The 72,089-nt window shown below is 43.9% G+C and overlaps 1 protein-coding gene across 1 annotated transcript; it reads right to left on the reverse strand.

The window, feature by feature from the left end:
* Positions 1–24,870: 24,870 nt before the first annotated feature.
* Positions 24,871–25,344, reverse strand: LOC124788963 (probable septum site-determining protein MinC). Its single transcript, XM_047256253.1, has 2 exons — positions 25,208–25,344; positions 24,871–25,066 (listed from the first exon to the last, which is right to left on the reverse strand). The coding sequence occupies exons 1-2, from the start codon at positions 25,342–25,344 to the stop codon at positions 24,871–24,873; spliced, it is 333 nt and encodes a 110-aa protein (XP_047112209.1).
* Positions 25,345–72,089: the final 46,745 nt, after the last annotated feature.

The raw sequence follows: 72,089 nt of genomic DNA on the forward strand, positions 1-72,089 counted from the left end.
AAATTTTCTACTCTTCTTCCGAAGCTCCTTTATGGGGGCAGCTAACTGGGCCAAATTAAGGATGAATTTTCGAAAGAAATTAATCATTCCTGTAAAACGGGCCACAGCTCCCACGTTTTTAGGCGTTCCGAACTAATAAATGGTCTCAGTACGACTTTGGTCAATTCGCACTCGGTTCTGGGAGGCAATATGCCCCAGGAAGGATACTTCAGGCTGCGCGAATTTAACTTTAGGTGGTTTGACAGTACATACGGCTTGTCGCAACCTTTGGAGTACTTCGCGAACAGGCACGCCATGCTCCTCAAAACTCTCCCTAAAAATCACCAAACCATTAAAATAATGATACACACACTCAAACTTAAGATCCGAAAAAACTCTGTCAGGGATACCAGACAACCTGTCGATAACCCAAAGGGAACTCTATTGTACTCATAAAGTGACCAGTCGATCACAAAGGCTGCCACCGGTTTATATTATGCCGCTGGAGGCACTTGATAATGCGCCTGATTGAAGTCGAAGGTAGTGAAAACCTTTGTCTTGTGGAACCAGGGAGAGGTATAGACTGTAGCACAATTTTCTTATTAAGCGCCCTATGATGCACCACCGGACGCAGTTCCCCCTGCGGTTTGGGACCACAAATATAGATGAAGACTACAACATTTCTCGAACAGTTTCCATTAATGCTTTCATACGAAGCTGGGATAACCTTTATGATGGGCACCTAATGGGAACGTTGTCCGTTAATTCGATCTTACACTCGGCTTCTTTAATCTCACCTAACTGATCGGTTAGGACATCACTGAACTCGGTACCCAACTCGACAATCTGCTGTCTGCTCCGGAAACACATGCTCCAGGTCACACACGGAAACGGTTTCCACTGCGTTCATTACGTGTCTGGAACTGTTAGTCCTGCGATGTACAATATGTATACAGAACTTGTGAGGCTTTTCTCTGGAAATCTCGGAATAAAACTTCCTCCGACCCCACTGCAAGGCTACCTTCCCGGACATCAAGCTTAATTGTCCGCAAATTTTGCATTTTCTCCGAGCTGGCTAGTCCGTAATAGCCTGGTAAGTGGTGCAACTTGCAGTGTCCCGTGTGTGAGGACACCCATCTTTCATCCACTAAAGATGCGGAACTATCGGTGCCCAGCAGGACACATACAGGTTCCTCATTTAGTGCTGCGCAAACAAAAGGAACTCTATCGCTGCGAACCGCTTCAGTTCACCTACAAAATCCCCTACCACGAGGTCCCCTGTTACAATACCGTCATAATTTCTTGTCTTTCCCTTTTTCAGGACAATTCGCGACAGTATGCTCCCCGTTGTTGCACTTGAAACACCTGACTGTAGGACAGTTCCTAACAACGTGCCCACTGCACTTACACTCAAAGCACTTTTCTCCCATGGAACCCGCCTGTCGTACGAGGCTACAATTATCCAGCTCATGCTGTTGAGAACCTTTTACATTGCCCCGTTTTTGGAGCTCTACGGCCTTCACAATACAGAGCCCTGCAACGGCCGGTAGGACGCATCCCTTGGAGAATATTCTAGACTACCTCCGCATCATTATAATCAAGACATAATCTTTTGGCACTATCCCTTGCCCTTTTAACATACTTCCTCTAACGGCTCGTTATCGCGCTGGGAGTTAAGATAACTCCCACCAATAGCTTCATGTCCCACTCGGGGGGACAAGTAATTCTGGCAGATTAACTCCCGAAATGCACTAAACGACAACCCACGACACCTAGCGTCCATTAACCGTTGTTCCAGACACCCACTCACGATTGGACTCAGTAACTGAAAGATGACAAGCAGTCAAGACAAAGAAGTCCCCTCTATCCTTTATCCTTGAAAGAAAATACAAAGCGCTAAGTACCTGATCAATTGAATCTAGTGATAAAGTTCTTGTCTCCCGTAGTAATTTTTTCTAAAAGGTTGGGCAACTTAGCGAAAATATCAGTACCTTTTATAGAAGAAATAGACGGGGCCTCGCTCATAACTTGTCCTACGGTAGGCTGAGATAATTCCCCGCTCATGGCGTCTCCTCCACGTACCAACATCCCCTGGGTACGTCCTAATAAGGCGTTTAATCGTTCAGACAATTCTTTACACCGGGTGCCGGATGGGTACACGGTACACAAATCCTCCGCCCTACTAATATAATGTATAATCCGAGCTCTCACTCTATTAATCTGTGACCGTGACGGCTCACAATTCAAAGAAGGGAACGATTGACTGTAATTCGCCTAGCGCACACTTAATCCTGGATACGGAGTCACCTCGCTTTCCTCCACTGCGGCGGTGCAACCGAACGGTCTACAACTTCCCGCAGCCGCCGCGCTAACTCGGCCACACTGCCCGATGTATCGGCACCTCGTACATTTACTTCGTACAATAGTTCCTCCTTCCACAACTCCGACACCTCAATCACTTCTGAAATCCGGTTTCGCAGGACAGAGCGGATCAGGTTGTGGAAAGGGGCGAAGATCAGTTACTGTTAGTTACACAAGAATACACAGTGCACAGTTTTCTCTTTAAAACGACAACGATTAGTTCACGGCTTGGGGCCCTAGTAACTTCTCAGTAATAAAGTTTAAATAACTCCTTTTAAAACACAACGATTTGGAGAAATGGATGAAGGCCTTACTTAAGTAAAATTAAAATATCTTCTCGGCTAAAGGCCCAAACAATTATTCAAAATAATTAAAGACAAACCTTAAGATAAGCATTTACACAGTACGACTGAAGGCCATTTTAAGAATTCAAGATAATTGAAGAGAAACCTTACAGACAGGAATTTACACATTACGGCGGAAAGCTACAGATTTTAGAACAAATGCTGCTGAAGGCCTAAATACAGAGCAAATAAGAATTTTAAATAAAATATGGCTGAAGGCCTAATCTTAAAATACTTCACATAAGGTTCCGCTGAAGGCCATATACTGAACACAGAACTGACAAAATTAAAAAAATGGCTCTGAGCACTATGGGACTCAACTGCTGTGGTTATCAGTCCCCTAGAACTTAGAACTACTTAAACCTAACTAACCTAAGGACATCACACACATCATGCCCGAGGTAGGATTCGAACCTGCGACCGTAGCAGTCGCACGGTTCCGGACTGCGCGCCTAGAACCGCGAGACCACCGCGGCCGGCGACAAAATTAAAACACAACTGAAAGTCTGGCACAGTACTTGCGACAAAAGAAAATCACAATCACAATCAACAGAACAGTGGTGCTCAGAAGTGTTCCAGGGGTCGGCCTGGGGAGGAAACTCTGACAACAGTTTAGATGAGACAGGCAGCCAAGTGTAACACTAAATAATCGGCTGGCAGTACGACCTAGGGCGGCTGACGAACCAACCAACAACCTAAGAAATTCCGTTCCACCCGACCAAGGGCACAACCGAAAATATCAGGGAGGACAAAAATCCCAGCAGCATAACGTCTTGACAATTGGCGTCTTAGTAGAGCCAAGGCAGAATAACTACTGAAAAATATGAACAAACACCAAGGCTGTGTAACCACACGCCGTGCCGTACAGCATCAACAATGCGAGGAAACACCCACTCGCTGCTCTGTCACAAGCGACCGTCTGGCTACTCCAGTACGCAGACAGCATTCTTCTGCTGAGCGGAAATCACAGAAGCTACACACAGCTCCACGTAAACACCTGCACCAAGAACTCCGACAATCCTAAAACCAATCACCGTGGAACAAAAAAGAGAGTCACACACACATAGAGATTCCATAGGCGGTCGGCGACCAAATACACTTCGTCCGATGAGACGACTGACCGAACGACCAAACAAGGTCGTCCCCACTCTAGTTACGAGTGTCGGCAATGGTCGGGCAAGTCTTTGCTGTCCGGAGCTGACTGCAGCTACAACCCGACTCAACTTGACGTCCGTTCGGAACTCGAAGACTCGGCAACCCGGGCACACTGGCTCGGATCCACCCATGCAGAAGTAACTCTTGCCCATCGGCAACGATATCTCTGCACGTCCGGCAAGATGACCAACTGACGAGGCCCAGAAACGGAGAAAAGACAAAATATAAGTCACCCGATGAGACGACCGACCGAACGACCAACCAACGGTCGTTCCCACTCCAATTTCCTTCTGTCGGACAGTTCATGTGTGTCGCCAGCGGTCGGCGAGTACCGACTGTCCGCACCTCACTGGTGCGCCGTCCCCGACTGATCTCCAAACACACGACGACCCGGAAATACTAGCGGTCGCTCCAGAGATAATATGAGAATGCTCTTTTCGATAAGCACTGTTGCTGCCACTCACGGGCAGGTAAGACAGGGACTTAGTGACGCCAGTAAATCGAATAAGAAAACGAGGTGGCAGTGCCGTAAAGAGAAGATGACGAACAATAAACCGCATGAACACGAGCCGCACACTGCTCAACGTCTCTGGCTGCCATGCTGAAACAGTACAACATCAAAGTACTATCGGCTTTACATAATACAACACAGTTTAATCTTAGTGAACCGTCATGAAAAAAATAAAATACTTCCTACCATCCACAATTCCGCACACCACAAGCATGCTCTCTCCTATCATAGTGTAACAGAGCAGTAAGTCGAAGGGTTGGGGTTAGGAGGTAGGCGTAATACAACAGTTCTAATCGTAATTTTATTGTAACTAATTATCCAGTAAAATCCAAATTCACTGATATTATTAAAACCAAACGTTTAAAAACAACACGGAATAACTGATTTAAAACAATATGTCAAAAAAAACTTGTCAATGAAACGTTTAATTTAATTTAATGTGGGACCTTTGCCGAGAAAACTCTACAACCAGAAGTGAATATAACGCATACGCCCATCCTATCAAAATTACTGCAGTTCCTTATTTGTCTGTCTTTCCTCGATGCAAACAGTTACAAAAGAAAACACAACTATCAGAATTTGTCTCTGGAAGGGACCCGAAAATGTCCATCTGAATACAGTACGTACGAGTAGCCTGACAAGTTTTCGGACTCCCCCTCCCGCAGAGTTCTGTGCCCTGACTCCGCGACCATCCGCAGTGTGCTACAGGTGAGTCACATCGAACACGCCGGGTACTCAGATCCCTGGGTGATGATCGTTCCAGTCACCAGAGCTCACTATAACTCAAAAAGATTAATGATCAGTACTACCCACGACGTCACCGATACCGACCAAAGGCACCTTCTGTCCGGAACACGTCGTGTAGCAGGTTGACGCAGTCCGGGGCTCCGCTCTTCGGTTTCGCTCCCAACCATTCTCCACGTAGCTGGCTCCGGCCGTCCCTTATGGCAGTCTGCAGAGGTCGGCAGCTGAGTGGTGCTGGTCGCGCCACACTGTAGTATCGGCGCGGGATGATACCATCGGCAGATCTAATTAAGCTGTTCAATCTCAAGTTTGAAATGAATATCAGTGACAACCTGTAAATGGGACGTGGTAACCGTCACGGTATTGCACCGCCCGTCGCTGGATTTGGACGTGGGGTCTCTGCTGTACGTGAAGAAGAAGATTGGGGGGGGGGGGGGGTCGTGTCCACGTATGGCTTCTGATGAGCGAATAACAACATTTGCTGGAATACATCGGTTGTGGGCCCTCTTGGCGAGGTATGGTTCCGCTCATAATATTGTCGGCGGCGACGAATGTGGCCGGCGGATGGTCACACACATGCCCGCTGCAGCGGCTGTAGCTGCACTGGCGTTAACTGGAATCCGCTGCCTCGGCTGCTGCGCTGTGGTCTTACTGGGTCGTGCTGCGTTGGCCTGAACCACACGCTGCTGGCCTTAGTTGTGACCGCGCCTTCAGGCGTTTCAGCAGGACAGATCAGTACCCTGTCTCCGCGACCATCCGCAGTGGTAGCTGCATGGTGTCGGTGGGCCACGGTACCCAACTCCGGCCCTCGTCACGGCGTTTGTGGAGTCAACGTCCCAGGACGATGGCGACAACGTTTTATCAAAACACACCCCAACCGTTGACTCCCATCAAAGGCTGCTGCCTGTTGACTGGGCCCGACTTAGTTACGACAGCAGCGTCGCTCTGGCGCCTTCTACGTGACAAAATGATGATGATCTGCATTGCGACGGTGACCGTTGAAATGACAGTGGTGGCAGTGACGACTCGGAACTAGTGGCGACGGTAAGTGACACAGACACTGAGTCACTCCAACGTCTCACGGGGGGTGATGTGGACGAGCTTCCTGCCGGTCTTTAAATACATGTTTCTGTTGTTGATGTCTGCTGCAGTTCTTCTCCTCTAGTAGGTCGGTGGAATATTGTGGTGTTGATCAACTGGCGTAACTGACCTGATTACCACCGTCGATGTTGACACACTGGCTGCGGCGAGTTGGCCGGTGACACAGTGTTCTCCTTCATATCGTCCACTGACGCATTTGCTTCCCGGTATCGTACCACTGAACTGCGCAGAAGACTCTAACACAGATACGACTTCCGCTCTTAATATTCCTTCAAATTCTAACTTCATTACCGTAAAACACCTAATATTAACTAATTTAAGTCCTCTATTCTTTCGACTCTCGACACTCACTCCTCCCATGGAATGAATGTGTCATCGCATTCTGCCTCTGTATCTATTTGCACTCGACTCTTTTTTCTGTCTACCAGTACCAAACATGCACCATATTTTAACGATCCACTTCCTTTGAAACCTTGTATTACAACTTGTCACTACTAATTAGAGCACAGTTGTTCTCTCATTAAATTGCCTTGTGGGAAGGCATGCCGTTCCGGTCGTTTCTCACTCTTAGGCTGATGATTGCGACGGTGGGTGGAATTGAGACAGCGGAGTAATTGTGTGTGTGTGTGTGTGTGTGTGTGTGTGTGTGTGTGTGTGTGTGTGCACGCGTGCTCGCTTGTGCTGAAAGTGAGTTTTTTACTGAACTGAAAACATTAGGAACTTTGAAAGATATGATCCTGCTTCCAAGAATAAGGGAAAATTATTTTTAACCTTTGTTAACGTACATTGTAAGAACTTGCCATGCATAAAATCAAATAGCGAACACTAAATACCAACAACTAACTTTTAAGATATTTTAATCCGAGAATTTAGACTGTGAAATCATCGCTTATACCTGTTTGACACCCCACGTGCCAAATGCGGTGTCTCATTTCGAGACTTCGCTGTAGAATATATTGGTTTCAGTCTTCGATCTTTATTTTTGTCACCACCATTTGTAACAATAAGTCTTCAAATGTCTGGTCTTTCGAGATATGGTTGTGGTTACAACAACTGTATGAAGGGAACATCCGAAAGTGACAAAAACTAGCAGTGAAGACTGGGACGGTGTCCATAACGCGTATCGTACGTCTAAAAACATACGCTGTTACCCCACGAGAGACGCAGTTTACACTTGCTGCGGTATTTTTTTGCACATGCCTTAGAACCTTCCACAGCGCCGCTAAGAAACAAGTAACGTTACGTTGATACAGCCTCGTCTGAGATACGCTACTGCTTTTGTGTTCCTTCTCATCCCGCATTTCCAGCACCAGTGTACGGAATCCTCTATTTGCGCTGCACTCGCCGCCTGTACTTTGTGCTCGATGCACTCTGGAGTTGCCTTACTCCATGCACACACACACTCCATTCAGAAACACAGCTTCCCGCTCGAAAGCATCGCTATGAATAAGGTAGGTCTGTGTATTCAACAGAGCGTTGTCAAAGCAGCAGAAGCAGCGCCATGTTAAACATTAGAGGGCCATTTTATCTTCACCAGACGGGTAGTTATAATTAATGGCCATTCTTACGTAAACCTTTAAAAGGTTGAAAATCGAAATATTAAATCTGCAGATCTCGTTCATCTAATTCCTCCGCCTCTCACCGACTACGCCTGTTGACCTGTTCTGCTCTCAGTTCCGTCTTTTGACTCCCACCCTGTGTCCCTCTTTACTTTGGGTTTGCTCTGTAAGGCCATCTTTGAAATTTTTATCTCTTCCACTCTTTCCGGATGTTCTTTCCAATTTTGTCTATGTTCATCTATTTTGTCATTCCCGTCATGAATATTCTGTTGTCATTTAATGTTTTCATTAGGAATCCTGTCTAATTAAGCAATCTTTGACTGCTCATGAAAAATTCATTTCAGCCACCTGAGTGTAGCTAGAATCTTCTCTTTTCCTAACGCAGGATTCACTGCCGTACATAAAAAAAATTAACAGCCCTTACTTTATATAATTTTATTTTTGTGTATCTTAGTGTAATTTTAATGCTCTACGTGTACTGCCTGTCACGAAAACTGACAACGGCCGGGAGAACTGTGTGCTGACCACATGCTCCTCTATATCCGCATCCAGAGACGCCTATCGGCAGAGGATGACATGGCGATCGGTCGGTTCTGGCCTTCAGAGGCCTGTTCGGACGGAGTTTGATTTTATACTGCCATATTCTCTGATATCACTGTAATTTAATAGGCTCACCGAACAAAATGTTTGTCACTCCTGCGCCCATGCGTAAATGAATCATTAAATCTTTATACCTGGCGCAGCGATTGAGTCACGTGCTGAATCGCGCTAACACTGCCTCTAGGTGGTCATAAGGCAGTACCGATCAGTGAAACATTATTCGTAAACATGGGTAGACGTAAGGACGTGACTGAGCTGTTAAGATAGACAATCGTGTTCGGCAGTGCCCATGGCCATGCGGCGAGAAAAGTTGCTGAATTTGTTGTTGTTTCCCAGCGGACCGTTCACGTGTCTGCAAGCAAAGACGTAACACACGTGGCCACGAAATTCGTCAGGATGTTGATCGTGACTGAGATGGACCCGAGACGCGTTTCACGGCTCATGAATCAAATTCGCTTCTAAACCCGAAGTGAATTGCTATAAAATCACTTCTAAACCCGAAAGGAATTACTATGGACAGAGAATGATGGTCCATCCCACATTGTAAGCGAGTGAACATTGGGACGGGAACAGCATGCAATGAAAATTTGGAATCTGTCACCTCGCAAAATACCATTGCCCACACAGACAAGTAAAGACAACAGCAAAGTTTCTTCGGTCTAGAAGAATAAGTGACTGGTATTCTGTACACTCCCTCATCCTGTTACATCTCGATTGGCCAGCAGAAACACCTGACTTGAACCCCATAGAAACTCTGTGGGACATGTTGGAAGAGCGGGTAAGATGTCAACATTAGCATACTCACAATTTGGTGGAACAGAGGGATCAAATCGTCTTCAAGTGGCTTAACCTGGGCGCGATGTACCTGCACAACATTTGGACTGACGTCCTAACCTACCCTGGTCCTTATCACGTCCAGGAGTGGAATTTCTCTAGGTGCGACTAATTCCTTATTCGATCAACTTACCTGCATCCTTAATTTTGTAAAAAATGATGTAGATCACTAAGCAATTGAAGTGCCAGCTTTTCCCAAAATCAGATCTTCAATTATAATTACATTCCGATCTGAGTATTTGCCACTGGACTGCCATTTTCTTAGTTTAATTGATTGTTGTATTAAAATTATAATCGTTTCGAATTCTTCAAACATGGATTTATTTTTGTAGTTCATCTACAGAATTTGCCTTAATAGAATGTTGTCTGCATATAACAGTTTGTTAGTATATTTATTCTTTCTTACGTATATCCCTTCTGAGCTCTTTCTTTCCATTTTCGGATGGCACCGTCTACATAAATATAAAGAAAAGTAGGCGATAGAAGTATACCCTTGGCTCATTCCTTAGTTTATTATTATCATTTTTCCTGTGTAATTGCGGATGGCGGATGTCAAGTATAATGTAAGTTACATTATACAGAGTCTTGATGCAGTTTAATAAATAGTTTGGGCATCCACGTTTTGCAATAATTTACGACAGTTTCTCTCTGGTCACCGCATGAAACGCTTGTTGTGGGATGTCGTTGGACATTTACTCTATAGCCACTATAGTTTCATGAAGTGCCGACAGGTGGTGACGCCATACGTAGCCTTCAAAATGGCATGAATCAGAAGTAGACGCTGTTTTGAATGGAATGATCATTCAAATGAATGCAGAATGTCGATTAGAAGTAAACCGAAGGAAGACAAAAGTAATGAGAAGTAGCAGAAATAAGAACAGCGAGAAACTTACCATCAAAACAACTGGTTATCACGATGTATTGTAGGCGCTCAGTCCGGAACTGCGCGACTACTACGGTCGCAGGTTCGAATCCTGCCTGGGGCATGGATGTGTGTGGTGTCCTTAGGTTAGTTAGGTTTAAGTAGTTCTAAGTTCTAGGGTACTGATGACCACAGATGTTAAGTCCCATAGGGCTCAGAGCCATTTGAACCATCACGATGTAGCGAAGTTCAGGAATTCCTTTACCTTTGAAGCAAAATAACCCATGACGGACGAATCAGAGAGGACATAAAAAGCACACTATTAGAGGCAAAGAGAGCGTTCCTGGACAAAAGAAATCTACTGGTGTTAAACATAGTCCTTAATTTGGGGATGAATTTTCTGAGAATTCAGGTTTTGAGTACAGGATTGTGTGGTAGCGAATCACAGACCATGGAAAAACTGGAAAAGAAACTAATGCGTTTGAGATTTGATTCTACACAACAATGTTGGAAATCAGGTAGACTTATCAGCTAAGGAATGCGGATGTATTGCATTGACTTGGCAAAGAAAGGGGCATATGGAAAGCACTGAGAGGAAGAAGGGATAAGATGGTAGGACATGTGTTAAGAAATCAGGCATACAAAATATATAGTTCTAACGATCCAGAAACAACTTACGAACGATATCTTATTAATGAACTGGAAGGAAAATACACAAGTATGACAACATGCATCGTCCATAAATTTAGTGCATTCAGTGAAATGGGACCATGTATTTAATACTTGCATGTTGCACAGTGAATATATTAGTTCGTAAAGGCAACGGATTGCACTGAAAGTATGTTAGCTTTCTGCTTGCAGCTTCCAGTGAGGCTGACTCCTCACTCGCATAAACATAAATTTCGTATACAAAGATAGTTAATTATCAAGTGAAGCTGTAGTTTCTGACTATCCTTCCTACATAATCTCGTAATGGTGACTGGATTTACGTAGCACAGTACTTTATTTTAACATTCAGAAATGCAGCACACGTCGACTTAACGTTTGTTAGCAGCTGGAACCACATAGCAAGCACAAGACTCCTCATTACTAAGATATCTCAAGTGAGAGCTCCACAGATGGTTGCCTGTTCTTCACTGTACTTGTGAGTAGTGAATTTAGCTCACATGAGATAACAAGACGACGGCTCAGCAATTAAGCAGACACAGAAAAACGGAACAGGAAACTATGACAAGGTTCTTGGTTAGATGAAAGTGAGAGAAGTGAATTAATAAGAAATATGTTGTTACCAAAGACAAGAAGATAACTTTATCACTCTGTAAGGGTCTTCCAAGATTTAAATTTATAAATGGAAGCACATTGTCTTCATAATACATAAGCAAGCTCAATGAGGAATTAATCCTTATTTTTCAGGTGAGAGTAACGTCCTCAAATTTACAATTTCACGAAGGAAAATAATCAAAGTGAGATGCAGTAATCAACTTCCAAACAGCTGGGCATGAGAAACCTGAGAACTTAATCCACTTTGCACAATCACGTAGCCCGAAGCATACACGCGGTGTGATTGTGACTAACTCGAGTAACTTCAACTTCGCCACGAAAACTACTTTCACTATAACAAGTTAATTGCAATTTTCAGCCAATTACCATGCATATTTGCACCTGTACAATAACTCTGATCTGTGTAAGACAACGGTAGCCTTCCTCTCGAAATTACGCAGCACAGAGTATCTTCAGCTGCTTCACCCAGAGTGAGCGCAAGTAAAAGCAAAGAGAACCACAAGGCCCCACGTCATTTCTTTTGACTGAAATCACAACGGTCTCCCAAAGATTTTAGGTCGTCTCAGCAATCAATTAAAGGCTTTTTGAATCGATTGACTGAAACTGGTTAGAGCAGTATTTGGCAAACGTAAGTATCGCGACCCACAGAAAACAAGACGAAAGCGTTATGAAGCAGGCACCTCTCAAAAAAATAGTTACAGAACGAGAGTATGTTAGAAAATCTGCAGCAAAAAATAACGACCCCACAAATGTCTTTATATGAAACGAGCCTTCTCAGATCACGAAAAAACTCAACAGAACAATAGAAAAATCTAGTGACTCAATTATTGAAACAATAGAAAGCAAAATCAATGTGGCCAACATTGTAAATTAAAAGTGATGTTATTGCGGATTGGTCCGTAATTACTAAAACCATAGACGTGCAGTTCTTGGCAGCTGTGGGCCTGCATTGAATTTTAAAAACTGATGAGAGATTGAAAGTGATTGTTCTATCGGAAATCCAAATTGGATTACACAGTACACACACGGACGTGGCGACCGACGGCGAGAGAATATCGGATGTGCCTGTCGGGTCCAGCCATAGGTAGGTGGAACAGCAGCTGTCACGCATCAGCTCTGCGACCATAGATCAACACGTCGTACTTAAACACGTCACATTCACGTCGTTCGTTGTGAAATTGCAATAATCAAACACATCACTAATTTGAATGGTAAGAGTAATCCCGTGAAGGCATTAGTCAACATCTGAAAATCGGTTGCTTGGAAATACTTCAGCAAGCGCCAGTATTATCAAGTACCAACAAATTTCACATTTTTATGTATATCAACAGAAAACTGTTAAATCTTCACTATGCGGCAACTACACTGCACAATGGAATTAGAGGACCACTTTTTCGAAAAGCCGCAATTTCCACGCTTTGCTAAGCTTAAGTTTGAAATTTAGCTGAAAGATGTATACAACGTTCCTCTACAACAGTGTAGAAGCGTGACGCCCTGCGAAGTCACAATGGGGCTCGACTACGCTAAGAAAACCGTAATGTGTTGACACATGTGAAAAAAGGACCGCAGCTCAGTAATTTATATAACTTATAAGGTGGGTAGATGATATCACATTGGCATGAAATTTCAACGCAATTCAACCCAGTACCACCATGGATATTCAAACGATGAGAATGTGCTCACAGCCCCTCTTACATTTCAGCCCTCTTTTCGATGCCTCTGTGGAGATCAAAATTGCGACGCCCAGCGCTGAAAACACGCGGTCTTCTTGTAAGTCGCTGAGGAAAACACTCGAGACACGCCACAGCTCAGAAGAGGAGAGGGCTGCACATTTTCCTGAGGCGTTGATTCACGCACATTTCGAGGCCGAGAACTAAGTTTCGCAGGGCGATGAGGAGTTAGAAAACGTTTTTCACCCTCGGGAGTTTCAACCCATCTCTACGGACACTGTGGGACTGCATCCTCATAAGGCGTGATCCCATCCGTTTGGTGCACAACGCAACTGAAATTTTAGCTCTCGTGTACAGACTGTAACCACGAGGGACCGTTCAAAACCATTCGACGAAATGGCGTTTTGTCTTTCTAATCTGATAGTAAGTCTTCCTTTGCTTTTTTAAATTCTGATTCTAATACTGGATCATCTATTTCTTCACTGTCGACTCCTGTTTCCTCTTCTATGACATCTTCAGACGAGACCTTCCTCTCATAGATGCCTACATTGCACTTTTTCCTCGTTTACGCTATCTTCTCTGCATTTAACAGTGCAATTCCCATTGCACTTTACTTTTCACCGATGTGTGTTGTGACTATTCTGTACACTGAATCAGTTCTTCCAACAATAACATCTTTTTCAATTTCTTCAGATTTCAAGTGAAGGCATTTCGCCTTAGGTTCTTTGCACTTCCTATTTATTTTGTTCTGAAGTTACTTGTAATTCTATGTTCCTAAATTTTTCTACTCATTATTGCACTTCTTTCTTTCATCGATCAATTGAAGTATTTCTTGTGTTATCCAAGATTACTTCGCAGTTGCCTCCCTTGTACCTACGTTTTTCTTTCCAGCTTCTGTGATTGTCCTTTTTATTCATGTTCTTCTACTTCAACTGAACCGCCTACTGAGCTACTTCTTACAGCAATATGTATAGCCTCAGCGAATTTATAGTGTATATCTTCATTCCCTAGTATATTCGTGCGCCACTTCTTACGCACTGATTCTTCCTGACTACTGCCTTATACTTCAGTCTACCTTTGATCATTACTAAATCGTGATCTGAATCCATATTAGATCGTGGGTACACCTTACAATCTAATATCTGATTCCGGATTCTGTGACTGGCTATGATGTAATCTCATCGAAATTTTCGCGTATCTCTCGGTCTTTCCCAAGTATACTCCTCCTCTTCTGATTCTTGGGCAAGGTATTCGGTATTTCTAAGTGATATTTATTGCAGAACTTAGTTTGTACCCCTCCTCTCTCATTCCTAGTACCAAGCCCATATTCCCCAGTAAGCTTTCCTTTTACTCTTTCCCCTACAACCGCTTTTCGGTCCCGGATGATTATTAGATTTTCACCTCCCTTCACGTTTTGCATTACCTGTTCAGTATTCTCATAAATTTTCCGTATCTCTTCATCCTCTGCTTGCGACTGCGGCACGCATCCCTGAGCGACTGTTGTCGGTGCGAACTCTGTCGATTCTGATGAAAGCAACAATATCACTCAACTGTTCACAATAAGTCACTCTCTCACCTAATTCCCTATTCATAATGAATTCTAATCCAATTATACAATTTTCTGCTGCTATTCATATTACTCTATATTCATCTGATGAGAAATCCTATCCTCCTTTCCGTTGTAATTCAGTGACACCCACTATTGCTAAATTGAGGCTCTGATTTCCCTTTTCAGATTTCATTACTACGTTCAAACGTCAGGCATTCCACTTTCCGAATCGTAGAAGGTTACCCTTTGGTTGGTTAATCAATCTTTTTTCGTGATCACCTATCCATTGGCAGACTCCTCCCGGATATCCTAATGGGGGACTAGTCCAGAATCGTTCGCCAATGAAGAGAACATCATGACACTTTTAAAATACATGCCACATGCCCTGTGGATGACCTATACACGAGAAAGGAAATTGATGTTGCGCTGCCCTCCAAAGCCGTCAGATGATGATGCAGCACCATAATGTCCTTAGGGAATGGCTGTAATATCCGATGGTGTCGGCAGTATCAAAGTTTGTGGAAAACATAATTCTGTTGAAACATCCTGGCAGATTAAGACTGTGTGCCGGACTGAGACTCGAACTCGGGACGTTTGCCTTTCGCGGGCAGGTGCTTTACAAACTGAGCTACCCAAGCACGACTCACGCCCCATCCTCACAGCTTTACTTCCGCCAGTACCTCGTCTCCTACCTTCCAAACTTTACAGAAGCTGTCCTGCGAAACTTGCAGAACTAGCACTCCTGAAACAAAGGATATTGCGGAGACATGGCTTTGCCACAGCTTGGGGGATGTTTCCAGAATGAGATTTTCACTCTGCAGTGGAGTGTGCGCTGATTTGAAACTTCCAGGCAGATTAAAACTGTGTGCTGGACCGAGACTCGAACTCGGGACGTTTGCCTTTCGCGGGCAGGTGCTCTACCAACTGAGCTACCCAAGCACGACTCACGCCCCGTCCTCACAGCTTTACTTCCGCCAGTACCTCGTTTCCTACCTTCCAAACTTTACAGAAGCTCTCCTTCGAAGCTTGCAGAAATAGCACTCCTGAAAGAAAGGATATTGGGGAGACATGGCTTTGCCACAGCCTTGGGGATGTTTCCAGAATGAGATTTTCACTCTGCAGCGGAATGTGCGCTGATATGAAAGTTCCTGCGAAACTTTCGGTAGGTAGGAGACGAGGTACTGGCGGAAGTAAAGCTGCGCGGATGGGGCGTGAGTCGTGCTTGGGTAGCTCGGATGGTAGAGCACCTGCCCGCGAAAGGCAAACGTCCCGAGTTCGAGTCGCGGTCCGGCAGACAGTTTTAATCTTCCAGGAAGTTCCATAGTAGCGCACACTCCGTTGCAGAGTGAAAATCTCATTCTGACATCATTCTGTTGTTCATCGCATTGTGAACTGTCGTTTTCGACCATGAAATATGAGAGATTCAACTCCCTAGGGAAACAGGTGAATTCATTGATATCTTTTATGCCACTCCACGAGGACATTTCGTGTCTGTTCTGAAAGGTGATGTGTCCAGAATGTTTTTCTCGGCCACTCGTAAGGAAACCGCATGATTTCAACGCTGGGAATCACTGTTCAGAGGCATCAAAGAAGCGATGAAATGTTGGTAAGAGGGGCTGTTACCACATTCCCATTGTGTGACACGTCCACTGCGGCAGTGGAGAGAGTTGTGGTGAAGAATGGTGCCAATATGACGTCATTAACCCATCTTTGCATCGGATGGACTTCTGAGCTGTGGCCTGTCATTCGCAAGTGTCGGCACCTTACAGTTTGGAGCGTCATCTAGCCCAAAGGTGGCGTTGCAGGGCATCACGCTTTTGCACCATTAAAGAAGGAGGTTGTGCTCACCTTTGAGCTACATTTCAAACTTAAGAAGAATCGCAATGGGTCGGAATTACGGGTTTTCGAAATAGTAATTCTTTGATACTGTTGCACAGTGTTGTTCCGACAATAATTTCACTGGCGGGGCGACAACACTCAGCCTTACACACAGAGTTTTGCACCTTACTCTGCGACCTCATCTATGTATTTCCGAAATGATATAACATACGGAAAATGCAGTTGCCTAGGGATTCACATATGTCAGAGGTTCGAAAATTGGGCATGTATGTACATAGGAACATCGCTTTAAGCACAAAGTTACGTTTATTTAAATGACTCATCTATGTAGTGGTGGTAGAATTTAGTGATAATACTTGATTTCCTAAACAATTGTTTGTGGCCTATAGCGCACAGAAGCTTCACGTTTGTACATTAAACCCAGCATGAAGAATGCTCTCACATATAACCAGTAACGTCACGTCTGATGAAACTCAGTCACATCAACGATTGCTCATAGTGCCCGCCGTTTAAATCAATACATTTTCGGAGACGGTTAACAAATGAGCGTTGCACAGATTCTAGAGTTTCTACAGGTGTTGACGCACATACAACGGTAATATGTTGTTGCGTATTCTCTGACATTCTTGAGAGTTCGTGTTACACACAGTCTGTCACTGCACCCCTAATGGTATTAAACTGTCTGACAGAGCTGAGCACCTCGCAAAACCTCCTTGTCGTAGCCACCTATTTGGAAATGTCGCCTCCTCTATTTTCCTGGATAAAAGTGCGTAATGTGCGGGACATCCTTATGCTGGAACCACTTTGATAGAGGAGTTTCCAATACCACGTCCTGCGCGAGAAGGGGTAGAGTGTTTTGAAGAAATGAAGCACATCCCTGTCCTTTTAATGTTCACTGGAAAAGAGTGGTACTTACGGGTACCAACGATACCGCACCCAACGTTCATACCCCATTGCCGTTGATGAGCAGTCGCTGAAGCCAGTGGCACGGACCAGTAGCGCATATTCCGGAAGTTAGCCTGGGTATGTTTTTGAACGAAGACTCATCCTTAAACAGAGTATCACATATAAATTCAGGATTACCTTGCAACCAATGAAGTGCAAAACGACAGAATGCAATGCAGGATTCAAGTCACTCTCGTACCGTTCTTGGTGAAGTGTAATATGAAACGGATGAAACGTTTGTCTATGTAATATTCTCCACACACACCCATGGCTTATTCCAGAACCATGTAATTAAAACACTGAAACCACAGTTACCAACACTTATTGTACCGCTAATTTTCATTTTGGTACAAATACATATACTGAAATTTGAAAAGAAAAACTTAACTTTGCGTTGAAAATGATGTTTGTTTACTTTTTTGGATTGTGCATTTCTGTCCACTGTGTGAGCTTCTAACAGAGGTGCCCAACTGGTTCATTTCGGAAATAGACGAGGACGCAGAGTTACTATTAACGCACAATCCTCCGCCAAATCTGGTAAAAAAACTGGATGCTGAAGAGCAATTTCAAAATAAAAACAATTACACAGATACGTAAAAACATTTATAAGTGATATTTCGTGTAGGTGGTGATGCTGTGCGTATACTTTTCTTCATTGGTGCAGTGGACCTGTTGAAGGTCTGATCCTGGACAGAGTTCTAGCGTCTTTAATAAACTATGCTGATACAGCTCTGTATTCCATAATGCAGTTCTTAATCTTCATTTATTTTATTAAAGGTGATCGATTTCGTTCTAGGATCAGACCATCACTAGGTCCACATCAGCGAAGAAGGAAAATACACGAATAAAAATGGTGCAACATTACAAGACGTAGCACATTGTGTCGGAAAGTAGGGTTTCGTTGCCAAAAGAGCGGGAAATAACACGGTGTATTATATTCCTGGATAAGACCAACCTGCTTTCAGAAAAGAAAGTGTTGCATTGCTTATTAAACGCCAGACAAACTATAATATTGTCGAAAGGTAACTGCAAAACTAAGATCACTTGGAAAGATTGCAATGTGAGGACTTTCAGAAAGTATATGTATGTTTCTGTCATCGTGAAGCTGCAGTATATAAAAATTTCACCTTATTTAGACTTTTCCCCAAACAGAAATAACTTAACTTTGTACTAACTGGTCGGAGGCGGAAACCTAGTGACAGACGCCACATGTCTGGTGTATTTTACAGACTGCAACATATGAACAAGTAAAAGTGCCTAACTAAGTCACTGAACACACGTATACCGGAGTACATCCATTTAAAAAAAATCTAAAAACGTACACATCATGACACACAAAATCAGAAAGAAGTAAAGTCGATCAACAAGAGTGGCAGCAAAGTGATATAGCGATGAGAAGATAGGTATTTGGATGTAGTAACTACACAGGGTGATTTTGTTAAAAGGAAACAAACAGCAGGAAACGATCCCAGAGAGGGAAGTGGACAAAAAGAGTCAAGCAGACACTGAACCAGAAACGCGTTCCAAAGCAGGTACACCGACTACAAAATTGAAATAAAAGATATTTGACAGTTTAGATGTGAGTATTTCACAGCACACATGAGAACATACTACGCAAACGGAAATATTCTGTATGTAACAGTCTTTTAGCTCTATATAGGGCCGTAGCGATGTGGGAGCGCGCCACCGTCATGGGCAACATTACCACTTTCCCGTGTAGAAAAATTTTCCAGTCGAGATGAATTTCACGTTGAGACATCACCCACAGGATGACAAGAGCCTATCACCAACAGACGAATGGCCTGACATAATGCTCTAACAAGACAGTGACAGATATGCTGTCGGTTTACGTTTATGCCGAACAGGGCGACTGTGATACAATAGGGGAAAGTGCCCTATTATTGGTTACCGTTTTCAAATTAAATTTTATCGGCTCAAATTTAAATTTAGTAGCGAATCAACAGTCTATGAACTATGGGAAAACATGCTATATTATTACTAGGGAATATTTAAATACAACTCTTGCAAAAAATCTTAGGAATGTTACCTTATTCTGTAATGACAGGACAAAGAATTAAAACGTGTAATTTCTACCTTTGAAAATATTGTTCCCCGTTATGTGTTTTCGGGTTTCTACTAACGTGTTGAAAAACACTAAAATGTATCGAGTTAGTAATTGCCTTTATTCGTACCACACATTTATTTCATAAGTAAAGAGTGTTGCATTATTGTCGGTTACTCTGCAACAAGAAACATGTTCAGTCTTTGTGCTTTTTGATACACAATTCGCATTTAAAATCTTTCCGCGTATCATCATGGGCAGACACACAAAATTCGTAACACCAGCGGAAGCACCTGACGCTCTAACCCACGCCTCTTTAGAAGTATCATGCAACCGGTTTGCAACTTTGAAGTGGTATTTTTTGGTGTATAGTTACAGAGAAATTTTTTGTAAATTAATGCTTTGATAGTGGGGAAATTAAGTTATCTGAGATATTTCAACGTACTGAGCGAATAGATTTCAGTAAGAAGGAAAATGCTATGCATCTAGCTAGAAAACTAAGTGTGGATCACAGATGCCCCACAAAGAACGGGGCTATTCCTATTTTGTAATTTCAAACCACAAGATGATTACTTTCAATGCTATGTCATATGGTGCACGTAGCTATTACAGTACGCCGCAGAGTAACAATTGACTTGGCTAGGGGCAGCTCTCTGTCTTCTTCAGTTCATAAAGCCATCATCAAGATGTCCTATGAACTGCATCCCTTCAGTGAGCTGCGGATGGCTCTTTTTATCAATTAGATAAGAAAGAGCGTGCTTCTAACTACTGTTTCATCTGAAATACTTTGAAAGTACGTCTTACTTTGTTTAGGGAACGACTCCAAATTGATCTCTTTAGAAAATGTTGACTACAATGTAAAAATAGTTTTGGGAAAGAAACTTTAATATCACCAGCACCTAACATGCAATAGCGTAACAGAATGCCTTCGCTACTGGTTTTCGGAGCGAGCTGTGGAGTGCATCGCCAAGCTAGGGAGATATTCAACAACCCGGAATTAAGCACCCACCTCAATTACGGAAACTTTACTGCCCATCACGAAATTCACAAACAACACAGCAAAGCAAGACACTATATGCTTCCCATTGCTCTCTCTCCTCAGCGGTCGCGAGGCCGAAACGATAATAGATACACGGGTCTCGTTGCAACCAGATAATACTTAGAATGTGTTCGTGAAACACCTCGCCTTATGCAGTCAGCTCGCATAAGGATTCTGGACGCCCAGAGTAAAGATCGAGGCCGGCCAGTGTGGCCGAGCGGTTCTAGTCGCTTCAGTCTGGAACCGCGCGACCGCTACGGTCGCAGGTTCGAATCCTTCCTCGAGCATGGATGCGTGTGATGACCTTAGGTTAGTTAGGTTTAAGTAGTTCTAAGTTCTAGGGGACTGATGACCTCAGATGTGAAATTCCATAGTGCTCAGAGCCATTTGAACCACTTTTTAAAGATCGAGAGCGCTATAACGGCAAACTCTAGTCAATGAGATACAGCTCTGGAGACTTGGTATGGATTTTTTACCCTTGTCCACAAGTGAGACAATGGGAAATGTTACAGAAGCGCTACGTCGAGCCGTATCGGATCCGTTTTCGGACGTCGAGGATTCTGACCGTTCGTGAAGAAGACAAAAGCGCAAAACCGTCGTCTGTGTCCTTCGTAGGAAGCCATACTACAGCCCTGAGACAGAGATCGACGATGAGGACAACTCATTTAAGAAAACCGAAGACCTGCTCGACGATAACACAGCGTCGGTGGGAGGGGTCAACTTTGATGCTCCTCATATGTTGAGGATGTTACAACTTGACCGGATTTCGAGGCTCCACCATACAGAGAACTATTGACGAGACCAAGGTCCAGGGTGCTGTAGTCGTCTCAAATGAGAACTTCTGAAACACCGGGTCGTTATTGCTATACGGGAAGGATCAATGGCGCCATAAGTGCTGCATGTATTGTGGTATATCGAACAGCGTCGTAGCCTGTCGAGCTCCGGGTCGCTAGTTTAAACGGACCAATCCGCAGTTGTCAGTTAGTATTTATTGGTTTTGGGAAGTTCAGAAGTGCTTATCCTTATAATGTTTGTAGATTCTGGATTATTTGACGGTTGTACAAATAGCTGCACGCTATCTCAACGGAATTAGTTTTCTTACAGTGCGTTGCTGTTCACAATAGTTCTTCTTTCAGGGCTAAGTGTTCTGTTTAATTGGCGACCCTTTTTTGAATTTATAGAGTTTTTGTTGCTATTCCTGTGGTGTATAGGCTGAAGACAGGTTTGACGCCGCTCTCAATACTAGTCTACCAAGTTCAAGGTTCTTTGGATAGTTATGATGCTACGCACATCAATTTCCAGCTGCTTAAATTCATGGTCTTCTTCAAGGTTAACCCGCACGTTTACCCTATGCCCCCTCCCCCGACGAACACACATTCCACTGGCTTGATTTCTTGAGGCCTCAGGATGTATCCTGTCAGTAGAGAAACCTCCCTGTTTGGCCAAGTTGCCTCGTAAATTTGTTTTCTTCGCAATTCGTTTCATTAAGCCCTCATTAGTTAAACGATCTATTCATCAAATTTTCAGCGTTATTTTGTAGTAGCGCATTTCGAAATATTCCATTCTTTTTTGGCCCTACCTGTTTATAGCACAAATTTCCCTTCTGTACAAAGCTACACTCCGAACAAATATCGTCAGAAAATAAAGAATACAGGTCTATTTAAAAGGAACAAAGTTTGTGTCACGTTTATGCAGTTAAGAACTTTAAACATTAACTGACTGCATCAGAAATGTTGCCACATTGTACTGTACACTCTAATAGCGGAAAGCGCAGTTCCATATGCTTGATCTTTTAGGGTTTTCGGGGTGATTCAAAAACAAAGAACAGATTTGTGTTGTTTAACACAGACAAACTGTGAAAAAGAAATTCTCAAAGTTTTATGTTCTCACAGCACTGCACTCAACTTGAGCACCATACGTCGCTTGAGAAACATCGAAATGGTAGTACATTTGATTACACACGAATCAACATGTTCTTCTGTATTGAGTCGACGGCTTTAACAACTCGATTTCCCAGATCTTCAATAGTACCTGCCATAGGTGGGACAAAGGCGCTGTTTTTTTTGTACCTTCCCAGAAAAAAATCGCAAGGTGTCAGGTCCAGTGATCTTCGAGGTCACAAACAATGAAGAAGATGATGTTGTCCACCTCTTCCAATCTAATGTTGTGGGATGATGACGCCGTACGCTAAGGTGAAAGTGAGGCGGCTTGCCATCATGCATAAAAATTAAATCTTGGGAATATTGGTGGGGTTAGGGAAAAAAAGCATTTTGCAGCATATCCAAATAAGATACTCCTGTTACAGTTCCCTCCGAAAAAAGAGAAAGAATCATAAAATCAGTGAACATAAACGCCACAAAATACATTCAGTTTCGGTGAGCCTCTTTCACGTTCGACGACGACGCCGGGATTTTGACGCTCAAATTCTTAGTGTGGTGGTTCACTTCACCGGGTAGGTACAACGGTGATTCGACCGAAAAGATCAGTCCTTCGGAAAAAAGGTTGTTCTCTGTCATAACCTCGACCACTCAAATACAGAATTCATACTTTCTGTTTTGGTTGCTGGGACGCAATTGCTGCTGTAAATGCTACGTGCAAAGTATTATATGGAGGCACCGTTTCAAGACATGCCACACAGTTGCTGGAGGAAGATGAAGTTCATTGGTCTGTCTGTCTTCTGGAATTCCTAGCGCTCCGTCCGAAACCTTCAAGGATACGTTGGACATTTTCATCAGACGTGAATGGCCGACTAGTGCTCTACCCTTTGCATAAGAATTTCGTCTACCAGTGATAAATCTGCCTGTGCAGAGGCGGCTTGTTGGTGAACTGTTGGTGGAATGCTCGTTCTTTTGCCACAATGGATTGACCTCGCGGGAATTCCAAAACACAAAACGATTTCTCTTGTGGTGTAGTCGACTTGTTGGTAGAAACAAACAACAACGCAGCTGTGTGAAAACTTCGAATCTTGCCCCAGCCAGTAGAACGCATAATATGTTTCTATCTTTTGTAGTTTGGTGTAATAGACAATTGAAATCTGTTCTTTCTTTTTGGATCACCCGGTGCTTTATTCGTCTTGTCTTAACTGCCTAACTCTGTGTAAATACACTGAACCGCCAAAGAACATTCGAATACAAAGATATGTAAAAAGGCAGAATATGGCGCTGCGATCGGCAAAACCTATACAAGACAACAACTGTCTGGCGCAGTTGTTAGATTGGTTACTGCAGCTAAAAAGGCAGATTATCAAGATTTAATTGAGTTTGAACGTGGAATTATAGTCGCCACACGAGCGATGGACACAGCATCTCCGAGGTGGCGATGAAGTGAGGATTTTCCCGTATGACCACCTCACGAGTGTACCATGAATATCAAGAATCTGGTAAAACATCAGATCGACATCGCTGCCACCGGAAAAAGATCCTTCAAGAACGAGACTTATGACGACTTAAGAGCATGACAGAAGTGCAGCCCTTCCGCAAATTGATGCAGATTTCAAAGTTAGCCCATCAACAGCGCGCAAACCATTCAACGAAATATTATCGATATGGGCTTTCGGAGCCGAAGACCGACTCATGTAAACTTGAGGACTGCACGACATAAGGCTTTACGCCTCGCCTGGGAAAGTCAACACCGACATTGTTCTTTTGATGACTGGAAACATGTTGCCTATTCGGCCGAGTCTCGTTTCAAGCTGTTTCGAGCGGATGGACGTGTACGGGTATGGAGACAACCTCATGAATTCATGGACCTGCATGTCAGCAAGGGATTGTTCAAGTTGATGGAGGCTCTGTAATGGCGTGGGGCGTGTGCAGATGGAGTGATATGCGACCTCTGATACGTGTTGATACGAGTCTGACAAGTGACATGTACATAAACATCCTGTCTGGTCACCTACATCCATTCATATTCATAGTGTATTCCAGTGAACTTGGGCAATTCGAGCGGGACAATGCGACGCCCACACAACCAAAATTGCTACAGTGTGGCTCCAGGAACACTCTTTTGAGTTAGGCCACCAAACTACCCAGACATAAACATTATTGAACATATCTGGGATGCCTTGCAACGTGCTGTTCGTAAGAGATCTGCACCCATCGTACTCTTATACGGATTTATGGACGGCCCTAAAGGATTTATAGTGTCAGACATTGGTCGAGTCCGTGCTACGTCGTGTTGCGGCACTTTTGCGTACTCGCTGGGGCTCTACGTGATATTAGGCGGGACAATCAGTCTTTTTGGTTCTTCAGTGTCTAAACGCCAGTGAAAGTACGCACAGATTTGTCACTCTTGACTTTCAGTTGTGCTAATCCTTTTTGGATTCCTCTGTTAATGTATTAGAGTATACCTGCTGTATCTGGTGGTTTCATCCTCCTTTCTCGAGATCTCGAGCCTCTTTATTCAGCTGTGTTGGTTTAAGGAGCTCTGCAGTTATGCCTTAGGATGATTTGTGTTCCAAGTTTAGCTCTGAGACGACTCGGCGACCTTCCCCGGCGCCGTCTCGTTGCAAAGTGAATCCCGAGACGTTGGAGACGCCGGAGGCACGTAAGGCGTTTGCTGGTGGTGGTGGTGGTGGTGGGGGTGAGACGGGCGAGGCGGCTGCCGGGCTGGGCTGGTCTGGGCTCGCCGAGGGGCTGACGGATGGAGATGGCCGCCGGTGCTGACAGCCGCGCCCTAATTACGTCGTCTGCGAGCTGCGAGCCGCCGCCGCTGGGCACACGCACCCACGCACCGCCGCCGCTGCCGCTGTGTACTACGCACCCACCCCCGCCTACGCTCCCACCTCCGCCTCCTCCGATGCCGACGCCGTCTCCGACGGCGTTGCTGAAGCGAGCGATTTGCAGCAGCTGCTAGCAAGAGCAGCCCTGTTGCTTCCGCGCCTCTTCGTTGCCGCTTCAGGTGACTGCGCCATTGTAGCTATGTTAAGGTAATTGGACTTAAAATAGGCGGCGACCTGTGAAGCAGTGCAGCAATTTATCTATACGATGTTCCGCTGTATCTGCCACATTCTCTTAACCTCTACAGCAGCGGTCTCCAAACTATTGCCCACAGGTCAACACCAGTCAGCGAATATCATCAGTCCTGTCCGCTGTAACGGGTCAGAGTTGCGAAGCATCTGGCCCGCCGTAATTTCTTTTTTTATTGCAGTCGAACCTTGTTTATCGAGCATCTCCTATAGCGGATGATTCACACAGCGAATTGAAGTAAATGTAAGAAACTGACTCGCTTAACAAACGCTTGAGTATAGTAGTTTTTTTTCAGTCTTTAATAAACATTTTAGAAATCATCTTCTGGCCGGGATCTGACTCTTTGGCCAAAATGCATGAATATTAATTTACGTGTTCTAGTATAAGCCACCGCTCTGTAAAATAGAGGCTCCGACAACTGTGTGTTCAGTCAGCTGTACTGATCGCAACGCACCTCGCGCCGCAGTAGGTGTCACCTGTACTACTGTCGAGCTTCCGTGACGATGTTGCAGTTCTCTGAAACGGTTTTGCAAGATCTTTTCTTCTTCGGTCAGTCGCAAACTCTTTTCCTTGCAGTATCTGTTTAACAATCCCAATTCTGATTTGTTATCGTTAACGGATACGAATTTATTAAAGATGCCCTTAAGGCAGTAGCTATGCATGCTACGGATATGCTGTCTCTTTTCTACCAAATTATGAAGCATATGCGTAAACGGATATTTTTTGATATCTTTCTTCTAAAACAGGATGTACCGTACAATAAATTAAAAAATTACTGTACGTTATCATTAATCTGTTTCAGCACCTATTTTTTTGGAATCTAATGCATTGGCCTAGTCTACTTGGATTCCGACGGAAATAAGTGCTTCATTTGCAGAGTGCTGATTACGAGTAAGATGCAGGAACGAATCATGCTTATTAAGCGAAGTAACAGTCTAAAACTTACAATGCAAATGAACCACACTAAACACATAGAATACTGTTCTTTTTGTTTTATGACCAATTGAGGTACACATTAACTGACCCGTGGTCTAGGGCTTGCGGCGTTCCGAGTACCAGAAGGCACACTTGAAAATGACTCACATCATGCGATTGATCCTCAGAGAAAACGGTTTAGATGGAGTCCCCCTCATATTCATTACGCGAAGACGACTCGGAAGCTTCCGGTGGTGGTTGTAGGATCCAGTTAAAAATAACAAAAACAAGGATATAACAAAAAAAGCCAAAAATATAAATATAAATAAATACATGGAAAATGTATATGTATACTCATAAATAAATAAATTTGATCCAATAAAGAAAAAAAGGAAAGAAGGGGTAGCGTTTTTGACACATAATCAAAACATCTTCGCTCCTGGGTTCGAATCCCGCCGCAGCTTAAATTCTGATTAATAATCAGCATTGGTGCCGAGGACTTCCGGCATAAGAAATCACCCTCATTCTGCCAACGGCTTTCTCAAAGAGGGCGGAGATATGGGCAGAGGTTCAGGACATTCTCTTGTTCTAGGGGTGGGAAACTGCCCCTAAGAGCGAAAGAATGATCAGCGGCATGAGGATGTAGAAGGCAATGGAAACAACTGCATTAAAGACACATAACGTGTATCCCTAGGACATGTGGCCTGTAATTGAAAAAGTGTTATGATGATATCTCCATTCCAGAATAGTTCCCCACTTGGATCTCCGGGAGGAGACTGCCAATGGGGAGGTTACCATGAGAAAAGGATTGAATATTCAACGAAAGGATAATGTTCTACGAGTCGAGGAGTGGAATTCCAAAAGCTTGAACTTGGTAGGGAAACTAGAAAATCTGAAAACGGAAATGCAAAGGCTCAATCTAAATGTAGTAGAGGTCAGTGAAGTGAAGTGGAAAGAAGACAAGTATTTATGGTCACGTGAGTCTAGGTTAATATCAACAGCAGCAGAAAATGGTATGACGGGAGTAAGATTCGTTACAAATAGGAAGTTAGGGGAGAGAGTGTGTTACTGTGAACAGTTCAGTGACAGCGTTGTTCTTATCAGAATCGACATCAAACCAACACCAACAACGATAGTTCAGGTATACATGCCGACGTCGCAAGCTGACGATGAAGATATAGTCAAAGTAATACAGTATGACAAGGGGGATGAAAATCTAATAGTCATGGGGAACTGGAATGCAGTTGTAGGGGAAGAGTACAAGGAAAGCTTACAGGAGAATATGGGCTTGGAACAAGGAATGAGAGAGGAGAAAGATTAACTGAGTTCTGTTACAAGTTTCAGCTCGTAATAGCGAATACTGCGTTCAAGAATCACAAGAGGAGAAGGTATACTTGGAAAAGGCCGGGTGGTACGGGAATATTTCAGTTAGATTACATCATGATCAAATTCCGAAATCAGTCCTGGATTGTGAGGCGTACCCAGGAGCATATATAGACTCAGATCACAATATAGTAGTGATGAAGAGCAGGCTAAAGTTTAAAACATTAGTCGGGAAGAATCAATGAGCAAAGAAGTGGGATACAGAAGTACTAAGGAATGACGAGATACGGTTTAAGTTCTCTGAGGCTATAAAACAGCAAGAAGGAATAGCTCAGTAGGCACTTCAGTTGAAGAGGAATCGACATCTCTAAAAAGGGAAGGAAAACATAGGTACAAAGAAGGTAACTGTTAAGAAACCAAGGATAACAGAAGATCGATGAAAGGAGGAAGTACAAAAATGTCGCTGAGGAATGAAATAAATAGGAAGTGGAGGGAAAGTAATACGAATTGGCTCCAGGAAAACGTGAAGACATCGAAAAAGAAATGATTGTGGGAAAGACAGACTCAGCATATAGAAAAGTCAAAACAACCTTCGGTGACATTAAAATCAAGGGTGATAACATTAAGAGTGCAACGGATAATCCACTGTTAAACGCAGACGAGAGAGCGGATAGGTGGAAAGGATACATTTAAAGCCTCCATGAGGGGGAAGATTTGTCTGATGTGATAGAAGAAGAAACAGGAGACGATTTAGAAGAGCTTTGGAGGACCTAAGAGCAAATAAGGCAGAAGGGATAGATAACATTTCATCAGAATTTCACAATTCCGAAACCGGCAAGAGCTGAAAAGTGCGAGAATTATCGCACAATCATCTTAACAGCTCATGCATTCAAGTTGCTTACAAGAACAATATACAGAAGAATGTAAAAGAAAATTGAGTATGCGCAAAATGTCGATCAGTTTGGCTTTAGGAGAGGGCAATTCTGACGCTGCTGTTCATAATGGAAGCAAGACTAAAGAAAAACCATGAAACGTTCGTGGGATTTGTCGATCTGAAAAAAGCGTTAGACAATGTAAAATGGTGCAAGATTTTCGAAATTCTGAAAAAGTATGCGTAAGCTATAGCGAGAGATGGGTCATATACTGTATTAGCAACAGCCAAGAGCGAATAATAAGAGCGGACGACCAAGAACGAAGTGCTCGTATTAAAAAGGGTGTAAGACAAGGATGTAGCCTTTCGCCCCTATTGTTCAATCTGTACATCGAGGGAGAAATCTTGGAAATAAAAGAAAGGTTCAGGAGTGGAATTAACATTGAAGGTGAAAGGATATCAATGATACGACTCGCTGATGACATTGCTATTCTGAGTGAAAGTGAAGAAGAATTACATGATCTGCTGACCGGAATAAACAGTCTAATGAATACAGAGTATGGACTGAGAGTAAATCGAAGAAACACGAAGGTAATGAGAAGTAGTAGAAATGAAAACGACAAGAAACCTAACAACATCAGGATTGATGGTCTCGCAGGAGATGAAGGAATTGTGCTCCCTAGGCAGTAAAATAACCAATGACGGACGGAGCAAGGAGGACATCAAAAGCAGCCTGGAAATGACAAGAAGGGCATTTCTAGCCAAGAGAAGTCTACTATTATCAAATATCGGCCATTATTTGAGAAATAAATTTCTGAGAATTATACGTCTGAAGTACAACATTACATGCTGGTGAAACATGGACTGTGGGAAAACCGGTACAGAAGAGAATCGAAATATTTGAGATGTGGTGCTACAGAGGAATGTTGAAAATTAGGTGGACTGATAAGGTAAGGAATGAGGAGGTTCTGCACAGAATCGGAGAGGAAGGAATATGTGGAAAACACTGATAAGGAGAAGGGGCAGGATGATAGGACATCTGTTAAGACATCAGGGAATGATTTCCGTGGTACTAGAGGGAGTTGTAGAGGGCAAAAACTGTAGAGGAAGAAAGAGATTGGAACACATCCAGCAAAGAATTAAGGACACACAGAATGGAATACATTCAGCATATAATTAAGGACTTTGTTTTCAAGTGCTACTTTGAGATGAAGAGACGTTAGCACAGGAGAGGAATTCGTGGCGGGTCACATCAAACCAGTCAAACGATTGAAGCAAAAAAAAAAAAAAAAAAAAAAATGAACATTTTCACTGTAATTAATTACATGAGGTTTTTTGAAAATTTACCCTACCTAAGTGACGTAATTCAATCTACACAATGAAAATAAACGTAGTAATTATGATTAATTAGAGTAATTTAACTACAATTTCCCACTTAAGCTGTTTGAGTTCGTGGATCAAGTTTATTGTTGGAAATCATCAGCAGCGACTTAAAATGCTTGTCAGCTGGTTTAGATGTGTAAATATTCTTGTAGATTTCCTTTTGGAGAACAGTGTTTCATGGATAAACAGTACCGAAAGTGGAACAAAAGACACGAGCAAACCGGTTCTAGGCGCTTCATTCCGGAACCGCGCGACTGCTACGGTCGCAGGTTCGAATCCTGCCTCGGGCATGGATGTGTGTGATGTTCTTAGGTCAGTTAGGTTTAAGTGGTTCGAAGTTCTAGGGGACTGATGACCTCAGATGTTAAGTCCCATAGTGCTCAGAGCCAATTCAACCATTTTTGAACACGAGCAAACTGATGCAACTGATCAATCTGTATGAGGCTAAGAGTCTTATAAAGTTACAGCAATGATGACTTCAAATATTAATTTTTATAAAAATTGCCACATTGCAAGTCAATCCATTTCCAAAACTGTGTAAAGAATTGGGTTCTTAGTAAAGATTTATACTGGCCATATCGTTAAGGCACTTTAATTAAATTATGTACTTATTGTTAAACGCACTGTATCATCACTAAGAAATTGTGGTCACAAAACATACCATTTTTGTTAATTTTTATTTATTAATATTATTTTTGAGACACCAGTCTTCTGACTGGTTTGATGTGGCTCCGCTGCGAATTCCTCTCCTGTGCCAACCTCTTCATCTCATAGTAGCATTTGAAACCAACGTCCTTAATTATATGCTGAATGTATTACATTCTGTGTGTTCGCCTATCGTTTTTCCCCTCTACAACTCCCTCTAGTACCATGGAAGTTAGTCAGTGATGTCTTAACAGATGTCCTATCATCCTGTTCCTTGTAAGTGTTTTCCACACACCCCCTTCATCTCCGATTCTTCGCAGTGCACCCTCATTTCTTACCATATGAGTCCATCTAATTTTCAACATTCGTTTGTAGCACTACATCTCAAATGCTTCGAGTCTCTTCTGTTCTAGTTTTAACACAGTCCATGTTTCACTAACATTCAATGCTGTGCTCCATTCTCACAAATTTCTTCCTCGAATTAAGACGTGTTTGATACTATTGAACTTCTGTTGGCCAGGAAAGTTCTTTTTGCCAGAGCTAGTTTGCTTTTGATGTCCTTCTTGCTCAGTCTGTCAATAGTTCTTGTGCCGCCTAGGTAGCAAATTCCTGATCTTAATCTACTTCGTGACAATCTATCCTAATGTTAAGTTTACGGCTGTTATCAATTTGAACTTCTCTTGGCCAGAAATGTCCTTTTTACCAGTGCTTGTCTGCTTTTGATTTCCTTCTTGCTCCGTCCATCAGTAGTTGCTGTGCTTCCTACGTAGCAGATTCCTTATCTTCATCTACTTTGTCAATCGTAATGTTAAGTTTCTGGTTGTTATCAATTTGCTACTTCTCATTACTTTCAACGTTCTTCGATTTACTTTCAATCCGTATTCTTTTCTCATTAGACTGTTGGGTGGTCGGTTAGTTGGATGATATGGGAGGCGGGATCAAACAGTGAGGTTTTCAGTCTCATCGGATTAGGGAAGGATGGGGAAGAAAATCGGCCGTTCCCTCTCAAAGGAACCATCCCAGCATTTAGGGAAATCACGGAATAACTAAGTCATGATTGCGCCGCCTAGCTCGGTCATTAGACTGTTCAATCCATTCAACAGATAACGTAATTCTTCCTCAATTTCACTCAGGATAGTAATGTCATCAGCGAACCGTATCACTGATATCCTTTCACCTTGAATTTTAGTCTCACTCCTGCACCTTTCTTTAATTTCCATCATTCCTTCTTTGATGTACAGATGGAACAGCAGGAACGAAGGACTACATTCCTGTCTTAAACCGTTTTTAATCCGAGCACTTCGTTCTTGGTCGTTCAGTCTTATTACTCCCTCTTGGCTCTTGTGAATATCGAATATCACCCGTCTCAACCTATAGCTTACCCCTGTTTTTCTCATAAATTCTAAAGTCTTGCATCATTTTACATTGTCGAACGCTTTTTCCAGGTGGACAAATCCTATGAACGTGTCTTCATTTTTCTTTAGTCTTGCTGCGATTATCAGAATTGCCTCTCTTGTGCCTTTATCTTTCCTAAAGTCAAACCGATCGTTATTAGGCGATATGGTGGCTAAGGAGGGGAAGAAATCCAGTGTGCACTCCGTGTGCATTCCGGGTGGAGTCATTCCTGATGTGGAAAGGGTCGTTCCGGATGCCATGAAGACCACAGGGTGCACCCAGCTGCAGGTGGTGGCACATGTCGGCACTAATAACGTGTGTCGCTTTGGATCTGAGGAAATTCTCTCTGGATTCCAGCGGCTATCTGATTTGGTGAAGGCTGCCGGTCTTGCTTACGAGATGAAGGCAGAGCTCACCATCTGCAGCATCGTTGACAGAACCGACTGCGGACCTTTGATGCAGAGCCGGGTGGAGGGTCTGAATCAGAGGCTCAGACGGTTTTGCGACCGTGTTGGCTGCAGATTCCTTGACTTGTGCCATAGGGTGGTGGGGTTTCGGGTTCCGCTGAATAGGTCAGGAGTTCACTACACTCAGCTGGCGACTACACGGGTAGCGGAGGCTGTGTGGCGTGGACTGGGCGTTTTTTTTTTTTTTTAGGTTAGAAGACCTCGGGAAAGTACGGGGTGGGCTGCACTCTCAAAGGGTGCATGGCACATACAGGACGTGCTTGGATCAAGGAACAGTCGGAATTGTAGTTGTAAATTGTTGTAGTTGTGCTAATAGAAAGCACAGAAGCTGAAATCGTTATAGGTACAGAAAGCTGGCTAAAGCCTGAAATAACTGAAATAAGTTCTGCAGAAATTTTTACGAAGTTTCAGACGGTGTTCAGGAAAGATAGATTAGGCAGAATTGGTGGTTGAGTGTTTGTATCTGTCAGTAGTGGTTTATCTTGTAGTGAAGTCGAAGTAGATACTCCGTGCGAATTGGTATGGGTGGAGGTTATACTTAACGGCCGAACTATGTTAATAATTGGCACCTTCTACCGACCCCCAGACTCCTATGATATAGTTGCTGAACAGTTCAGAGAAAATTTGAGTCTCGTAACAAATAAATACCCTACTCATACGGTTATAGTTGGTGGGGACTTCATCCTTCCATCGATATGTTGGCAAAAATACTTGTTCAAAACCGGTGGTAGGCAGGAAACATCTTTCGAGATTGTCCTAAATGCTTTCTCCGAAAATTATTTCGAGCAGTTAGTCCATGAACCCACGCGAATTGTAAATGGTTGCGAAAACACGCTTGACTTCTTAGCCACAAACAATCCAGAGCTAATAGAGAGCATCATGACTGATACAGGGATTAGTGATCACAAGGTCGTTGTAGCTAGGCTCAATACCGTTTCTTCCAAATCCACCAGAAACAAACGCAAAATAATTTTATTTAAAAAAGCGGATAAAGTGTCACTAGAAGCCTTCCTAAGAGAATCTCCATTCCATCCAAACTAATTATGCAAATTTAGACGAGATGTGGCTCAAATTCAAAGATATAGTAGCAACACACTTGAGAGATTCATACCTCATAAATTGGTAAGAGATGGAACTGATCCCCCATGGTACACAAAACAGGTCCAAACGCTGTTGCAGAGGCAACGGAAAAAGCATGCGAAGTTCAGAAGAGCGCGAAATCCCGAAGATTGGCTAAAATTTACAGACGCGGGAAATTTGGTACGGACTTCAATGCGAGATGCCTATAATAGGTTCCACAACATTGTCTCGAAATCTGGTACAAAATCCGAAGAAATTCTGGTCTAGAATAATGAAATTTGAAAGATGAAATGTTTTACAGTGAGATTAAAGGAACAAATCTGAAATTGTTAATTTTTGATTGTATCAGACGAAAAATTAATCTTTTGGTAACTTGCTGTCCGCTTGTCTGTTTCTCCCTCCGCCTCTTAAGACACCTTTTCTCTCAAGAACGGTAGATGGCTGGGAGAGCGGTGTGCTGACCACATGGCCCCCTATATCTGCATCCAGTGACGCCTGTGGACTGAGGATGACAAGGCGGCCGGTCGCTACCGTTGGACCTTTCAAGGCCTGTAGTTTAGTTTAGTTCCACGTCAATGCAATTAAACGATACGGCTATCAATGTCACATATTTCGATATTCGCAAATTCACTCATTAAAACCTTTAGGGTACTTCCCCCTGAAGAAGAAAGGTAAAGAAACGTTTATGAATGCAATTACAGAAAAAAATCAAAAAACGTTAATTTATAATTATATCAAATGAAAAAAATATTTCTTTGTCATTTGTTATCCTACGTCAGACTTGAAGTTAAAACGTTCTCGAAAGTCTTTGAATCGGTGAGACCGATATCTTGCCACTGTGAATGTTGATGACAGACAAAAACCGTCGGGTTCCTTTATTCCCGGAATGGATGACCCCTGTTTATATACGCAATTAAGTTTGTAGAAGACCCTCAGTCTACGAGTCGTACCCGCACCTGCCAAATGTTTCTCTTTTATATTTTAATCTTTCACGCGGACATGAATTTTTGCATCGTGATCATACTCTTCTTTTATGGCTTACTGACATATTCCCTTCACGCCTACACTGGATCACGTAGTTCTTAATTCTAGTGAGCGGTCCAGTATTCTCTAAGCATAGCGCTTCTGTTGCAGATAGTGACTGGAGAGAAAATAATGTCGTGAATGCCGTTGTGGTCAAATTCTATTTTCTCAAGGACTTTGCAACGTCTCTTAGCAAAACACATATTATATGTGGTAAAAAAGAGGGAGAAAAGAATAATTGAAGTGGATGATTGTAATTGCGTGGACAACGATTGTGTGAACTTTTGTAATAAAGAGAAAGCATTATGTGTAATGTTTGTTGTTCTTGTATAGAATTATGTACTGATTTTTTAAAGATAATGTCTGTGTCGGCGAGTACTGAAACGCCACAGATGATGCTTATTAAAAATCAAACAAAGATGAGAATATGTGACAAGTATAAATAGTAGTGACCGAACATTAATTTCTCTGTCGTCTTCTTGGAGTAACGTGAGTGGGAAGAGCCTGTGACGTTATATTGTACGCTTGCGTAGCATTTCTTTGTCAAGATTGAGAGACGTACGACATTACGTACTCATTGTAAAGGTGTGTGATAATTTAATCTGTTTAAATGTTTTGAATAGAGTTACTTAGTGAAAACTTGCATTATGATTTGTAATAAGCTTGCCTGCTATTTTATCCCATCCTTTTAAGACATTTTCAGTTATTTAAATATTATTCGTGGTGCAGAGCTGAGCTACGAACGAACGAGCCGCTGCCGCGGCGCATTCAAACTGCATTAAATGAAGCCAATCATACCGCAAAGAAGCGGACAGGTAATAGTAAACTAATGTTATTTCTTTCAGCTTTCGGAATTGCAGAGCAGAGCAGCAGATTTTATGACGCGTTTTACGGGTTGACGCGAGCTGCTGATGAAATATTATTAACAGTGCAAAAAGATAATTTATCTTCATAACGTAAAAGAAATTGTGCTGTGCGTAGTTCCGGTCTGGCAAACATTATAGTAAAAACATCTTTTTCGCTGATAATAGTCTCATGTTCTCGTGTTAGTCGTGGTACTTATTGGTGTTTTACTGTTAACAAAAATCCACTGCAAAATTTTGATGCTGAACAAACATTGCGTACTGTAACATCAGTATTGATAACGAAATAATTTTCAGTAACCCTTTCAATAACTGTAAAGTAAGGAAGATATGTTGAACTTTAATGCGAGTTACAGTAACGAAACAATGTTCCTTAAGAAAGCTAGATTCATAATAATAAGAACATAATATATTTTGTTTTGTTGAAAATTAATGATCCAAAGGAAGTCACAGCACAGCATCCCTAAAAAGTATTTAAGGGCTCTCCTCGTAGCAACAAATTTTATCTCATATATTAGTTGTTACGCGAGCAATAAAACAAAGCAAAGAGAGCCAGCGAAAACTTTCATAGCTCAATCCAATGTAATGCTCTGTGTATGCTGGTGGAGTTCCTTGTGTCTCCGCTTGGCACAACACGATCATCACGGCTATGTGGTCGGTAGTCTAATATATCAGAGATAGCAGCCTGATCCGAATTAAAGGCGCTAGGAGGATGAGGAAATTGAAGTCTTTTTTTTCCTCGCATAGGCGTGCTTTCACATATTAACTCTCCATGCTCTGTCTTTTGCCTTCCTCTTCAGGTCTGTGTAATTTCCGCTTCCCTTGATGTTGTATGTCTTTTATCACTTCCTTCCTCTCAACGTCCTCCCACAAAATAGACCTTTCAGAGCGTCTGTTAGGAAGCATTCCCATCTTAAGGAATGTCCCGACAGTTCTTCTTCCTTTGTCTCATAACCTGTAACAGCCATCTACTGTCGCCAACTCTTTCCAACACCCCTTCCCTGCATCTTATGCTCTCCATTATCCACCATATCCACATCTCTAATGCTTCAAGTTTTTTTTTCATCTTGTTTCAGTGTCCATGTTCCTGCCACATACAGTCTCACATTCCACACAAAACACTTACCAAATCTTTTCTTCAGACTTTTGTCTAGTTATCAACGTAATAAACATACTCATCCGACTGAATGCCTCCCTCGCTATAGCGATGCAAGTTTTCAACTCCTAATGGGATCTGAAGTCTTCATTGATCGTACTTCGAAGATATTTAAATGCTCTTACTTGGCTAATAATAACTTGTCCTATCTTGATATTTGCCAATCTCCATCCTTCCATTACCACAATACTCTTGGTTTTTGTTGTATTGATTCTCATCCAATATTCCACGCAAGCTTCATTCAGATATTTTATCATTTTATTTACATTTCGCAATCAGCACTTCCAGATGTAAGTTGAACAATAAAAGGGAGAGACAACAACCTTCTCTAACGCCGCTCTCAATGCTGCTTCAGTTCAAGATTTCATTTCCAGTCCATATTTTTACTTTCTGTTGCGAATATAGATTGTCTGCCAGTTGTCTCGCCTTCTAATCTACTCCTTTCTCTTCAAAATATTCATCAGCTTGTTCCATTGTACAGAGTGATTATAATTATAGTTAAACTTTCAAAACGCTGTATAAATAACACCACTGGTGAGAATGAGGTCAAATTGCAACGGAAAATTATCAGAGAAGGGAGAAAACGTATGGCAGAAAAAATATACTGTGAAAATTGATCAATATATTGCGCTGTATGTGTCAGAATACGAACATGAAAATACCTGTCATGCGCACGACCCATTGAAGTTGGTATAAACACGCCGGGTAAACAGTTTTTCCTCCTTGGGCGTCTGCGGCGTTCGCCATGACTGTCTCAATGCAGGATCGCGCTCTGCTTGTAAAGCTGTATTACAAGAACGATGACTGTGCACACGTCACTCTGCAAAAGTTCCGGTCACAGAAGATTGGTCCGGAGTTTGGAGAAAATGATTCGGAAATTCGAAAAGACTGGTTCTTTTAGTGTGCAACCTGGTAGATGGAGGAAACGAATTGGTTTGACAGTGGAAGCAGTGGCTACAGCAATGCGGGAGACGAGGAGAGGTGGTGTTCAAACTTGTAATCCATGGAGAATTCCCTGAGCATCGGACATACCCGTGAGCACGGTGCGTAAAATCCTACGAAACTTCCTTCTTTAGTGTCCATTCAAAATTACCCAAGTGCACGAGTTGCTACCTGTTGACCTGACAGCAAGAGAGACATTTTCTGTAGAATTTCTTGCTCGTATGGATGTGGACAATGATTGGCCGTGGAAGATTTTGTGGATAGACGAAGCCCACTTCCATCTGGCAGGATATGTCAATACACTGAATGGTCGAATATGGGGAACGCAAAATCTACACGCAATTCAACCAGTATCACTTCATACTGAAAGGTAACTATGTGGTTTGGGTTTACAGCACCATTTATCATAGGGCCATTTTTTTTTTCGAAGAGACAACCTGTACCGTCACTGGTAAGCGCTATGAGTGTCTTTTGCTCAACCACGTCGTTTCAGCTCTCACAACAGAGTGGATATGTGGATGGGATCATTCTTTTGCAAGATGGCGAACCTCCGCACATTGCAAATCCAGTTAAGCAGTTGCTAAAGCGCCATTTCGGAAATGCTAGAATTAACAGCCGCCATTTCTCTACAGCCTGATCTTCCCGATCACCTGATCTTAGTCCGTGTGGCTTCTCGCTGTGGGGCTACCTGAAATATGTGTTCAGTGTTCCGATTGCAAGTTTAATTATGATCTCCCTGCACTCTGCCAAACACTTTTTCACAATCAATCAAACAGCATAAATTTCTCCAACTTTCTCAATACATCTTTCCCCTGTGATTCTTAACAAGAATCCGACCTGTTCCTCGCCAATTCGTCTGTCCAATTTGCCATATAGCATTCTGTTCAGCACTTTCAGTAATTCTTTATTTACATGAGAAATTGGTCTGACAATTCTATGCTCTTCACACTTTATTTGTCCTTTTTCAGTTAGTAACATTAGCGCTGCAAGAAAGTCACGAAGACACTCCCCTTTGTCGTATACTTTGTCACAGAGATAAACTAGTGTCTTTCTTCCCCTGTTTTGCCAAACTCTTCAACACTTCTGTTGGAAAGATATCGATTCCATTGCCTTCCCGATCTTCATATACTTCAGCGTCTTTTCTACTTCTTCGAAGATGCTGTGCCCTTTTCATCATCACCGCAATATTCATCCCCTTCTACCTTCATTTCGCATACCATTCGATCCATCTTATACCGATATTCTATGTACTCTTGCAATGGCTGAAAACCTCCCGTGGTGCTTCAGCTATGTACCTTCTGCTCTTTCTATTTCCATGTGAGTATTCCTTCTTTTACTTTCCAAAACTATCTTTCTAGCCAATCTGTACCTAATTTCATACTTCCCTCACCCTCCATTTTCTCTCTTTGCTCACAATTTTCTTTCAGCCATCTATCTCTTGCTTCTTCAGTTTCTCTTCTTAATTCATCATTCAGTTTACTGTATCTCTTTCTGCCTTCTTTCTCCTTCTTCTTTTTACTCATTTATCGCCTTCTCAATTCCTCCATATTTTTAAACATATATTCGCTTATCTATTGTTTACAGATACTTTTGAACACACTGATTTCTAGTACTTCTTTGGCAGACTCCATGAGTCCTTCCCCCATTGTTACCCGTTTGTCATTTACACATTCTTCAGCTCTACTACCTTCCAATTTCTCCATAAACATGTCTTCCAACTCTGAATCCTTACCTACGTCCTTGGGTTATCTCCCAGCTTAATCTTACTTTTGCCTCATCTCTCCACACTTCCTCCAACTTCACTTGTATTTCTCTCACTGCGATGTTGTGGCATGAATTCATGTCTGCCCCTGGGTAAGCTTTGGCATTCTTCAGACAATTCCCAAATTTTTCTGTATCACGATGTAGTCCATCGGGTACCTTTCTCTACTCAAATTTGAGATCCGAGTATAAAATCTCCATTTATGATTCTTATATAATATTTTGTCCACTACTAGCGGATTTTCATAAAAAAAAAAAATTTAATCTCTCTCATTTCTTATCCATAAATGAAATTCTCCTACTGTATCTTTGTTTCCTTCGCCCACCACTCGTATTAATTCTTCCTTCACCTATAACTGCCTTCTAGGCCCCCATAATGATAACGCAGTCATTTCTATTTTCTTTCTAGATAAATTCCTGAACCTCCCCACAGTATTCTTCCACCTCCTTGTCTCTATGGCGGCTGATTGGCATGTTTGCCTGTGTTAATACCACAGCTTTTGGACTACCCTGCAGTCATATCATAGTTAACTACCATCTTGTACTGCAGCTTCATTAACTTATTTTGCAGTTTCTGTCCTAACAGTTTTCCTACTCCGTTTTCTCCATTCTTGATTTCTCTTGAGTAAAAAAAGCATATAATATCCACTTTCTACCTCCACATTCTCTCTCTATTCCATTTCAAACATGCCAAGCGTATCTAATCTATTACTTTTCATCTCATGCTTTGTATTTTCTAGTCTTTTCGCTTGCGGTAGTGTGCCAACATTCCGTGTTCCAATCATTATGTTCCCTTAGTTAATTCTCCACTTCTTCCTTTCGTATACGTTTCCTCTCAATGTGTTCCTGTCCCATATATCCGAGTGATGGGAAGTTTTAAATCCACACTCTTTCACAAGAGAGACATACCATGTAGTGCTTGGGAATTACTTGTCATATTGGCAGAAGGCTGTTCAGCCAAAAAACCACCTCTCACTATGAGGCAGACTTTGTATGTAACTTCCCCTACAGGATACAGTCGCTACTTGAACTCTTTATGCGTGCAAGGAGAAACGATGCCTCTTCCACCAGCTTCAGCGTTCCAAAAGGCTATTTCTCTGCTGTCGCTGCCGTTCAGGCCTTCACCAGTACTCTGGCAAGGGGGCTTTATAAGGTGCTATCAACTGAAGCTAGTTGAACCAAGGTTATTTGACTTGATGTTAATGTGCACTAATTGTGATGAAATGTAATAGCAGTTATCATGAGACTGAAAAAGGTAAAACTGCTCACTATTTTTCAAAAATGGAAAGAGCAGCTGAAGTATTACAATTTTGCATAAAATGTTATCATTGGTTCTGCTTGAAAGGCTACAACAACCCTATTACTTAGTACAAATCTCTATCACTCACACAGTTTCAAATTTAAAAGAGAAGGTGAGATGAAATTTAGATTTCATTATGTGTAATTGGTCTTCCAGTAACACTGAATCACACTTCACTCAATTGCTCTAAGATGTTAAAAATTAAAATCACCAGCAAACAAAAAGACAACAGATCGTCATTATTTATTTTCAAAAACTGTTAATTCAAAACGTTTTGTGGCGGTGTTCGTAGCGACAAATGGCTTACGAAGTCACCGCCACACTTTTAATAGCGGGCCGACCGGTCCGCTGGAACAGTGAACAGAAAGATGAAAGCCCAGACACTCATATTAAATAAAAGTCGGTACTTATCTTTTATTAATGAAGATACAGTAACACAGTAGTGAACTCGGTGTCTACAGAAATCTGTCTAGTTCGAGTCGGAGCGGCTTGGTCAGCGTCGGCTGACGACAAACAACAACTCTGCTGCGATGAACACACAACTGACTACCAAGTACACAATTCGGAGGCGAGTATACAACTGAGCGGCGAATACAGAACTGTCCTAGCGCTCGCGACTCCAGCGCTTAAGAAGCCAGAAGCCAGTGGTGACGCGCGCAGACTTGCGGCGATGCTGTCTCGCTGGCGCTGCTTATGCGGACGGCGTCCGGACTTTGATGCTGCCAACCTTTTGGCAGCGGGCTCGGTTGGCATTACTGGCTAGGACATAACACTCCTCCCCCCCAAATCGCCGCACCGTCGTTGAACAATGACGTGGCGAGCGTCGACGGCGGGGGAGGGGTCTGGCCGCAGGCGTAGCAGAAGAGACCGGGGCGGAGACTGTTGTCGGTGGCAGTCCCCGGTCCGCACCCCAGCATTGGCTGCGAGGGGCCTCGGGAAACACCGACTGAAAACCGAGGTCAGGGCGCACGCCTGGGACCACGGGCGCAGCTTCTGGTACTGGACGCGACGGGGCGTCGGGACCGACGAAGAGAGGCAGCGTCTCCTGACGCTGCGTCGACGGCTGCTGAGTGGGCGCCGGACAAGGCGCTGCGGTGTCAGACTCCTTGGGGGTGCCCAAGGAAAGCGGCTGCAGGACAAGCTGCACAGCCACCGCTTGGGAAGGCGGCCCGGCTGAGGGGTCGACGTCCATCAGCTCCGAAGGCGGTGGCGACTGAAGAGGGACCGCAGGCGCCGGAGCGACCACCTGGGGCGCTCCCGAATGAAGCTGCGCGGGAGACATCAACGGGACGGGCTGTCGGCGTGGTAGCGGCGACGGCAGCTGCTGCTGCCCTGGGGGCGGCAGCGAAGTCGGAAGGCGCGGCTGGAACCCGCCGCGGACCAAATCTGTGGACAAAGAACGAGCGGCAGAATCCGGGCGGCCAGCGCGGCGCAACTGGTTCTGATGCCTCCTGTGCACCCCAGTAGCACCTTGAACAGTATAAAAACCTCGACCCTGGACACTTATCACGGTACCACGTTCCCATCGACGGCGACCGTGATAAACTCTGAAAAAAACGGCGTCGTCGCGCTGAAAACGCGTGCGATGCTCAGAAGCGGCGGGTCGATCCGGGGGGTGCAACAACCGTAGGAGGGTGCGATGACAACGGCCGTGGAGAAGCTCCGCAGGCGAAGGGCCGTCGCGTGGCGTGGTCCGGTACGACGACAGGAACGTGATGAGGGCCTGCTGAAGAGAGTGCGTAGCACGAAGGCGGTCCATATGATCCTTGAATGTGCGTACAAAACGTTCCGCTGCACCATTCGATTGAGGGTGGAACGGCGGAGTAAGAACATGGCGAATGCCATTGGCAGAACAAAAACTTTCAAATTCAGCAGAGGTAAATTGTGGACCATTGTCAGACACTAAAACTTGTGGAAGACCCTCAATACAAAAAATTGAAGTCAACGCCTGTATAGTTTGTGCAGACGTTGTAGACTGCATGGGCACAACAAACGGAAAATTACTAAATGCATCTATCACGATGAGCCAACGAGAATTCCAATATGGACCAGCGAAATCAATATGTACTCGCTGCCAGGGACCGGCAGGGCGTGCCCACTCAAAATAGCGTTGAGGCGGAGCAGCTTGGTGTTCGGCACACGTCGAATAATCTGTAGACATCTGCGTAATCTGCTTATCAATGCGATCCATGTACAATGACGGCGGGCAAGCTGCTTGGTGCGGACCACTCCCCAATGACCTTGATGCAACAAGTCGAGGACCTTGGATTGGAGCACTTGGGGAACCACTACACGAAGCTGGTCATTCTCGGTGCGTAACAGCAAAACTCCGTGCGAAACAGACAACAGATGACGTTGCGGATAATAGCGACGAACCACAGGATCCGATATGTCCTTTGCCTTGGACGGCCAACCACGTTGAACAAAACGTAATAGTAAACTCAGATGAGGATCCGTAGCTGTCTCACGTGCCACCTGACGATAATCAATCGGAAAATCCCGGAGGAATTGATGCTCATCGGCGTCAATCTGATGGCAAGAGTCGTCAGAGGAATCGAAGACATCATCCGCAGCAATCGGCAATCTAGAAAGCGCGTCAGCGTTTGCATGCTGAGCTGTAGGGCGATACAGTATCTCATGCTGGTATTGTGATAACAAAAGAGCCCAACGTTGTAGTCTCTGAGCTGTCCGCTGAGGAACTGGTTTAGACGGATGAAACAGTGACGTCAGGGGCTTGTGATCTGTTACTAAATAGAATGGTCTACCATAGAGGTAGTGATGGAATTTTGTGACACCGAACACAATAGCCAACGCTTCCTTGTCCAATTGGCTATAATTACACTGAGCTTTGTTTAGCAATTTAGATGCGAACGCAATAGGACGTTCGGTGTTACCGACTCGGTGAGACAACACAGCACCGAGGCCGAAAGATGAGGCATCACAAGCTAACACCAGAGGCTTGTTAGGGTCGTAATGGACCAGACAACGATCATTCAATAAAGCCTCTTTAAGCTGCTGAAAGGCTGATTGGCAATCAGCTGACCACACAAACGGAACATTCTTACGGCGGAGACGATGCAACGGTGCAGCAATCTGTGATGCATTAGGTATAAACCTAATATAATATGTCAATTTGCCAAGAACTGCTTGCAATTCATGCGGATTGCGAGGGGCGGGCAAATCACGAATAGCTGCTAAATGTGACTGGGAGGGATGAACGCCTTGAGCATGAATAACATGTCCCAGATACTCCATCTCCGTAAGGAAAAATGAACATTTATCGATGTTGCAACGTAGGCCTGCCTGAGGCAACACTGTAAACAAACACTCCAAATTACGGAAATGTTCAGCAGGCGTCCTACCGGACACAACAATATCGGCTAAATAGTTGCAACACGATGGCACATTAGCCAGACGTTGTGACAAAAAACGCTGAAAAACAGCTGGAGCTGACGCACAACCAAAAGGCAAACGCAGAAAACGGAACAACCCCAACGACGTGTTTATGACAAAATACTGTTGTGATTGCTCGTCGAGGGGCAATTGCAAATATGCTTCACGGAGATCAATTTTGGAAAAGAAACGAGCGTCCCCTAACTTATCCATCAGCTCGTCCGGTCTAGGCAAAGGAAAAGAATCAATGACAGTCTGAGGATTAACTGTCGACTTAAAATCAGCACATAAACGTAACTTGCCAGACGGTTTCTTTATAATAACTAAGGGAGAAGCCCACTGGCTCGCTGAAACGGGTTGAATAACACCGTTGTTTTGCCAACGACGAAGTTCATCTTCTACAGGTGCCCGGAGGGCGTGAGGCACTGGACGAGCACGACAAAATCGAGGCTGAGCATTATCTTTTAACGTAATATGAGCGGCAAAGTCCGCAGCACAACCTAGTTCGTCTTTAAATATGTCACTGTATCGTTTACACAACTCGGTTATGCTGTCTTGAGGAACAACAACAGAATTAATTTGCAACACATTCTCTTGGATAGACAGGCCAAACAAGTCAAAACAGTCTAATCCGAAAATGTTTACACTGTCTGTAGCGCGGAGCACTGTGAATGAAACTGTTTTTGTATTGCCACGGAATGTGGCTGGCACGCTACATACACCTAACACAGGAATTTGTTCGCCACTGTAAGTCGCCAAAGAATGTTTTGCCGCTGAAAGTTTAGGGCGGCCGATAGCCGCATACGTAGCACTATTTATGAGAGTCACAGACGCACCAGTGTCTAATTGAAAATTGAAGGTCTTATCCTGGATGCGTAGCTTCACAAATAGTTTATTACACTGTCTCTGGATCGGTGCAGTGGAGGCGGAAGACACAAAATCAGCGCGTTTAGCGCGTGGTCGCTGCTTACGACAACTCGTGGGTTGGGCGGGTGGAACAACAACTCCCGCTTCACTTGCAGTCCGTACATTACTTTTTACAGCGTTTGAATTACGCTGGGGTCGCATAGCAGAGGGCTGGGTGGGTGGCTTATTGCAAACAAGTTTATTACCCACACGAACCGTGGAAGAGTCTTTAAACGCGACCGTCTGGGCGGGCTGGCTTTGAAGAACAAGAATATCCATGGGCTGGGCAGCACTAGAATTGTTCTTGCGTTTACGCAAACAAACAGTCTGGATGTGTCCTTTCCTTTGACAAAAGTGACAAACTGCGTTTCTTAACGGGCAACGTTCACGAGGATGAGCAAGAACACACTTAGGGCAAGACTTAACTATCATTATGCACACGCGGCTGACGAATGTGTTTAACATGACGCGGCCGGCTAGTGTTTACAGTCTGACTCTGCCGGTGGGGCCGCGGGCGTGACACAACTTGCTTAGCACAGGCAATTTGAGAAATACATGGCTGATCGAACTCACACTCAGCATAGTCAAAAGTATCTTGGGCTTCAATGATGTTCATCACAGTCTCTAAGGACGGGTCAGGCAACTTTAAGATAGCAGCACGAATACGAGAATCTGCAATGTTTTGAGTAATAGCGTCTCGTAACATGACATCACTGTAGGAAGCTCCACACACACAATTAAATCGGCACTGACGGGTGAGGCCCCGTAAATCTGTTAACCACTGTTTATTAGATTGATGTGGCAGTTTCTTTAATCTGAAGAACTTGAATCTGGCTGCTGCCACATGAACTCGCGACTCGAAATACTCAGCAAGCTTGTTAACAACAACGTCATAGTCTAAAGCTTCTGGCTGGGATTCCGGGAACAACTTACAAAGTAGTCGATAGACTACCACGCCTGCAGTGGAAATTAAATAAAGCTGCCGCTCAGTACCTGTGATTTTGTAGACTGTCATGTGCGCCTGCAACTGCGCGAAATATTCTTGCCATTCTTCTCTGGATTCATCAAAAGCCCGGAACTGTGGTGCTGCCTGTGCTTGTTCCTTTTGTGTTGGAGGATTAGCCGCTTGTTTGGCGATTGCTTCCACCAGACTTTGTATTTGCTGACTCTGTAACAAGATCAACTGTTGTAATTCGGCAGACATAGTGAACACAAATTAAACCAGCCCCCAAATGTTTATCGCTATAATTAGTATAACAAGAACAAGTTGAACCAGCCCTGCACACGAGTTCGGAAGACCTCGTCCCCAGTTTTGTGGCGGTGTTCGTAGCGACAAACACTTGGCTGTAGAAATGGCTTACGAAGTCACCGCCACACTTTTAATAGCGGGCCGCCCGGTCCGCTGGAACAGTGAACAGAAAGATGAAAGCCCAAACACTCATATTAAATAAAAGTCGGTACTTATCTTTATTAACGAAGATACAGTAACACAGTAGTGAACTCGGTGTCTACAGAAATCTGTCTAGTTCGAGTCGGAGCGGCTTGGTCAGCGTCGGCTGACGACAAACAACAACTCTGCTGCGATGAACACACAACTGACTACCAAGTACACAATTCGGAGGCGAGTATACAACTGAGCGGCGAATACAGAACTGTCCTAGCGCTCGCGACTCCAGCGCTTAAGAAGCCAGAAGCCAGTGGTGACGCGCGCAGACTTGCGGCGATTTGCTGTCTCGCTGGCGCTGCTTATGCGGACGGCGTCCGGACTTTGATGCTGCCAACCTTTTGGCAGCGGGCTCGGTTGGCATTACTGGCTAGGACATAACAAAACGTTTACATACGACATTGCTCATGCTTTTTTATTTATAGTTTTCTTTTCAGTCTTAATCATCTATTACTCGATTATCATCGTTTACATAATATCGTGGGTTTTGCGTATGATGAGGTGTATATATAATGTAACGAGTGAGTGGAAGATTAGGAACATTATCACTATGAGATATGGGTCTTTATGAAACTTTCGTTAGTATATTCAGCTTGAGATGTCAGTAACACGTGATTTAAAATTACGTGAATCTATCTCCGACTAATTAATAATTTTGATTAAGTGATTGATTTGTACTGGAAGTAAATTTTTTCGAATGGATCTTCTGTAATGTTTGAGTTCCACTTGAGAACAAATCTGAAATCATTTTGTTGCATGCGCGAGTACTTGAAGCAGAGAGAAATTACAATAGTAGCCGTAAATTAACACAACCTATAACCTACAGTAATGTGCTTTATTAACAAGACTGGATCCACGTATTCAGTACCATTAGAAACGTTGGTCTATATTTCATGACAAGGGTTTCTGATCAGACGAATATAGGATAATAATCAGCAGCATGAGAATATAGCCTAGCTAGAGTAGGATTCGTTGTCAACACCAAGTAAATACTAGTAGTGAATGATTAGGAACAGATTACGATAAGGTTTATATTCACGGACTGGCCTGCAAACTGACAGCAACAAAAATAGGTCATGTATATATTTCCACGTCAACAAGTGTAGAGGAAATAAATGTGAGCCTTTTGGATTATAGAGTTCTTGTTGTCCTGCATGGTTACACAACCAAAACGTAATGCTTGCTCGCGGCCTACTCCTCCTTAAACACACCAAAAGGACAGGGAGCTTAAAGTTCGCATGAGGTGGACAATCAGCAAGTGGATGACAACTTGCACCGTATAGCATCTCCTACAGCTCGCAGCCATATAGTGGTGTTAAAGATTTCTTGCAACTGTACACTGATTTCTATTAGGTATTGTGGGTGCGAAATGAAGTCTATTACATGAAAATTCAAAAGTAATTAAACATTAGTTCTTTGCAAGTATCGGCAGAAAGTAGACAGAAAGGGAAAGATAATTTAATCGTTCGAAACTCCCCTTCCAAATAAATATCACTCGGTTTACGAAAATGCTCGGAAATAATTTTTCGTGATTCCCATCTTTTACATCTTGGTTTAGAAGCGTCAAGCTGATACAGGCTACTTGCTGTTAGAACTTTCTTTCGACATAATTCTTCACCACAACTCTTAAAGTATATGCATACAGCATATTGAAATAAGTGTGTGACTGTAGTGAGGTCTTCCTTGTTGATAGAACCATTAAAAGTTTCAAACGAATAGGTGTCGCCAGAACGGAAATCAGTTTCCGGGGTACATTAGGAAAGTTACTCTTCTTGTAAGTGTTGCATCTGTAGTGGAGGTGACCAATTAACACAATACGTTATCTGCAAAAAGATAACACAGCAGTAAGATTTTTGCACTTAATAATATTCTATATGTGACTTTGAACGCTATAGGTTCTCCTGTGGTATTAAGAAATATTTTTGATAGAAACTAACAGTTTTGAGTGCTGATACACTTACCCAGCCTCTGAATATTAGTGACACTTAATAACAGTTTTCTTCACTAATGTCTATAGGTGCACTGAATCTGGGGCTAAGATCTCAGTATGGCTGCTTAAAAAGATGCCCCGGCAAATCAGAGTCACTCCATTCAGTGAAATAAGCTGAACTCCATCCTGATAGGCCATGGAAAGCCCAATGGTACCGATCGACCTCTGTATTATTCTCAGCCGATTGGCTTCACTGGATGAGGATATGGAGGGGCTAGTGGTCAGCACACTGTTCTCCCGGCCCTGAGCAGAGCCGCTACTTCTCAGTCAAGTAGCTCCTCAATTGGCCTCACGAGGACTGAGTGCAGCCCGCTCACCAACAGCGCCCGACAGCCCAAGATGGCTACCCATTCAGGTACACGTCATGCCTGACACAATTTACCTTCCATGATCTGAAGGGAACCGGTGTTACCACTGCGGCAAGGACGTTGGCAGCATGCAGTGAGGTCATATCACGATTGGTGGAGTGTATGCGTGACGCCACCTCTCGGAGAACGGCGAGTGCTGGAAGAGCGAGCTGGCATAGTGGCATATTGGCGCTGGGTCTCTCGCCTAGCTACGAGTGGCACGTGGCGTACCAGATCCTGTGGACACCGCAGTAAGCACTGATCGTCCGCATGTCTTCTTGCATTTGATAACAATTTTTTAACTTATGTAAACTGATATGTTGGCAGAAGAGCCAACACCGTGTAGCTAGAGGAGGCCGAAATGCACGCGTTTACGCTCACTCAGACTGGCGTGTGGTCTGGAACAGTTGAGGGAATATATAGTAGCAAATAAAGTACGTAGCTGATGTAATACTTAACTTTAATCCATAATTGGAGAACATCGCTCTTGATGATACATAATTACAATCTCAATATAAACTGGTAATGGCGCCTTGCTAGGTCGTAGCAAATGACGTAGCTGAAGGCTATGCTAACTATTGTCTCGGCAAATGAGAGCGTATTTGTCAGTATGACATCGCTAGCAAAGTCGTCTGTACAACTGGGGCGAGTGCTAGGACGTCCCACTAGACCTGCCGTGTGGTGGCGCTCGGTCTGCAATCACTGACAGTGGCGACACGCGGGTCCGACGTATACTAATGGACCGCGGCCGATTTAAAGGTTACCACCTAGCAAGTGTGGTGTCTGGCGGTGATACCACATTCCTCCCCCACAAATCGGCGTACGGTACTGTTATAAGACTTCCGCCCGCCGTGGGGAGGACCCCACGTTGACGTATGCGACGAGGTGGGGAGCCAAACAACAGGCGAGGCTGTGCCACCCGCACCCTGCCATTCGGTCCGAGGGGAGCTAGGAAACGCCTGAAAACCTAGTCCAGGATGCACGCCAACATGCGGTATATGCGCCTGTAGAGAGACAGGAGGGGCCGAAGTGTCGACCTCCATCAGAACGGGGCACCCGACGGGCGAAGACGACATCTGGTCCGGAGCGGGCAAGAGTACCATGTCGGAGGACAGCTGGTCACGGGAAGCGATCGGCGGCGCGTGACCCATGGAGGCGCCCGGCGGTCGCGGCGACTCGTCCACTGCGGGCGTCGCCGGCGGGAGAACAGGCGGCGGCGGCGGCGGCGCGTCGCCATGGGGCAAAATGGAAGGCAGCTTCGGTAACACCTGGGGATGAGGCGAGCCAGTAGATGGGTCCCCAGGGCGCTGACCGGACGGCACCGTCGCTGAAAGCAGGCGGGGAGCGGCGGAACCCGTGCGACGACAGAGGCGCAGCTGATTGAGATGCCGACGCACCTCACCAGAGGCCCCCAAAACCAGATACATAGCGCGACCGAGGCAGCGAAGAATGCGCCCTGCGAGCCAACGCCGTGAACCTCGATAGTTGCGATAGTATACAACGTCGCCTGGGGCAAAAGCAAGTGTCTGCCGCTGCACAGGACCCTGATGCGGCGGATGCAGCAAAGACATCAAGGTTCGATGAGGACGACCATGGAGCAACTCAGCCGGCGTTCGACCATCTCGAAGCTGAGAGCGATACGAGGACAAAAAGAGCAATAACGCGTCCTCCCGAGAATGCGACTCTTTGAACTTCAACATCTGTGACTTGAAAGTCCGGACCAATCGTTCAGCGGCACCGTTTGACTGAGGCGAAAATGGCGCGGATGTCAGATGTTGAATACCATTGGCCTTGCAGAATGACTGAAATTCTGCGGACATGAATTGTGGGCCATTGTCGGAAACAATAGTCTGTGGAAGACCTTCAATGCAAAAGATAGCGGATAACGCTTGGATGATGGCAGATGACGTCGTGGAAGACATCCGGACAACAAAAGGAAAATTACTGAAAGAATCGACCACAACCAACCATCGAGCATTCTAGAATGGACCAGCAAAATCGATGTGTAAGCGTTGCCAAGGGGAAGTGGCTTTCGGCCATGCAAAGAATTTCCGCGGTGGGGCGGATTGTTGTTCGGCACACCCCATACAAGAAGAGCACATATTCGTAATCGCAGCGTCGATTCCGAACCAAGTACAGTGTTGACGAGCAAGTTGCTTCGTTCGCACTATACCCCAATGTCCTTGGTGGAGAAGCTGTAAGACAGAGGACTGTAACGAACGTGAGACCACGACCCTGGACTGATCGTTATCAGAACGCAACAGCAAAACACCACGTCGAACAAAAAGTTTCTCCTTGTGAGCAAAAAATCGGCGAACCAACGGATCCTCTATCCGTGACGTTGACAAGGGCCATTGCGTAGCAACAAAACGCAAAACGGCAGCAAGGACAGGGTCAGCAGCTGTTGCTGTAGCTACACGACGAAAATCAATCGGAAAAGATTCGACCACGTCATTGGTTTCCGCATCAATGAACATGCAAGCAAGTTCGGAAGAATCGAACGCTCTATCCTCAGCAACAGGCAAACGGGACAACGCATCGGCGTTTCCGTGCTTAGCAGTGGACCGATACAAGAAATCGTAGCGGTACTGCGAGAGGAAAATAGACCAGCGAACGAATTTCTGCGCTGTACGTGGAGGTACAGGCTTGCTCGGATGAAAAAGCGATGTCAAAGGTTTGTGGTCTGTGATGATGGTAAAGTGAGGACCATACAAGAAATCATGAATCTTTGTAACACCAAATACGAGAGCCAAGGCTTCCTTCTCGATCTGGGAATAATTTCTTTGCGCGGACGAGAGCGATTTGGACGCAAAGGCAATAGGGCGATCGTGTGAACCATCTTTGTGCGCAAGCACAGCACCGATCCCGAAATCCGATGCATCTACCATCAACAAAAGGGGTTTCCGGGGATTGAATTGCGCAAGGCAAGTAGTGGAAAGCAACGCCGATTTCAACTGGCGAAAGGCGCGTTCGCATTCCGTCGTCCAGACGAACGGAACACCTTTACGGCGTAAGCAATGAAGTGGAGCTGAAATGGAAGAGGCGTGGCGCACATATCTGTTATAGTAATTGATTTTTCCCAGCACACTCTGTAGCTGCTTCAAATTCTGCGGCGAAGGCAAGTCTTGTATGGCACGGAGGTGCTCTGGACTGGGATGTATGCCTTGGGCATTGATGACATGTTCCAAATAGGGTAAGTCACGAGCAAAAAATACACATTTGTCCTTCCGCAAGCGAAGACCATTTTGTCGCAAGACCTGAAATAATGTTCTGAGATTGGCTAAATGTTCTTCTTCTGTTTTTCCCGAGATCACAATATCGTCCAGATAGTTTGCTGCAGTAGGGACCGACGAACAAACAGTTTGCAGATATTGCTGAAACAATACAGGGGCGGATGCACACCCGAATGGCAGTCTTTTGAATCGATACAAACCAAGATGCGTGTTAACCATCAAAACGCTCTGGGATTCTTCGTCTACCGGTATTTGCAAGTACGCATCTGCTAGGTCCAACTTCGAAAAATATTTACCCGGGCTCAGTTTGTCAAAAAGATCTTCCGGGCGGGGTAAAGGAAAAGTTGCAATCACTAGTTGTGGATTCACTGTTGCCTTAATGTCCACACAAAGTCTCAATTTTCCGGAAGGTTTTTGCAAAATTACTAAGGGTGAAGCCCAGAGAGAAGCCTGCACACGTTCAATTACACCCTGTGATTCCAAATCGTGTAATGTTCTTGCGACCTCATCACGCAGTGTGTGGGGAACATTGCGTGCTCTGAAAAGTTCGGTTGCGCGTTTACTTTCAGTTCCAAATGTGCTTTATAGTTCTTAGCGCAACAAAGGCCCGGTGCAAAAATGTCTGCAAACTCTTCACATAGACGAGAAACACTGTCTGTAGGCACAGTCTGGTTCACTGACAGGACCTGATTGACTATAGGCAAGTTAAACAACTGAAATAAATCTAAACCAAACAAGTTCACTGCAGAAGAAGAACGAAGGACGTACAATGACACAAGTTATGTTTGTCCTTTGTATGTTGCAAGAAGGCTACATTGTCCTAACACAGCGATTGCTTGTCCTGAACAACTACTTAACTTTATAGTTGCGGCACGCAATGGAGGTGTGTCCAGCTGTTTGTACGTGTCGTGATTGATCAAGGAAACTGCAGCTCCGGTATCGAGCTGGAATGGTATCACGTTGCCATTAATGTCCAAGTCTACAAAAAGTTTATTGTCCTGCTGACGACAAGAGCGACTGTCTCGTGCAACGTGAACTGACACTGGAACAGAATCACTTGCGACTTGACGTGATTTTCGGCGACATCGACGCACACTATTTGTGGGACGAACACAGTCACTGTTAGAGAGATTGACACTGGGCGAAGGTTCACGAGCCTGAGTATTCTTGGTTCGATTCCGATTCCAGCGCGAAGCAAAGGGCCTGGAATGGTTGTGAGTGTCCGATTAGGGCTTTTTCTGGCAAACACTCTGAACATGTCCTGTTTTATTACAGAAAAAGCAAATAGCTTGGCGTGACGGGCAATTCTCACGCGAATGTCTAGTTGCACACCGTGGACATGATTTTAGCACTGCATTTGCTTGCTTGCGCGGCACACGTAGCGGAGAGCTTGGCGGGAGCTGCACGGACGGTCGCGAGGGCAGTTTACTGTTCCGTGCAGCGCGCCCGGCGGGCCGATTAATGTGACACACAGCTGGCGAAGTTTCAAATCATTCCTGAGCAAAGTCAAGTGTGTCTTGCCTATCCAATATGTCCATCACTTGTTGAAGGGAGGGATTGACTAGTTTAAATATCTGTTCCCTTATACGAACATCAGAAACGTTCTGTGCAATTGCATCACACACCGTAGTATCCGAATAAGGGAGTCCACATTCACACTCAAAAGCACAGTCCCTAGTAAGGCCTTGCAAAGTTGCAACCCACTCCCGATTAGTTTGACCGGCCGTACGTTTTGTACGAAAGAAAGTATACCTTTTTGCAACGACATTGACTGATTCTTTGAAATATGCATCTAATGCAGACAAAATTTCTTCGTAGGACAGAGTTGCTACATCGCGTCGGGGAAACAATTTCACTATCACACGGTAGGTGGACACTCCTACACAAGAAAGCAAAAAAGGCTGCCGCTCAATACCTTGAATTCTGTAGGCGGCGAGATGGAATCCAAATTGGCGTGACCACTCCGTCCAGCTTTCCAGTGCCACATCAAAAGGACGAAAAGGTGGTGCAACAGCATGTTGTAGCTGCGGTAGCGGTGGAGCGGCGGCTGCCGCATGTTGCATTGCACGTTGACCCTGGACGAGCTGTCCAAGGGCATCCAATAAGGCCTGCGTCTGCTGATTCAGCAAGCGATAAAATTCGGACAGTACATCTGGAGATTGTGGCGAAGCCATGACACAAGTAAATTAGTGCAATATAAAGAAGAAGACCGTTTTTATACTCGTCGCCATGCGATGTGTTGGCAGAAGAGCCAACACCTTGTAGCTAGAGGAGGCCGAAATGCGCGCGTTTACGCGCACACAGACTGGCGTGAGGTCTGGAAAAGTTAAGGGAATTTATAGTAGCAAATAAAGTACGTAGCTGATGTAATACTTAACTTTAATCCATAATTGGAGAACATCGCTCTTGATGATATATAATTACAATCTCAATATAAACTGGTAATGGCGCCTTGCTAGGTCATAGCAAATGACGTAGCTGAAGGCTATGCTAACTATTGTCTCGGCAAATGAGAGCGTATTTGTCAGTATATCATCGCTAGCAAAGTCGTCTGTACAACTGGGGTGAGTGCTAGGACGTCCCACTAGACCTGCTGTGTGGTGGCGCTCGGTCTGCAATCACTGACAGTGGCGACACGCGGGTCCGACGTATACTAATGGACCGCGGCCGATTTAAAGGCTACCACCTAGCAAGTGTAGTGTCTGGCGGTGACACCACATAAACAACAGCTTTGTCTCTGAACAACTTCCTACACCTGGAACTTTGTCGACTAGTTTGCTGACATGCTGCTGTTCGGAAACGGAGCAGTGTTCTATGCTTGAGTTCTGGAGTGGGATTAAAATTAAGAGTGAAAAGAGTTCATGAAAAAAATTTGCTGGTTACATTGCTATATTTAGCGAATGCTAGGAAGATTTTCGGGACCTGCTGAATGGATGAACAGCATAATGAGCACCGAATATGGATTGAGCAGAAAAATGGAAAGAGATAAGTGATGAATAGCAGAAATGTGATTAGTAACAAAGTGTTCCCACGCGCCGTTCGGGAGTGGAGCGATAGAGAAATGGCTTGAAAGTGGTGCGATGAATCATCTGGCACACGCTTAACTGTGAATTCCAGCGCAACAGTGTGGTTGTAGTAAAAACTATGAGCTATGCAGTGGATAGAGTCAAGGAATTCTGTTGCCGTACAAGTAAAACAATGCATGATGGTGCAAGCAAGAGGGATGTGAGACATAGACTAATTCAATGAAATGGAACGTTAGTAACTTAAAGAAGTCTAGTATTATGAATGATCGCATGTAATTTAGAGAAGAAATTTCTGAGAAAATACATTTTGAGCTCAGCATCGTGTTGAAGTGATTTGTGGGCTGTGGGGAAGTTGGAAAAGTGGAGAAGCTAAACTTCTGAAATGTGGTGTAACAAAAAGATGTTAAAAGTTAAGTGCTCTGATATTATAGGAAACAAGGGGGTACATCACAGAGCTAGCGAGGAAAAGAAAATGAGGAAACCATTAAGGGGAGGAACAGTGTTGTAGAACATGTGTTGAGACATCAGGAAATAGCTTTCATGATGCTACAGGAAGCAGTAGACGGCAAAAACTGTAGGGGAAAGAGAAACAGATTTGACTACACTGCTGCTACGCGGTAACATGTAAGGTTCTAAAGGGAAGTGGCGGCTTTCATCCTCTTACATGTATTTCATTTGCATACAGTTCTGTGCCCCACAAGCTCACCCTCAGGTACTTCTCCATAACTTCTGTAACACGTGGTGTCGGTGTAACAAAAGTAATTTATTTCACTACTCTTTACGTCTTACACAATAAACTAATCAGTTCTGTAGCACATGATCGGTGTAAAAAAAGTGATTTGTTTCTCTAATTCTTACATCCCGCAAAATACAGTAACAGCTCGAGGAAGCAGTAAGTACCCTGTCGTTAGTGTAATGAAGAGCCAGCCCAACATTCTACAGTCAAAGCTCGAACCCAATATACTAAGTACACGCGGCGTCCAGTACACAACCAAGCATAGCAAGGCACTGTAAAAGCGACACTCGTCAGAGAAGCGCAGCTCGATCCGTTCTGCATGTACTATAGTGGACAACAGCTGTGTGGCCCCAACTGTTACGCCCATGTGGTCGCCTTCCCAAACAGTGTCCTGGGGGTCAGAGAAGTCTGTGGCAGCTGTGATCTTAGATTATCCATATCGCTGTCCAAAGAAAGAGATATAGCAAATTCCTTTTCTATCACCCTTTTTAACAAGAATAGATCCGTGACTGAAGTGCACTGTAAAACCGTGGAAGACGTTTCCCGTGCGTCTACTCATTAAACAATGTTTGCATTCGACGTAGGAAAGGTGTGAAAAACTTGAAAACTTGTACTGAAATGAAGGCGTATCAATGAAACTGGTCTGAAACATCAGATGTTGTTAGTTGTTAATCTGGGAGCAGACCACTCCACTAGCGTGTTTCCATTCAATCACGCAGTTGACGTACTACTCACAGCGACTTTTAGCAGCACAGCTGTCAAACATATTACCCTTGATACGCGCATAAAAGTGGGTCCTGCAGGAGCTTTGTTTCCTTCGTCGCTACTCTCTCTCTCTCTCTCTCTCTCTCTCACACACACACACACACACACACCCGTCCTGAATGTTTCGCACCTCTCTCTTTCCAGACTTCCTCCCTTCTTTCCCCTCCCACACTCACCAACCAACTCTCCTTCTTTTCTTATTCTTTATTTTCTTGCCCCGAAGCTCCATCTCTTCTCTTGTCACTTTCCAGCTGTGGCTTCCCCTGTCCTCACTTCTGCGCTCTCGTCTCCATTTCTTTTCCCATCTTGAGAAGCAATCAAGGTGCCACAATACGTGATCCAATCACGAAGAAACTTCGCTGCCTAAACACGTCGGAAACAAACCAGGAAGTGTGGCAGTCACTTCACCGGTTACTCACGGTCGAGAAAATCCCCAGTCTATTACCGCCATCGTAAAAATTCTGTCATCTCTTCTGTGAGAGGTAAACTATGTCTTAGAAAACAGCGCACTGCTCGCCTACATGTGATCTGGCGACGTAAGGCCTGTTATATAATTCCGGGCAAAACTGTTATGCCACTTCAATGTCTAGTTAAGATAAGAGTAAGACTTATGGCATGTGGCCAACCACATGTGCGATTTTCATATCTCGTCGCAGCAAATACGGATTGCTATAGGCAAACGAATAATTCTCTGGCCTGCTGATCAGTCGTATATTGTTCTTTACATTCATTCGTTCCGATTTAATATGCGAAGTGTCAACATGCATGTTCTCATATGGCGGAAACTAGGAAGCTGTTTTCATATACGAGGAAATAAAAAAAAAATACAGGAAATTTTTCAAAGAGGAACATTTTATTCGGAAATAAACATTTTAGTGACATTTATACACGTGGCACATCTCTCTACAAGCTTTGTTATTCTATCCTGGAAGAAATTTTGCTTCACTATGCACATTCGCTCTTGCACCACCTCCATAACTTCGAAACTTAGATTTTTACAGGTGCTGCTTCATTAGAACAAAATCGTTCAGGCTGTACAATGGGGCCGGCCGGAGTGGCCAAGCTGTTTAGGCGCTACAGTCTGGAGCCGCGCGACCGCTACGGTCGCAGGTTCGAATCCTGCCTTGGGCATCGATGTGTGTGATCTCCTTAGGTTAGTTAGGTTTAAGTAGTTCTAAGTTCTAGGGGACTGATGACCTCAGCAGTTAAGTCCCATAGCGCTCAGAGCTTTTTTTTTTTCTTTTTTTGTACAATGGGTGCCCAATTTAGTTCAAAACCAATATTTTGGCTGAGCACCATCCTCAAGCAGACTTACACCTTTGCAACGCTTCCCTCTGCTTCAGTCATATTTTGAGTTTGTAGCGACCGCGGCCAGCAGTTTTGTACAGTGTAGTGCGTGAATGTTACATGCGAATGTCGTGCTGCGAATGTTCAATTTCGTGCTGTCAGATAAGTCCCGTGCCGGCCACCTGTTCATGCTGTTTACTCCTGCTTTACAGCAATTCGTATGTTCGTGTTTGCTCTATGTTGAGTTCTGTCATGAATGTCATTGTGCATAGCCCTTAGTAACCAGTCAACAAGAGTTTTATTCGTTTTCTCAAGATTCTTGTCTTGGCGTACACTGCACGAACGATGAAGTCGCCGTCATCTCCACCAAGGAGATATCGTTCTGTATTATTTATCGTTAACTACACTTTGTGATCAAAAGTATCCGGACACCCGGTTGAAAATGACTTCCCAGTTCGTGAGGCCCTCCATCGGTAATGATGGAATTCAATATGGTATTGGCCCACCCTTAGCGTTGATGACAGCTTCCACTCTCGCAAGCATACATTCAAATCAGGTGCAGGAAGGTTTCTTGGGGAATGGCAGCCCATTCTTCACGGAGTGCTGCACTGAGGAGAGGAATCGATGTTGGTTGGTGAGGCCTGGTACGACGTCGGCGTACCAAAACATCCTAACGGTGTTCTACAGGACTCAGGTCAGACCTCCGTGAAGGTCATTTCGTTACAGGGATCTTACTGTCGTGTAACCACTCCGCCACAGGCCGTGCATTATAAACAGGTGCTCGATCATGTTGAAAGATGCTGTCACCTTCCCAGGATTGCTCTTCAACAGTGGGAAGCCAGAAGGTGCTTAAAACATCTATGTATGCTGCGATAGTGCCACGCTAAACAACAAAGGGTGCAAGCCTATCCCATGGAAAACACGACCTCACCTCACCGGAACACCATAGCCTCTGAATTTTACTGTTAGCAGCGCACACGCTGGCAGACGACGTTCACGGGGCATTCGCCATACCCACACCCTGCCATCGGATAGCCACATTGTGTACCGTGATTCGTTACTCCACACAACGTTTTCCACTGTTCAATCGTCCAATGTTTACGCTCCTTACACCAAGCGAGGCGTCATTTGGCATTTACTGGCGTGATGTGTGCCTTATGAGCAACCGCTCGACCATGAAATCCAAGTTTTCTCACCTCTTGCCTAACTGTCATAGTACTTGCAGTGGATCCTGACGCAGTTTGGAATTCCTGTGTGACGGCCTGGATAGATGTCTGCGTATTACACATTACGAGCCTCTTCAATTGTCTGCGGTCTCTGCCAATAAACAGTCGATGTCGGCCTGTACGCTTTTGTGCTGTACGTGTCCCTTTACGTTTCCTCTTTACCATCACATCGGAAACAGTGGACCTAGGGGTGACTCGGAGAGTGGAAATCTCGCGTGAAAACGTATGACACAAGTGACACCCAATCACCTGACCACGTTCAAAGCCAGTGAGTTCCGCGGAGCGCCCCATTCTGCTCTCTCACGATGTCTAATGACTACTGAGGTCACAGGTACGGACTAACTGGTAGTAGGTGGCAGCACAATGCACCTAATACGAAAAACGTGTGTTTTGAGGGTGTCCGAATACTTTTGACACTTAGTATATGCAGGCTAACTGCTCGTACGGGCCAGTACTCATCCCTACGGCCAAATTGGTGACGGCGATGAGCTTTACGCCTGCCTAACGCAAAAATGAGAGGAATTAATGCTGCAGAATGACGGAACATCCGGCAGCGACCAACCCTGCTGTGTCCACGCTCGCCATACGGTTACCGCTACCAAGTTCGCACTGATTGTGAACGAAATTGACCATCGGCACGCGACTGACTTGCAAAATGTGCTGACTTCGTCGCCAGACAGTGATTTGTGCGACCGTCTCAGAGTAGAGTTAATCCTTCGTGTAGTCACTTTGCTAGAAGATGACCTACGCCGAGAGCTGACGCAGGCAGACTTCGGGGATTTCAAACCAGCCCAGTACTTGCGGCACTTGCGAAACAAGGCAGACGCTGTTACAGTACAGGACATACAGGACCGCATGCTGAGAATCCTATGGAATAGTCAGTAGCCTCCTGCCATTAACGCAATCATTGCGTTGCAATATAACATACTTTTAGATACAGTGACAGGCCTAGCCTATCAGTGTAACAAATGATCAGTACACAAGCACGTTTGCCACTGTATATCGTGCCGACTGCGGTGGTCTCAGGCAAAGGTGGACGTACCGGCACAGCTGATTGTGCAATTGCTACCTCCCCGTGAAGCATCCACATTCCGGAAGCACTCACGCAGCAGTTCGTCCACCACCGCACCTACGCTTGCCACGGAAACACAACTTGAAGTATGTAGGTACCACAGAAGATTTGGCGATCAAGAATGCTATTGTACCAAATCCTGCACGACAGTAATGGGACTAAGTTCGTATCACGACACTCTGCATTGTTGCCAAATTTATTCAAGATGGTGGGGTTGACGTCATGCAAGATGGCGGCCTGTATACGTGGCAACAGCGCATGACATAATCAAAGATGGAGGCTTTTGGAGGGAAAATAGGCCAGTTGGGTTACCACCACTAACCTAACCCCCAGCAAAAATCGCGGGAATTTTGAATTTTGTCGAGAAAATAGGTCAATTGGGCTATATCCACTATTCTAAGCCTCCAGAAAAAATGATGGCAAATTTGAATTCCAACACGATATTGCCTGCAATATCTTATTTTTCTTCATTATTATTCATGATCATTTATTATTATTCATTATCATTCATTATCATTTATTATTATTATTATTAATATTATTATTATTATTTATTAGTATTATTGGCCCACCTCCACTAGAAAATTGCTCCAAATTCAAATTCCAGCACGATAATGGCTGCAAAACCTTACTTGTCTTTATTATTATTGATTATTATTCATTATCATTCATCATTTATTATTATTTATTATTATTATTGGCCTACCTACACTAGAAAAATTCGCCAAAATCAAATTCCAATACGATAATGTCTCGAAAATTTTAGTTCTGTTTATTATTATCATTTATTATCATTTAGTATTTATTCAAGATTTCCGATTTCGGTGGGAAGAAGGCCATTTGCGTTACATTCATAACAAAAAATCGTCACAAGTTCAAATTCCAGCATCATAATCTATAACACATATGAAATAGTCCACATCCTACGAACTTTCGCCCTCATTTATCCATTCACTGCTAAGCTATGAAAATCGCGTCAAATAATAAAGTGCCCTTATAGTAACCTAATTCATATCCTTTGATTTTGTGTGGGAAAAAAGCGCTGATATCTTTATTTCATGCAGTACGGCCATCACTTGTTCTCCAACACAATCAGTACACATCTTCGAGATCCCAGTGAAGTCGCCACGACGTCCACGCTACAACTGAATTAGTTGAAATCGTCGCTGCACCTGGCCCCGTCTCCCAGGTGCTACGTTCGCAGAGCGAGCAGCCGCTTAACCCCATGCGCCACAGGTAAGGGAGCAGCCGCATCGCCCTACGTCACGGCCGGTCCAGCGCTCTCGTCAACGAAGTGTTTTCATGGACAGTGGAGTCTGCTCCCACTGACCAATTGGCGCCAAAGCTATTCACTGGACACGTTCAAACCTGTCGATTCCGACCCTTCACCATCTACCACGTTTCTTTGTGCGACCGAGAACGCCATGCTACACTTTTGGCACCAAAGTTTGCTCGACAGTGGAATCCGCAATGGACTGTTTAACAGCACATTTGGTCACCACGAGACGCCTCGCTAAGTTAATTGACTCTCTCTCGCTCGCACATTATAACCGGACACGCGCTTCCCCTCCGCCCCGCTGACGTCCGACTGCTTACAGCACACATCCTCAATCGCCCCCTCCATACACGCGACGGACATAGTCTTCTGTAAATATGCTAACACCCACATCGCTCATCTAACCTATCAATTACCAAAGTACTTAATTACATTTCAATTTTAATCATATTAAATAATTCAGTTTAAAATTTCATATACCTATGCAAAGGTGTTCAACTACCTACTTTCAACTACTTTTCGAGGACCAGACTGCCACCTCTTCCTAGGAACCCTCGCCGAGTTTGAAATCTGCCAGTAAAGAAACGTCACTTGCGCTTACGCTAGCAACCTAAGAAAATTGAGCGTAAAGAAAGGGCACTTGTACTAAACTCATCCACGCGACCACCACTTCCTCCTAGGATCAAGCGCCAAATGTGAAATCTGCCAGTAAACAAAGCTCACTTGCGTCTTCGCTACCAATGTAAGAAAGTTGCTAAAAACAAAGCGTACCACCACCACCTCTTCCTAGGGGGCGGGTGGTAAAAGGACTCAGCCCACACTAGGCTGATGGAAGGAGGAAGGAGTGTACTTTATTTATTTGGGAGCAATTTATTTAGGAATGGAGTGTATGTATCACAGAACACACGCACTGACATGCCCCCACAGAATACAGACCAGCAAACTACTCCTACATAACTCACGTATAAGGCTCTACACACACGCTTGTTAATTGTAAACCATCAAAAAAGTCATTGCACAGCCACCAGACATGTGAAGCAGACCTAAATAATTCAAAACATTCACGCCCATAGAACCGAACAACTCTTAATTTCTCTAATTAATTGTAAAAAGTCAAAAAAGTCACAGCACAGCCTACAGACATGTGAAGCAACCTAAATAATTCAAAACATTCACGCCCATAGAACCGAACCACTATTAGTTTCTCTAAATAATAATCCATCTAAAAAACCCTTCTCCATATTCGTCAACTTTTCAAAATCATACATGTCTTTATTTAAACAACTAGAGTTAGACAACAGCACCACCCTCTGTATTTGCCACTCAGTCCATTGTCCAGCTGACTTAGTACACAGGACACCCCTCCTGACATCAGAATATGTGAATAGTTTCACATATCTTTTTAAAACGTTTGCATGTTAGGTTTCGATATGTAAGGCTGGCCTAAGGTAGGTTCTAAACTCCAGTAGTGCACTACACTTGGCAAGACAACCACACCCATCAAGATATTCATTCCAATCCAGGCCTGTATCTCCTCTACAGATAAATTTGTCCAGTTCTTTGTTGACTCACTCACAGTCTGACCAGATTGACGTTTTGGCGCAAAAACCACCCAGACTGCACTGTGCTGCTCGCGGAAGCAAGGAAGGACTCCACTCTATTTCGAGCCCTTTTATATAGCCATGGAGTGTACTTCTCATAAAACACACACACTGATCTGTCTGTGGTCATATCACACAGCCCTCAAACACGTAAACGACTCCTAATTTCACCACACGATAGCAAACTTCTCTTAAATAATGCAGTACACAATATCCGCAGACGAGCTCTGTACTCTTAAACTCTCCAAATAACGCACAGCACAGTGCACACACATGCTTTAAAAATAGTGCAACAGATGCGCCCAAACACCCTCACCCAATACCCTGCCCCCAGCTGCCAAACCGACCAAAAGTCTCTGCTCGGCATGCCCCAAACATGACCTCCTCACAGTCGCATTCGCGCCTAATACCGGAGAAATTCATATCACCTATGCGCCTTAGGTTACGCTCCAAGGAAGGCCATGCACGCGTGCGGTCGGCGGGAGTGGGTGTTCGAGAGCCGCCAGCCAAGCTCAACTTCCCCGTGCTCGTGACAGCCGATCAGAAACGTCACTCTCCTCTTACACATGTGAAAGCTGCATTGTTCTTTTCATGTACACCGCCGGCGTGTCAGGTCTGGACCTGCCTTCACGTCTATTGTCAGAATAGCCCATAGCTCGTTGACACACACGATTACCGCCGCCGCGAAAACACTTATTACTCGCCTGCAGCCGAGATGGTGACGGAAAACGAATTACTCTGATGTGCACTGCAGGGGCATGTAATGATTGACAGCAGTCGATTTATTTTTTCAAACAACTTATTTAACCATACAGTGTATCTATCACACTATCACAAAACACCCACCCAGATGCGCCCTGGGCCATGTCGTACAGCTCACAGACACACACTTCAGTACACACAATGGCAAACTGCTACTAAATAATACATCACACAGATGTGTAGATACGCTCAGTACTCGTAAACTATTCAAATAATGCATAGCAGAGCCTGCAGATCCGCTCGCAAAATAACTCAGCAGACGTGCACAGGTACCCCCCACCGCACCCTGTTCACAGGATCGTGAAGTCACGCGTCCGTCTGATTACAGATCGCATACAGCCACTGCTCGGCTTCCGCAAGCGTGAGTTGGCGCGGTCGATGCGCTGTTCAGCTGTCAAAGCACACTCAGACGTCCATCCAGGACCGCGATCTGTCACAATCCCGACCGCGACCACCGAACGCGAATGCAAGTCAGCTTTATATCAACGTAGCATAATTCCAAAGTGCAGCCTACATACGCTAGACACATCATAGCAGCAGCACGTCTTTATCTCCTATGACACACTGCGCATTGCTCCTGACACGACATTACATAGCCCTTTAACTAAACATAGCTACACATCCCTGCTCTCGCCTCGTAGCGTGACCAGACATCTAAAACCTTCTCAATATTGTTCTTACTTTGCAACATTAAAAAAAAAAGATCCAATTTACTCCTCCCACCGCACCTAACATCACAGCCATCCCACCATCAACATATGGAAACGTCCTCAAACCTATCTTGACGCTCATATATCACCCCACAATCCATGTCCATCAATCAATTTACCATTCTCATCCCCTCTTTTCGAATTACAAACGTAGCCTCTATCTAAAGAAAAACCAACTCATCTTTCTCGCACTTTCAATAGCAAAATTAATTTTACACACATCCCCAAATACCAAACGCAATTAAAGAGTCAAACTTTTATACAGACCATCAAGCACATACCACACTCGCACTAATATTCAAAGCCTGGTCCATATTTACCACCTCCAACTTGAATTAAATATTATTGCCATTGCCCAACTTTCTGCCAGCGCTCGATTTAGACCTATTTTTCCGCTCTTAACTGTTGTCACTAGCTATCCAATATCACCATCTACAGATTGAATAAATTTCCACATAAAAAAATCTCGTCCAATTATCTATGTCATCAAGCTGCACCCCATGACGATAGCAAACAAATTAATCTTCTCTAGTCATTATACAACTTTTGTCAGGGACACATCTCAGTCGCTATCCCCGATAATGAATACCCGACCAGTGTGCATAAGGCCTGTGAAGACATCGCCGACGCGGATTTGTGTACTGTAATCGTCATCACATTTCATGGAACAACAAGGAAAGACGCGAATTCGCTCGTCCTGGATGTTCTAATGTCTCACTCCTTCCATCATGCATTACACTACATCCATTCAACATACACATTTATTCGCACCCCCGTTTAGAGACTCCTGTATCTTAACACATAGCATCATTCAACAACTATCACTTGCTCTTATCTAATAACTCATCCACCAGGTCTGGGGGCAAGGTCATCCCTTTTGTTCTTTCTTTCAGCAGGAGAGAGCTATTTTTGCAGTGATAGCTAAATTTGATCCATCAACTTAACATCACCAATCGCAAAACATATCTTCAAATATGTAAACAGTGTTACTCAATTACACAGCGTTCCCGCTGAGGACATGACCTTCAATATTACAGTTCTGAATCGAATAACCACCAAAACAAGTACTAAATGCTCAAACTAATCCCATTGCACCTTACAAAGCGAGTGTCCGAGAGTCTGATCGACTACTATGCGCGAGGTCTTAGAAATATGTAAAGCGTTGTCTGGTATACTCTGATCTTTTTTATGTGTTCGAGAATTAAGTATGAATGGAGGTACTGAGCAGTCATCTATCAGTGCTCGCAATGATACTTGCAAAGTAGAGGAGGTGTGGTTTACCTATGACACTGGAATCAGGAAAACATGCTGTCACATGACTGGTAAGTGTTGTACTTACTGTAAAATTTTTCGCGATATCAGATGTGATGGATTACATTACAGTAGATCGGTGGTGTCTTATCCATCCCATCCGTGCATTGGGTACCACATAATGATTGAGTGACAATGCTTATTTGAGTTGGGGAAGAAATTTTTATTAATGGACAGCAACTTCTGGGGTTGCTAGCACCGAAAACAGTGATCAAGTACTTCTGTGCAAAATGAACAATCACTAGAAATGGAACGCAGAGTTATCAACAAATGTGTCATTGCGACATATGAGTTTAAATGTAGAGGCCATCAATCACTTTCGAGGCTTAGTTTGGAAAGTCGCCACAAGGCCACCAGGCTCTTCTAGTTTCCTTGTGTTGTGGCTGTCCTTTATTTAAAATCATTCAATGTTGTGCTATCGACTGTGAGAATATGATTTACAAGGTGCAAGGTATAGTTTCCTGTGAGAGGCTGTGCATCAGTCCATGTTAATGTCTGTGCAGGGCAGGAATTCTAGAGTCCATGTTAATGTCTGTTTAGGGCAGGAATTCTAGTTAGTCGGAGGCCTACAGCACACTAAAGTACGAGGACTGTGCTTAATATCACCAAGTATGAGGTGAATTTTATAATATTATATTAAAAATATTTTTGGTCTTCTAATACGCGAATCTGGAGATGTCTGTAGAAAATGGAGCAGGTTCTGATCAGAAAGACTGGCGCGTTTCTGACAACGGGAAAAGGCTCTCGAATTAGCTGAACTGTTCTGAGAGCGACTTGGGTCGACTGAGGGTGCTCTGATGTAAAATGGTGATTTTGTACCGTATAGGAAAATGAATTCTATCTTCATTACAAGGACAAGGTTCACGTCGGAATATTGTTATCATTGGTCTATGTTTAAGTATATAATATTAAATGCCCTATCCTCAGTGAGAGGGGTGTGTATGTCGGCAAAAGTATTTGCTTACATGTATGCGTAATTTAGTACGTTTAATTGTTCACCGAATATGACTACCTGTGGAAAACAGAATTATTATGTTCTATTGAGCTGGATTGTATGGGGGGGGGGGGGGGGGGGGACGTAAATGCTTGTACAAAATTATTATAACAGGGTGGGTGGCATATAAGTAGAACAAGTTCCGTGAAAGCGTGTGTTGAAGGAATGAGCGAGTAGATGACACGACTCATCTACGACTGTTTCATTAGGACATGTAAATAAATATCGGATAAAATAAATTGAGGTCATTTTTCTTTTCTTTTTAATCATATGTATGGCTTCTGCTTGGAATTATGTTTGTCTATTTGCTTTAAATGCATAGTCATCTATGCTTAGAAAGAGAGAATGCTTATTTATTATTAAGTGAGTTTTGGGAGGAGTGAATAGGCTTTTATATATGCAAGTCTTTAAGATTTGTTAGTGGAAATTGTCAGCGCAGCGTGAATGACGTCGGATTCGCTGGCTGGGGGAGACACTGTATACATGTCGAATTCGAGATGCAGGGGAGGATAGAGATCTGCGCTATTCAGTAATCCATTTGTGCACTGTACGTCGTTAGACAATAACTGGAGAGCAGGTATAGACAGAGCCCACTTCAGCATGCTGGTGCTGGGGCTGAGTGGACGTAGGGCAATGCGGCCGCTCCCTTACCTGTGGCGCATGATGCTCTGCGGCTGCTCCCTCGGCGACCGTGGCGCCTGGGATACGGGGCCGGGCGCTGGACGATTTCAACCAATTCAGTTGTAGCGTGGACATCGTGGCGACTGCACTGGGAACTCAAAGATGTGTACTGATTGTGTTGGAGAACAAGTGATGATGGTGCTGCTTGTTATATAGACATTAGCCCTTTTTTCCACACACAATCAAAGGATGTGAATTAGGTTACTATAAGTGCACTTTATTATTTGACGCGATTTACATAGCTTAGAAGTGAAAGGATAAATGAGCGCGAAAGTTCGTAGGATGTCGGCTATTTCGTACATGTGATAGATTATGGTGTTGGAATTTGAACTTGCGACAGATTTTTTGTTATGAATTTAAGACAAAAGGCTTTCTTCCCACCGAAATTGGACGTCTTGAATAAATAATAAATGATAATGATAAATAGAAGTACAGTTTTCGAGACATTATCGTATTGGAATTTGAATTTGGCGCATTTTTCTAGTGGAGGTAGGCCAATAATAATAATAAAGAGTAATAAATGATGAATGATAATGAATAATAACAAAGACAAGTACGGTTTTGCAGCCATTATCGTGTTGGAATTTGAATTTAGCGCGAATTTTCTAGTGGAGATAGGCCAATAATAATAAATACTAATACTAATAATAATAATAATAATAATAATAGTAATAATAATAACAAATGACAATAAATAATAATGAGTGATAATGAATAATAATAAATGATAATGAATAATAATGAATAATAACAAAAGGAAAGGAAAGTTTTGCAGGCATTATCGTGTTGGAATTCAAATTTGCCACTGTCTTTTACTGGAGGCTTAAGTTAGTGGACGTAGCCCAATTGACCTATTTTACCGCCAAAATTCTAAATTCCCGCCATTTTTTCTAGGGTTTAGGTTAGTGGAGGTAGCCTAACTAGCCTCTTTTCCCGCCAAAAGCCGCCATCTTTGATGTCATGCACTGTAGCCAAGTCTACATGCCACCATCTTGAATAAATTTGGCAACAATGCACTGTGTCGTGACACGAACTTAGTCCCACTACTCATGACACCAAATGCCAGCGGCAGTCGGTTGTAGACCATTCGTTCGATTGCCAGTCTGTGTCGCAGCGATCTGCGTATCTTCCCGTGAACAGTGCTGCAGTGGTGTAGGCCGCATACGTCGTTCTCTTTAGCTGCCGAAACAATTCTTCTATCGCAAGGTACAGGACACACCGTAGACTTATGCAAGACGTTTGTGTGGGCTTCACTATTACACACGTTGCAGACACGATACTAGGAGCGAACTTCCTCGTATACTGCAACCTTCTGCCTGAAATCGCCAACAAATGCCTGGTCAACCAAACGAGCGGACTGACGGCTGTAGGATTCCAGCGCCACCCAACTATCAAATCCTCTAAATTGATTGAAGCCACAGATAGCTTATACGTCTTCCTAGTTCTAAATTTCCTGACAGAGACAAGACCACCAGACCTTAAGATGTGAAGTGTTACACATACACACTGTAAAGACTGTTGAGGGGCCCTAACAGCGCAACAGTATTCCCGCGTTGGTTAGCAATTGCAATGGCAGGATTCGTCAGCATGATTCGAGGGCGCATCATGCGACTGTCCAGTAGTCCTTGGTCTTCGCTGCTGGATCTTGTGCCAAAAAAGTGTGCTGCATGACGCTCTTGCCGTAATTGTAGAGCTATAATACCCCCATGGAGCCATATCGTTATCCAGTGCCGTTATTCTGCAATTACAGCTATTTATTAATTAACAACAGTTTTCCCTAAAAACCTGTTTCGAATGTCTTTAAATTAGGTTATAATCTTACTGCTGGAAAAATTTAGAGTCGAAACATTTCTCCCAGTACTCCAAGACTTGTACACTGAATTAGTGACGAGGAAGGAGAGCTATAGAATACCGCTGGACTACTTCACAGTTTTCAGTAACCATAAGAACAGTTCACCTAACAATACTCCTGAACGAGCAGCAAAACTACAAGCCTCATATGATACAGATTTAGAGCCTTCGTTCCCTAGTGAATGTGTACATTTCGCGGAACTTTTAAAATCTCCTGTGATTAGTGATATACAAATCGAAATGAGTACATTTTTACGAAAAGAGAGGTTACAGTCCGTGTTTCCGAATGTTGACATTGCTCATAGAATATTTATATGTATGGCACTTACAAATTGTCCAGAAGAACGCTCGTTTTCGGCTCTTAAAAGACTGAAATTGTACCTACGTTCTACTTTGTCTGACGAGAGATTGAACGCCTTGTCCATTCTTCACATCGAAGCCGACCTCCTAACTGATAACTGTCTGAACTATGAAAATATGACCAACGAGTTTTCTGCCGTCAAAGTCAGGCGCAAACTTTGCTGACTGGCGTGTTTGTTTATTTATTCATATTAGTTTAAATGAACCATGGACCTGCCACTCGTGGGGAGGCTTGCGTGCCTCAGCGATACAGATGGCCGTACCATAGGTGCAACCACAACGGAGGGGTATTTGCTGAGAGGCCAGACAAACGTGTTGTTCCTGAAGAGGGGGAGCAGCTTTTCAGTAGTTGCAGGGACAACAGTCTGGATGACTGACTGATCTGGCCTTGTAACACTAGCCAAAACGGCCTTTCTGTGCTGGTACTGTGAATGGCTGAAAGCAAGGGGAAACTGCAGCCGTAACTTTTCCCGAGGGTATGCAGCTTTACTGTATGATTAAATGATGATGGCGTCCTCTTGGGTAAAATATTCCGGAGTCAAATAGTCCCCCATTCGGATCTCCGGGCGGGGACTACTCAAGAGGACGTCGTTATCAGTAGAAAGGAAACTGGCATTCTACGAATCGGAAAGTGGAATGTCAGATCCATTATCCGGGCAGGTAGGTTAGAAAATTCAAAAAGGGAAATGGATAGGTTAAAGTTAGATATAATGGGAATTAGTGAAGATCGGTGGCAGGAGGAACAAGACTTTTGGTCAGGTGAATGCAGGCTTATAAATAAAAAATCAAATAGGGGTAATCCAGGAGTAGGTGCATTAATGAATAAAAAAAATAGGAGTGCGAGTAAGCTACTACAAACAGCATAGTGAACGCATTATTGTGGCCAAGATATAAACGAAGCCCATGCCTACGACAGTAGTAAAAGTTTGTATGCCAACCAGCTCTGGAGATGATGAAGTAATTGATGAAATGTATGATGAGATAAAAGAAATTATTCAGATAGTGATGGGAGACGAAAATTTAATGGTCATGGGTGACTGGAATTCGATAGTAGGAAAAGGGAGAGAAGGAACATCGTAGGTGAATATGGATTGGGGGTAAGAAATGAAAGATGGAGCCCTCCTGGAAGAATTTTGCACAGAGCATAACTTAATCATAGCTAACACTTGGTTCAAAAATCATGAAAGATGGTTGTATACATGGAAGAATTCTGGAGATACTAGAAGGTATGAGATAGGTTATATAATGATAAGACAGAAATTTAGGAACCAGGTTTTAAATTGTAAGACATTTCCAGGGGCAGATGCGGACTCTGCCACAATCTATCGGTTATGAACTGTGGATTAAAACTCAAGAAACTGCAAAAAGGTGGGAATTTAAGGAGATGGGACCTGGATAAACGGAGAAAACCAGAGGTTGCACAAAGCTTCAGGGAGAGCATAAGGGAACAATTGGCTGGAATGAGGGAAATAAATACAGTAGAGAAACAATGGGTAGTTCTGAGGGATGAAGTAGTGAAGGCAGCAGAGGATCAAATAGGTAAAAAGACCAGAGCTAGTAGAAGTCCTTGGGTAACAGAAAAAATATTGAATTTGATTGATGAACCGAGAAAATAAAAAAAAACTGTAGTAAATGAAGCAGGCAAAAAGGAATACAAACGTCTCAAAAATGAGATCGACAGGAAGTGCAAAATGGCTAAGCACGGATGGATAGAGGATAAATGTGAGTATGTAAAGGCGTATATCACTAGGGGTAAGATAGATACTACCTACAGGAAAATTAAAGAGGCCTTTGGAGAAAAGAGAGACTCTTGTATGAATATTAAGTGCTCAGATAGAAACCCAGTTCTAAGCAAAGAAGTGAAAGCAGAAAGGGGGAAGGAGTATATAGAGGGTCTATACAAGGGCGATGTACTTGAGGACAATATTATGGGAATGGAATAGAATGTAGATGAAGATGAAATGTGAGATACGATACTGCGTGAATAGTTTGACAGAGCACCCAAAGACCTGAGTCGAAACAAGGCTCTGGGAGTAGACAAAATTCCATTACAACTACTGACAGCCTTGGGAAAGTTAGTGCTGACAAAACTCTACCATCTGGTGAGCAAGATGTATAAGACAGGCGAAATACCCTCAGACTTCAAGAAGAATATAATAATTCCAATCCCAAAGAAAGCAGGTGTTGACAGATGTGAAAATTATCGAACTATCAGTTTAATAAGTCACAGCTGCAAAATACTAACGCCAATTCTTTACAGTCGAATGGAAAAACTGGTAGAAGCCGACGAAGGGGATGATCAGTTTGGATTTCGTAGAAATGTTGGAACACGTGAGCCATTACTGACCTTACGACTTATCTTTGAAGAAAGATTAAGGTAAGGCAAACCTACGTTTCTAGCATTTATAGACTTTGAGAAAGCTTTTGACAATGTTGACTGGAATACTCTCTTTCAAATTCTGAAGTTGCCAGGGGTCAAATACAGGGAGCGAAAGGCTATTTGAAATTTTGACAGAAACCAACTGGCAGTTATAAGAGTCGAGGGGCATGAAAGGGAAGCAGTGGTTGGGAAGGGAGTGAGACATGGTTGTAGCC

This window comes from Schistocerca piceifrons, chromosome 3 (assembly GCF_021461385.2).
Source record: "Schistocerca piceifrons isolate TAMUIC-IGC-003096 chromosome 3, iqSchPice1.1, whole genome shotgun sequence".
NCBI classification, from domain to species: domain Eukaryota; kingdom Metazoa; phylum Arthropoda; class Insecta; order Orthoptera; family Acrididae; genus Schistocerca; species Schistocerca piceifrons.

Bases quoted from the DNA above. Each gene is read 5' to 3' on its own strand.
- LOC124788963 (XM_047256253.1), bottom strand. From the start codon at position 25,344: ATGGCGCAGTCACCTGAAGCGGCAACGAAGAGGCGCGGAAGCAACAGG. The intron at 25,067-25,207 runs GTAGGCGGGGGT...TCCATCCGTCAG, and splicing joins GAGGAGGCGGAGGTGGGAGC to CCCCTCGGCGAGCCCAGACC.